The sequence below is a fragment of the Phyllobates terribilis genome, unplaced genomic scaffold (assembly GCF_046119375.1).
Source record: "Phyllobates terribilis strain yellow unplaced genomic scaffold, ASM4611937v1 Scaffold_2__4_contigs__length_985480577, whole genome shotgun sequence".
Classification (NCBI taxonomy): Eukaryota; Metazoa; Chordata; class Amphibia; order Anura; family Dendrobatidae; genus Phyllobates; species Phyllobates terribilis.
In genome coordinates this window covers 194103551-194164498 of record NW_027362762.1, presented here as the reverse complement: position 1 = coordinate 194164498, position 60948 = coordinate 194103551, and the positions used below count along the sequence as shown (strand labels likewise).

General features: G+C 42.4%; 1 protein-coding gene across 2 annotated transcripts; it reads left to right on the top strand.

The window, feature by feature from the left end:
* Nucleotides 1-5712: 5712 nt before the first annotated feature.
* CNPY2 (canopy FGF signaling regulator 2) lies at nt 5713-56225 on the top strand. Of its 2 annotated transcripts, none has more exons than XM_073670194.1 (6): nt 5713-5902; nt 10552-10676; nt 23452-23567; nt 25182-25379; nt 53886-53982; nt 56052-56225. In XM_073670194.1, exons 1-6 carry the CDS (start codon nt 5838-5840, stop codon nt 56093-56095), a joined length of 645 nt encoding a protein of 214 aa, XP_073526295.1. In that variant the 5' UTR covers nt 5713-5837; the 3' UTR covers nt 56096-56225. The 2 variants fall into 2 exon arrangements, with proteins under 2 accessions (XP_073526295.1, XP_073526299.1); XM_073670198.1 differs by having other exon boundaries at nt 5879-6013.
* Nucleotides 56226-60948: the final 4723 nt, after the last annotated feature.

The window sequence follows — 60948 nt, the reverse complement described above, 5'->3', positions numbered from 1 at the left end:
TTACCAATATCGTAATTAAGTTCAGTCTCAGAAAATTTTTTTGAAAAAAAAGCACAGGGATGTACTCCATCCTTGTTTTTCTGAGACAACACCGCACCGACCCCCACCGAAGAAGCATCAACCTTAACCAAAAACGGCTTAGTCACATCAGGCTGCATAAGGATGGGAGCAGAGCTGAACCTCTCCTTTAGAAACACAAAAGCTTCAATGGCCTCAGTAGTCCACTGAACCGCATTAGCACCTTTCCTGGTGAGATCGGTCAGTGGTTTGACAATAATAGAAAATTTTTTAATGAATTTTCTGTAATAATTGGCGAAATCCAAAAACCTCTGTATCGATTTCAAACCAATAGGCCTAGGCCATTCCTGCACAGCTTGAACTTTCACCGGGTCCATCTCAAAGCCCTCGCTGGAGATAATGTAGCCCAAAAAACTAATTCTCTGTACAGCGAACTCACATTTCTCCAGCTTAGCAAAAAGCGAATTGTCAATTAATAACTGTAATACCTCACGTACGCTCCGCCAATGAGACTCCAGATCAGGCGAATAAATCAAAATGTCATCCAAATACACAACCACATTTTTGCCGATCAACGGTCTAAGGATGTCATTAATAAGATTCTGAAAAAATGCTGGAGCATTGGTAAGACCAAAAGGCATAACCAGATTCTCAAAATGACCCACAGGAGTGTTAAAAGCAGTCTTCCATTCATCACCCTCCTTCATGCGCAACAAATTGTATGCCCCCCGGAGATCAATTTTAGAGAACCACTTGGCCCTCACTAACTGGTTAAACAAATCAGGAATCAATGGCAGTGGGTAAGGATTGCGTACAGTAATTTTATTAATCTCACGAAAATCCAGATAAGGACGTAAACAGCCGTCCTTTTTTTTAACAAAAAAAAATCCAACAGCCACAGGAGACTTGGAAGGCCTAATGTGACAGGCGGCCAAGCTTGTCTGTATGTATTCCTCCAAAGCCTTTCTCTCAGGAATAGTAAGATTAAATAAACAACTTTTAGGAAGAGTCGCTCCAGGGACAAATTCAATGGTACAATCATAATCTCTATTGGGAGGCAAAATTTGTGACTCCTCCTCAGAAAAAACTCTCCAAAAATCCTGAATAGGTACAGGTAATTCCCCTTTTTCCACCGCAGCAATACGTCCGCTACAACACTTGTCATAACACTTAGGGCTCCAGGACTTAATTTCATTGGTAGACCAATCCAGTACAGGATTGTGCAATTTTAACCAGGGTAACTCCAAAACTACTGGAGAAGGCAAATTATTTAATACTACCAAATCCAAATTTTCTTGGTGAATACCATTAATAGTGAGGGGAAATTCACAGACCTTGTGAGTAACACTCTTCAAGGGGGAGCCATCGACAGAAACCACAGCAATAGGGGATGACAAATGTTTTGGTTTTAATTTAAGTTTTTCCAAGAATCCCCCATCAATCACATTCAGAGTAGAACCACAATCCACAAATACCCGAAATTCAATTAATTCTTCCTGAGCAGCAGTAGTAGCAGAAAGAAATACCCCCTTAGTATTTAAACAGGCTATACGGGCGTAACTGACCTTTTTTTTTTATTTGTTCATACGAAGCACACAGTTCTTAATAAAATGGTCAGATTTCCCGCAATAAAAGCACAAACCTTCAGAAGACCTGCGGTCTTTTTCCTGAGAGCGGGGTGCCATCGCCCCAATCTCCATCGGCTCTCCAATGTCAGTACAGACCCTCTCAAGACTCGGAGCTGACATGGCAGAGGATTTACTCTCATTAACCCTTGCACGCAGTCTCCTGTCCACCCGTATAGCTAATTACATTGCCTCCTGCAAGTTTCCAGGTGTGGGATAAGCAATCAGCAAATCCTTAACCCTTTCACCTAGCCCCGCAAGAAACAAATTTTTCAAAGCTGAATCGTTCCACCCCACCTGGGCAGACCACCGACGGAAGTGAGAACAATATTTTTCCACATTACCTGATCCCTGCCTCAAACGTCTCAATTCAGTCTCAGCTGATGAGACATGATCAGGATCATCATACAACAAACCCAAAGCAGAAAAAAAACTATCCACTGATCTAAAGCATGGATCACTAGGTTGGAGAGAAAAGGCCCATCCCTGAGGTTCTTTGCGCAAAAGTGACATTATGAACCCTATGCGCTGTGATTGATCACCAGAGGATCTGGGTCTCAAACAAAAATACAATAAACAAGCATTTTTAAAGGAAAAAAATTCTTGTTGATCACCAAAAAATAAATCAGGCAAACGTACCTTTGGCTCCACAAAATGTGCTCCAGGACAGCTACTCACGTGTTGTTGGAGCTCGACCACCTCCAGAGAGAGTCCCAGCAGGCGTTGAGCCAAATCCGAACCGACACCATGATGGAAACTGGAGGTCTTTCCTTAGAGATATTTTTGGGCTGGACTTACTGTTATGATCTGCTACAAGCACTAAGGAAAGAAAGGAGATCTGTCCCTACAATAGAACTAAGCTAGATCCCTACGATGTAACGGGGAACCTGATCCTGCGATCAGACCCGCTAAAGTCTTTGGCTAGTCTGTACGAAGACCTATAGATGCAAGGGAGGGATCCCTACAAGAACTAGGGACTGGGATAAAGTTGGACACCTCCTAGCAGAAATTGTAGCAGTAAAAGACAAACACACAACATAGAACTTAAAGGTCCGAAGACCTAGCTAAACTGACTGAGAAAGGTAACTAAGCACCAGGCTAGCTTAAGAGTAGAAATTACAATGAAGTCCAGCAAGGCCAGGAGGGCGGAGCAGGATTAAATAGGCAAAAAGGTCATGTGACCAGCAAGATAGAAAAAACCTAACAGGAGAGTTCTAACAGTTTACGGTCACACTATATAAATCCATGCCGGTTGCATGGATTTATATAGTGTGACCAAGTTGTCAAGCACTTTCCAAGGGATGCTAAAATCGCTTGGAAAAGCGCTTGATAACCCGCATGCAGAAATGCATGTGAAGAACACTTCACTTCCGCTTGTCCCTGGCAGGAAAAACGCATGTACAATCCGCATGTACAATCCGCATGCGTTTTTTCTGCCAGGGAGATGCAGAAACGCTCAAAAAAAATCCGGAGCATTTCTGCATTGTGGGCACATAGCCTTACATTAATTGTATGACTCAATATTGAGCACATGTAGCCATCTGTACACAGCGGGAGGCCGCACGGCGCCATCTATACACAGCGGGAGGCCGTACGGCGCCATCTACACACAGCAGGAGGCCGCATGGTGCCATCTACACACAGCGGGAGGCCGCACGGCGCTATCTACACACAGCAGGAGGCCGCACGGCGCCATCTACACACAGCGGGAGGCCGCACGGCACCATCTATACACAGCAGGAAGCCGCACGGCGCCATCTATACACAGCAGGAGGCTGCACGGCACCATCTATACACAGCGGGAGGCCGCACGGCGCCATCTATACACAGCGGGAGGCCGTACGGCGCCATCTACACACAGCAGGAGGCCACACGGTGCCATCTACACACAGCGGGAGGCCGCACGGCGCTATCTACACACAGCAGGAGGCCGCACGGCGCCATCTACACACAGCGGGAGGCCGCACGGCGCCATCTATACACAGCAGGAGGCCGCACGGCGCCATCTATACACAGCAGGAGGCTGCACGGCACCATCTATACACAGCGGGAGGCCGCACGGCGCCATCTATACACAGCGGGAGGCCGCACGTAGCCATCTATACACAGCGGGAGGCCGCACATAGCCATCTATACACAGCGTGAGGCCGCATGTAGCCATCTCACACATACACACTCTCTCACACATACACACTCTCTCACACATACACACTCTCTCACACACACACACTCTCTCACACACACACACACTCTCTCTCATACACACTCTCTCTCATACACACACTCTCACACACAGACACACACAGACAGACTCACCATCCCCCAGCTCGGCTCCAGTCCTCCTGCTCTTTTCCGATGCAGCACTGCAGGCCAGGTGCGCACTGCGTGACGTCACAGTTAGGAGACACGGCCGCGCACAGGGCCGTGTCTCCTAGCAGTGACGCGGCCGGGCCAGCACAGGGAAGTTAACAGCTGCAGTGCTGGCCCTGCCGGAGAAGAAGCAGCGTCCGTGCGCCGCTGCTGGGGGAGCGGTCCGGGGCCCCCCCCCGCCAGTGTCTACCAGTATGTGCTGCAGCACCGCACATATAATGAGGGCAATCTGGCCATAGATACCCCGGAGCCCCGGGCCTGCTGGAGGCCCGAGGCCCCGGGCGGTAGCTCGGATTGCCCTCATTATAATCCGCCTATGGACACAGATGCCTTACCATTAAACTATAGGTTAATTACTTGATTATTTAGGTAGTGATATATAATAATAATTACATAGCAAAAGTAAATTGGGAGTTTGCAGCCAGTTCTTGGGTGGATGGAAAGGAAAACTGACAATAAAGAAATTTTATCATTAGACCCCTTTAAGAAGTTATGCAAATGTACAGTCACTTGGAAATAGATATGTAGTAAATTAGTGCTTCCCAATTTACTTTGGCTATGTAATTTACCATGCAAATAGACAGCGTGTCTGAAACTCTTAACGTGTCAGGATGACAATTAAAATGTCAGATATTAAAAGTAAAACACCCCTGTAGTTTGTGTGCATTAAAAAAAAATAACAGTAATAATATTCCTAATGGGATTTGAACTGTGACACTGTAGCTTCAGAGGCTGATGCCTTACCATTGAGCTATCCAGTCAAGTGATAGTAACTGGCAGCTTTTCTTGTCTTACGAAATCAAGCATGAAAATACTCAGGGTGACTAAAAGTCAGGCTGCGTGCCCACTATGCGTTTTTGATGCGGAATTCTGCAGCGGAAACGCTTTAAAAATGCTTGGTAATACTGTACGTGCCCCATGGTCCCCAATGACAATCCGCATGAGCTGTGCACATGCTGCGGAATTTTCCGCTGCGGATTATCATTGCGGAAAAATCCACAGCATGTCCATTATTTGTGCGTTTCCGCATGCGGATTTGCCTACACAATGCATTTGAAAAACGCATGGCAAATCCGCAAGTAAAACGCTTCAAAAACGCTAAAAAAATGCATGCAAAATCCGCATGCGTTTTTACTGGCAATGACATGCAGAAATGCGGAAAATTTCTGCTTCAATTCTGCATCGTGGGCACATACTGTAGCCTCATTGTGATTCTGATGTTTGAAGAAAGTCACACATCAAAAGCAAACATCATTTGAATTTTGATTGCTTACAGTCTGTGCATAAATCCCAGTTTCAATCAGGTTTGCACTGAAAATCATAGAACCAAATATAACTCTTGGGGTTCTGGACACAGAATTCTGGGTTCAAGTCCCATCAGCGAACAGTGACTATTTTTTTTATTATTATTACAGTTGTAAAAGTCACTTGTCAGGGTCACTTGTCAGACAGGGTATTTAGCCTCAAACTGACATCATTCTGATGTTTGATTTTGATATCTGATCATGTCCTAAAATGGACACTATACTGGCCATAGTCCCTCAGTCACCACTTGACAACATAAACTACTTATTATGTGAGGCTCTTCATCCCATCACTTACAGTACATCTACTGCGCCTGCGCATACAGCTTACTTCAGGTAAGGTATGGACTCAGGATAACGTTGGGACACTTGCGCGTCACATGATACACTGACGTCACGGTCACGTGACCACTATAAACCCAAAGTCTTTCTAGAAAGTAGCGGCTCTACTTCGCCACGCACCTTCTCTGGGGGCTTCTCAGGGAGATGTAGCTGTCTCAGCTTTGCCTGATCACAACTAATGAATGAGTTGATTGTGGAGGAGAGTTGTATGACGTGTACAGCGGGCGTCCAGAGGCAGGACAGGTGACGGCTTCTACTACAACGCCTCATTACTACCAGGCGGGGTGCGGGGCAGCCTCACAGAGGGGCTTCTCCGCTCAGTGTTGCTGAAGCTGCCGATGTGGACAGGAGCCGGTAACCTGCTGGGTGGTCGGGGGAGGGACCCGGGAGCTGTGAAGGATGCTGGGTGTCCGGTATTGGGGGGCAAAGCTTTCGTGCAGTGTGAGGAGAATGGGGGACATGATGCTCCATTATTCTCCTATAGTGAGTTCCATAAAGTAACGGGCAGTGCACAGTGTGACGCCCCTGCAGCTGTGTGAGCACCATCCGCAGCAGTGACCCCAGTGTGCGAGGCTGGAGGGTCCTGCACTCACTGCTGCACATATGTGGTCAGGACTCCGTTCACATCAGACTCAAGCTTTTGGTTTTATCCATTCTGTAAAGAGACCGGCAGCAAAAGCAGAAAATCCAGGATCTGCAGAGGAACCAGTTTTCACCCCTCACCTCGCACTCAATTTTCATCATGACATTTGCATATTTTCCTCTTTATATGAAGAGATGGAACTTTTTCTTATTTTACCATTTACATAACGGCCTGTGTTTTGCAGGACAAGTAGCTGTGAGTGCCGCCATTCATTTCACCATATAATGTATTGACGACTGGGATAAAATGGTGAAAAAAATACAATTCTTTCTGCCTGCTGAAAAAAAAAATGTATTGGTGTGGCCAACCTTTTGGCTTCAGAATACATCAATTCTTCTCGGTCCGCTTACATGCAGTTTTTGAAGTAATGCAGTAGGGAGGTTGTTCCAAACATCTTGGAAAACTAACCACAGATCAGTGGATGAATATAGGCTTCTACAAATCCTTCTATCCCTTCTTGTAATCCCTGGCAGACTTAGAGGTTGTCCACTACTTATACATTGATGCCCTATCCTGTGGATAGGGCATCAATGTCTGATCGGCAGGGGTCCGGCACCCCTGCCGATCAGCTGTTATCGGTGTCCGCCGGAAGTACTCACTTTCTGAGCTTGTCCGTCTAGTTGTGCTGGCCACCGCGGGGTACTACACATCTGCCTCCTCTTCAATGGGAGGCGGTGTGCAGTACCCGAGAGCGGCCAAGCTCAGCAAGAAAGTACTTCCGGCCGACACCGATAACAGCTGATCGGCCGGATGCCGCTCCCCGGCCGATCAGACATTAATGCCCTATCCAAAGGATAGGGCATCAATGTATAAGTAGTGGACTTCAATGTATAAGTAGTGGACAACTTCTTTAATGATCATGCAATCAAAGCTCTGTAAAGACCATATCATCACTTATTTACACTGAAGATAGTTCTTAATGGCATTGGCAGAATATTTTTAATCATTATCCTGCTGCAGAATAAATTTGGCCCCATTCAGACGCCTCCATGATGGTACTGCATGATGGATAATTTTCTGTATTTCACAGCATTGAGGACATCATTAAAGAAGTTGTCCACTATTTGGACAACTCCTTGCCATCCCCCATGCTTGGCCCCGATAAATTAAAAAATTCATGTTCTCCCCTCCCGTGCTGGTGCTGTTCCTGCGGTGTCGGCACTCTCTCTCCCTAGGGCTTCCATGCTGTTGTTGTGACGCCGGCGTCCAATCAGCGTGGACGACACTGTCCCCGCCTCCTGTCAAATTGAACGTGAAGAGGAAGTGAGAGATCAGCCGCAGCCTGGACTTCCTCTTCATGTTCGATTTGTCTGAAGGTGGGGACAGTGATGCCAGTGCTTGGCATCACAGCAATAGCATGGGAGCTCCGGGACCACAAGTGCCGACACCTCTGCAACGGTGCCAGCATGGGAGGTGAGTATAGGCTTTTTTTTTTATTTTATTGAGGCCAAACATTTAGTTCAAGAAGGGGTTGTCCTAGTAGTCGACAACGCCTTTTAATCCTCACCAGATCCCCAACTTAGTTTGCTGAAATGAAGCTTCAAACTTGCTCAGAACCTCCACCATGCTTCACTGCTGCCTGCACTCAGTATTGTACCGCTCTGCAGTGCTTTGTGAACAAACTGCCTTGTGTTATAGCCATATATTTCATATTTTGACTTATCATTCCAGAGCATCTGCTGCCACTTTTCTACACCACAGTCTCAATGTTTTCATGCATTGTTGTGTCTCTTAATTTTTTCCATGACTAAATGAAGACCTTTCTGTCCAGACTTCTACAAACAGTAGATTGGTGTAGCTGAATCTCACTGGTTGCTGCTAATTCTGACATGATGGCACTGCTGGACATCTTCTGATTTTGAGGGGAAGTAAGCAGGTTATGTCTTTCATTTGCTGAACTAAGTTTCCTTGGCCAACCACCAGGGCTGTGGAGTCAGTAAGCCAAACCTCCAACTCAATTTCCCTGACTCCCGACTCCACAGCCCTGCCTCACTACTGAGCGTGTACATAAAGTGCAGCACAGATTCATCTCAACTAAAAGCCGAGATCCTTAGATCAGGAACAGACATTTCATAACTTTCCCAAATTCTTATGAAAACATTTACAGCACATTCTGCATTGTACTACTGTACCAATTTATTCTATATTTTAGGAGTGGGCCGACCGCTGTGTCTACAGTCCTCAGTGTTGTCCATTTATTAGTGTCCTCAATGTGAAAAAATACAATCACATCTTTATCTACCATGCAATTCCATCAGGGAGGCGTCTGATTAGTTCCAAATGTATCCGGCAGCAGGACAGTGACCCCAGACATACAGCCAAAGTCACTAAGAGCTATCCTAAGTGTAAAGAACGAGGAGTGGTGGAAGTGATGATGCGGACCCACAGAGCCCTGATCTCAACATCATTGAGTCTGTCTGTGATTACATGAAGAGACAGAAGGATTTGCGTTTTTCATGTGTTCAATCACTTTGCATTTTAGCAATTGTTAAAAATGAACTATTATCACTTCTTCTAATTTTTAAGACATTTTTACTTTGCAGCATTTTTTCCACACCTGCCTAAAACTTTTTGCGCAGGACTGTATGTGAATAAAAAAATATATATTTCATTGGTTTGTATTGACATTTTCTGAGATGTAATATTTTTTTTATTCTGTCTATGGAGCTGCGTAAGTGCTTGTTTTATTTAATCCAATTTTCAGGTTTATTTCTTTTCTTTTTTTTTGAGAAATGTGGTGAAAGAAAAATCAACCTTGGCATTTTGATTTTTTTTTTTTTTTTCCTCCTCATGGTGTTCACCGTATGGTTTAATTCACTTTATATTTTGGTAGACTGGATTTCTGCAAATGCAGCAATACCAAATGTTTTTTTTTATTTTGAGTCTACCCGATGTAGCAGAATCCTATCAAATATCAGAGTATGCCTCCTCTGTCAGCCAACCAGCGAAAGGCAAAGATAGCAGCAGAGGAGACGTGGACTACACATGCGCACTTGCAGACAAATTTGCATGTGAAACCATAATTTCTCAACAGTGATGCAATAGATCCTGGCCAAAGACATGGCATGTGAGCTGTGGCACACTGCTCAACAATGGAAAATGAAGCTGACAGGTTCCCTTTAAGACCAGCATCTGAAACACTCCACCTAGGGCTCGCTCACACCCGTTTATACATCCGGCGAGCACTATCCTATTTTTCTTTTTTTTTTATCTGATAGCACTCTGAGGACCAATGTTAATTAATCAGGCAGTGCTGATAACAGATCTGAATCAGTCAGCGAAAAAATTTCAAAATGCTGCCATTTCACTCTGAAATCGGATGGCACGCACCCATTCAAGTCTTTGGAAGCGTGGAAGCCATTGGACTGCACTCGGATGACATCTGGGTGCAGTCTAATTTCCGTGGACTCATACAATTGAGAAGATGGTGAAATATTGTTCTCCCTCTTCTTCTCACGTGTGCTCCAATTCTATTATTCTAGAGAATCAGATCACACAATTGCATAATCGGCCCAATTCTCTCGGATGAGAAAATCTATGGCCTGACTTAAATGGTCACAATTATTGCACTATTCTGATCACTTGGGATCACATTGCAAAACTAAATCTAGCCCACGGTAAACATCATGTTCACATCTTTCTAAGTATGTCGCTATGCATATCTTACACATAAGGCCACATTCATATGTCTGAGTTTAACGTACATATTCTAACTTTTTTTTTTTTTTTACCTATGTGAGTCCAAAGCCCTTTTCACGTTTTCTTTTCTTTTTTTTTTTTGCAGACCCCCAAAATGGGGAAACTTGTCCATGTTTGGTCTGATTTGTGGACCACATTTGCCCATTCAAGTTAATGATGCGAATAACACCCATGCTGCATCCGTTCGCTGCACACTTTTCGCTAAATTGATAATCAGAAAAGCTTGACAAACTTTTGTTTAGGTTTTTTTTTTACCCATACAAGAAAAACTGGTGATTCATTGATGAAAATCAGTCTTTGGGTTTTTGTTTTGCTTTGTTTTTTTTTTTGGGAGGGTGGGGGGTTTTTAAACAAGGAAAAATAAAAATGACAGGAATTTGGCCTAATGCAGATTGCATTTTTATGTTGACTATTTTGTATTCACTCTTGTTTTGCAAAATAAAAAGGAAAAGGTTTTTTTTTTTGTTTTTTTTTGCAAAAAATTTGAGGGAAATATTGCTGTCTGATTATGAACATTATGTCATTTTCTATGTGTTTGATCAATCTACAGGTTTTGGGGTGGACACTATATAAAGATGGTGGTCCCTAAATCCCACTGGCTTCTGCTTGCTGTTACTTTGGTTCCATTGTTCAGTTGCACGGTAGCCAGAAGAGGGCAGGATGTGCACTGCGGAGGTGAGATATGACGGCTGCTTCACACTGGCTTATACCTGTGTAAATGTATAGAACACTGTGTATAATTTCTAAGGATAAATATTTGTGTATTGCCATGAAGTTTTACTTCCTTGAAAGTAATGTACAGTTGTCATCCTTTTGATGGGTTACATTAATTTATTTTATTCTGAAAAGTAGACAAGGGGAATCCAGACATAATCCAGTAACATACTGTGTATACCAAAATGACTTAAGCAAGTCAGGAGCACGTTGTGCCTTTATAAGTTCACACACCAGACATTTACCACTACAGATTTTACTGTAAAAATTCTCACAAATTACTTTCACATCTAGCCAAAGTATTTGCTGCAGACATCGCTAATGCATTACACACCCAAGTACATTATTCTGCATATTCGGGTTTGTTCACGAGAACATATTTTCGGTTGTGCGCTCAGTGGCTTGCACACAGACCAATGTTAGCCCATGTGCTAGTGCACAGAGGTCCGTACAGAGGAAGCTGCAGCTAGTCTGATCTGATTTATGGACCAGACAAGTGTGTATGTGTGTCTATATGCATTAGATATACAGTGTCATGTAAAAGTTTGTGCACCCCTCGTCAAAATTACTGTGATTGTGAACAGTTAAGCAAGTTAAAGATGAAATGATCTCTAAAGGTATGTGCACACGGTCAGGAGCCGCTCCAGGTTTGACTCTGCATGTTATGCAGCGTCAATCCCGCAGCGGCCAGTTGTTACAGCATAGTGGATGGGATTTGTAGAAATCCCATGTCCACTATGTTTCTGTGGATCACCCGCAGAAACTGACATGCGGCGCGTCTTTCCAGACCACAGCATGTCAATCTCTCTTGCAGGTCCACATGCGGGCTTTCCCTATAGACCTAACCTCTATGAGGAAAGTCCGCAGGTGAAAAAAAAAATGGCGCCGCTCATTTGCATAAAATGAGTGGAAGCCGCCTGCGGCTATTTCGCTGTGTCGGGGCCGCAGGTGGCTCCAAACAGTGTGCACATACCCTAAAAGGCCTTAAGTTAAAGATGACACATTTCCTTTGTATTTTAGGCAACAAAAATATATTTTCATCTTTTACATTTTAAAAATTACAAAAAGGAAAATGGGCTGATGCAAAAGTATGGGCACCCATCACGGTTAGTACCTAGTAGCACCCCCTTTTGAAAATATCACAGCTGTAAACGCTTTTTGTAGCCAGCCAAGAGTCTTTCAGTTCCTGTTTGCGGGATTTTCATCCATTCTTCCTTGGAAAATTCTTCCAGTTCTGTGAGATTCCTGGGTCGTCTTGCATGCATTGCTATTTTGAGATCTAGCCACAGATTTTCAATGATCAGATTAGGTGACTGTGAGGGCCATTGTAAAACCTTCAGCTTGCACCTTTTGAGGTAATCTATTGTGGATTTTCACGTGTGTTTTAGGATTATTATCCATTTGTAGAAGTCATCCTCTTTTCAACTTGAGCTTTTTTGCAGCTGTGATACTTGGTACTAACCATGCAGCGTGCCTATATATATATATATATATATATATATATATATATATATATATATATATATATATATACCGATTATACAAATGAAATGTGTCATCTTTAACTGTAGGCATTTTAGAGATCATTTCATCTTCAACTTGCCAACTTGCTTAACTGTTCACAATAACAGTAATTTTGAGCAAGAGTGCCCAAACTTTTATATGCCACTGTACATACACACACTCAGCAGTGCTTGAAAGTTTGTGAATCCTTCAGAATTATCCACATTTCTCCTTATATTTTGCTGGCTGCTACATCGGGTTTCCACAAAAGTCCTAAAAGTAGATAGAAAATCAAGCAAATGAGTACAGAATATTAGACTGTCATTTTTTATTGAGGAAAATGATCCAGAAATCATATGTATGTGAACCTCTGCTTTCGGGATCTGGTGTGATTTCCCTCCTCCACCCCCTTGTGCAGTAATGCCTGCATCTAAATGTTTCCGGTAATTTGTTGATTGAATTGTCAAATTTATGCAGAAATGAAGGGTTCACAAACTTTCAAGCACCACTGTAAGTGTATACAACCCCTGGCAAAAATTATGGAATCACCGGGCTCGGAGGATGTTCATTCAGTTGTTTAATGTAGTTGAAAAAAAGCAGATCACAGACATGGCACAAAACTAAAGTCATTTCAAATGGCATCTTTAGGGCTTTAGAAACACTAAAAGAGATCAAGATAAAAAATGTGGTACTCAGTAAGGGTAAATTTTTTTCAGACCAAGCAGAGGGAAAAAATTATGGAATCACTCAATTCTGAGGAAAAAAATATGGAATCATGAAAAACAAACACACAAAAGAACACTCCAATACATCACTAGTATTTTGTTGCACCACCTCTGGCTTTAATAGCAGCTTACAGTCTCTGAGGCATGGACTTAATGAGTGACAAACAGTACTCTTCATCAATCTGGCTCCAACTTTCTCTGATTGCTGTTGCCAGATCAGCTTTGCAGGTTGGAGCCTTGTCATGGACCATTTTCTTCAACTTCCACCAAAGATTTTCAATTGGATTGAGATCCGGACTATTTGCAGGCCATTACATTGACCTTGTGTGTCTTCTTTCAAGGAATGTTTTCACAGTTTTTGCTCTATGGCAGGATGCATTATCATCTTGAAAAATGATGTCGTCATCCCCAAACATCCTTTCAATTGTTGGGATAAGAAAACTGTCCAAACTATCAATGTAAACTTGGGCATTTATTGAAGATGTAATGACTGCCATCTCCCCAGTGCCTTTACCTGACATGCAGCCCCATATCATCAATGACTGTGGAAACTTGCATGTTCTCTTCATGCAGTCATCTTTATAAATCTCATTGGAACGGCAAACAAAAGTTCCAGCATCATCACCTTGCCCAATGCAGATTTGCGATTCATCACTGAATATGACTTTCATCCAGTCATCCACAGTCCACGATTGCTTTTCCTTAGCCCATTGTAACCTTGTTTTTTTCTGTTGGTGTTAATGATGGATTTTGTTTAGCTTTTCTGTATGTAAATCCCATTTCCTTTAGGCGGTTTCTTACAGTTCAGTCACAGACATTGACTCCAGTTTCCTCCCATTCATACCTCATTTGTTTTGTTGTGCATTTCCTGTTTTGGAGACATATTGCTTTAAGTTTCCGGTCTTGACGCTTTGATGTCTTCCTTGGTCTACCAGTATGATTGTCTTTAACAACCTTCCCATGTTGTATTTGGTCCAGATTTTAGACACAGCTGACTGTGAACAACCAACATCTTTTGCAACATTGCGTGATGATGTACCTTCTTTTAAGAGTTTGATAATCATCTCCTTTGTTTCAATTGACATCTCTCGTGTTGGAGCGATGATTCATGTCAGTCCACTTGGTGCAACAGCTCTCCAAGATGTGGTCACTCCTTTTTAGATGCAGACTAAGGAGCAGATCTAAATTGATACAGGTGTTAGTTTTGGAAATGAAAATTTACAGGGTGATTCCATAATTTTTTCCCTCTGCTTGGTCTGAAAAAAATTACCCTTACTGAGTACCACATTTTTAATCTTGATTTCTTTTAGTGTTTCTTAACCCCTTTACAACCCAAGGTGGCTTGCACTTTAATGACCAGGCCAATTTTTACAATTCTGACCACTGTCACCTTATGAGGTAATTACTCTGGAACGCTTCAACGGATCCCCCTGATTATGAGATTGTTTTTTCGTGACATATTGTACTTCATGATTGTGGTAAAATTTCTTCGATATCACTTGCGTTTTTTTGTGAAAAAAAATGGAAATATGGCAAAAATGTTGAAAATTTAGCAATTTTCAACATTTTAATTTTTATGCCCTTAAATCAGATTTTTTTTTGTTAGGGAGCTATAAGGGTTAAAAGTTGACCAGCGATTTCTCATTTTTCCAACAAAATTTACAAAACCATTTTCTTAGGGACCACATCATATTTGAAGTCACTTTGAGGGGTCTTTATGACAGAAAATACCCAAAAGTGACACCATTCTAAAAACTGCACCCCTCAAGGTGCTCAAAACCACATTCAAGACGTTTATTAACCCTTCAGGTGCTTCACAGGAATTTTTGGAACGAGGAAGAAAAAAATTAACATTTAACTTTTTTCTCAAAAATATTACTTTAGATACAATTTTTTTTTTATTTTCGCAGGGGTACATGGAAAAAATAGACCCCAAAATTTGTTGTGCACTTTCCCCTGGGCACGCAGATACCCCATATGTGGGGAAAAAACACTGTTTGGGCGCACGGCAGGGTTCGGAAGGGAAGGAGCGCCATTTGGCTTTTTGATTGTAAAATTTGCTCGAATAATTAGCGGACGCCATGTTGCGTTTGGAGAGCCCCCGATGTGCCTAAACAGTGGAAACCATCCACAAGTGACACAGTTTTGGAAACTAGACCCCTCAGGGAACTTATCTAGATGTGTGGTGAGCACCTTGAACCCCCAGGTTCTTCACAGAAGTTTATAACATTGAGCCGTAAAAATAAAATTTTCACATTTTTCCCACAAAAATGTTTTTCAGCCCCCACTTTTGCATTTTCATAAGGGTAACAGGAGAAATTGCACCATGCAGATTGTTGTGCAATTTCTCCTAAGTAAGCAGATACCCCATATGTGGGGGAAAAATACTGTTTGGGCATACAGCAGGGTTCGGAAGGGAAGGAGCACCATTTGACCTTTTGAATGTAAAATTTGCTTGAATAATTAGCGGATGCACCCCTGATGTGCCTAAAAAGTGGAAACCCCCCACAAGTGACACCCCTCAGGGAACTTATCTAGATGTGTGGTGAGCACCCTGAACCCCCAAGTTCTTTACAGAAGTTTATAACATGGAGCCGTGAAAGTAAAAAAAATCAAACTTTTTCCACAAAAATTATGTTTTAGCCCCAATTTTTTTATTTTCGATCGCAGCATTGCGGGGGTTAATGTGCTGGGAGCGGTGCGGGACCGCTCCCTACACATAGCACCGGGTGTCAGCTGTGACAATCAGCTGACACCCGGCTGCGATCGCTCCCGCACAGCGGGTGTGCGGGCGCGATCGCAATGACGTATTAATACGTATCAGGCTCTTAAAGCCCAGGGCGCAGATGCGTACTAATTAGTGTTGAGCGAGTATGTTCTGTTAACCCTTTCGCCGAGTACGCTCGGGCCGAGCACTGAGTAGTTACAGCTGCTCGGTGATATGGTTGAATCACTCCCTGTGCATGATTTGCGACTGTTTGACAGTTTTATTACATGTGCGGAATGTCTATTTCTTACACATTCCTCACATGTAATAAAGCTGTCAAACAGTTGCAAATCATGCACACGGGAGGGATTCAAGTACATCACCGAGCAGCTATAAATACTCGGAGCTCGGCCCGAGCGCACTCGGACAGAACATACTCGCTCAACACTAGTACTAATACGTCTTGGGCTTTAAAGGGGTTAAAGCCCTAAAGTTGCCATTTGAAAAGACTTTAGTTTTGTGCCATGTCTGTGATCTGCTTTTTTTCAACAACATTAAACAGCTGAATGAACATCCTCCGAGCCCGGTGATTCCATAATTTTTGCCAGGGGTTGTACTCTGTGTTCGAATATACATAGAATTTATAAAGAAACTAGGATTGGATGCAAAAGCAAAGTAATGTATGAACAAAAGTTTTCTTTTTCCTGTGTACTGACAGTCTTGGAGTAAAAAAAACAGTTTTCTGCAAACATACTGCAATCTCTGTACGGTGACCTGGCACGAGTGCTAATTACAGGACAGTCATATTCATAACACTAATAGAATGTCGCCTAATCTGCCTCCTCACTCTCATTTACATAGAGCGCCACTTTCATTGGGGGAGGGGGACCGCAAACAAAACAAGGTGATACAGTTCAGGTAAATTAAACCTTTTGAATATAAAGAATGTGTCTTGCATTAATTTCAGGCAAAATAATAAACTGATTTCTATTTTTTTCTCTCCTGGAGTGATAGCGCCATTCCAGAGAATAAAGATGGTTATTAATGGCTAAGTGCTCATTCAGCTGTCGGTTATTTCTAATGACTCTCCATACACAAGAATGTTCGACTCCGCCGAGCATTCATGTTCTTTTAAAGGAAATTGTGGAAAAGCTGCTGCTAAGTGGCTCTGGCGGCAGCTTCTCTCCTGAAAAGCAAGAGTCGGGCATTAAAATTGAAACCACTTGATCCTTATTTCTCCCTTATTTTCCCAATAGAGATTAGACTGTTAGAGTTGTTAAAGTTGGGGTAACACTTGTTATGAACCGACCCAGCACAAATCCCATGGCACATTGCATTTTAAGTAGAAAATAGAGATGCCGCCCTTTACACAATAAGTTACTTGCTTGGAGCAATAGATCGCTCTAAGGCAGGGGTGCACAACATTTTTCGGTCCAAGGGCCGCAATGCCATACTGAACCAATCCCAAGGGCCACAAAAAATTTAAAGGGGTATTTGCATGAATACATCACCAGAACCACTATCAGTACATTAATACATCACCAGAACCATGTTTTGAGTATTTGAGGAGGAGTTGGAGTGAGGCTGCGTGCCCACTATGCGTTTTTCAAGCGTTTTTGCTGCGGAATTTCCGCAGCGAAAACTCTTAAAAAACGCTTGGTAATACGTGCCCCATGGTCCCCAATGATAATCAGCATGTACCCAGGAGACTCTCATCCAGACCCGGGTACCATAGAAACTGTAAGAAAAAAAAAAAAGAATTTAAAATAAAAAATAAAGATTATACTTTCCTTCCGATGTCCTCCCGGTGTTTTCTCCCATCCGTCTGGTCTGCTGTATGGGTCATGGTGTTGTGAAGTACCTGCCATGACGTCATTGCGTCATGTGACATGTCACATGACTCATTGACGTCACCAAAGGTCCTTCACACCACCGCGAGCCGCCCAAGACACCGGACGCAGCAGAGAAAACACCGGGAGGACATCGGAAGGCAAGTATAATCCTTTTTTTTTTTTTTTTTTTTTTAAACTAACTTGGTCACACTACTATAAATCCATGCCGGTTGCATGGATTTATATAGTGTGAACAAGCTGTCAAGCACTTTTCCAAGTGATGCTAAAATGGCTTGGAAAAGCGCTTGATAACCCGCATGCAAAAACGCTTGACAAACGCTTCTACATGGCGGGAAAAACGCATGTAAAAACCGCATGCGTTTTTCCTGCCAGGGAGAAGCGGAAAAAATATGCAGCATTTCTGCATCGTGGACACATAGCCTTATTCTGCTCAGTTTCTGCTCCAAAAAATAGGTGTGAACATACACTGAGTTTTTAAAGCAGAATGTCGCCAAATCCTCTTCATAATCTCAATTCTAAGTTTTGAGGATTTTTACATTTTAAAATAGCCATGAAGCACATTTTGGATTGCTACATGTAAGCACATGAGTGCAGCGCCAGAAATGGCGTCAGTACATGAAGCAGCGTCAGAACCACCGACAGCATATGAATGCAGTGTCAGAACCATCTTTAGTACATGTACACAGCACCAAACTTAGTTACAGTGATCAATCAGATAAACCCCATATATAATTGTATTTCTTGAACCTACAATTCCCAGTATGTTCTTGACAATAGTAAGGAGATGCTGGGAGTTGTTGTTTCCAGCCATCATCAGACTGCGGACCATACAGGAACCACAGCACTGATGACATGCAGTCAGTATCACAAATAAACATATACATCCAGGTACCTTATAGGTGACATCATCTCTGATTCAAGTCGTCCCCATCTCTTTTGGGCGCTTGTCAGGTGCTTGTAACGGGAAGTCCATTTAGTATTGCGGTCATCCTAGTACATGCACGCATGCGCCGTACCCCTCCAGTATTTACCTCTACTACTTACAGCTGGCTGAGACATATATAAAACGAGACAGGATCTACACACACATACGCCCCCTCAGAAGAAGCACTCGCGAAACGGCGTCGTCGGGGTTGGTTCCCTACAAGCTCTCTCCTTTGGCAAGTACTATACCCTAATCCGTGTATCTCCATATACACTTTATATACACTTGTATTTTTATATACACCACTACTTTTTCCTTGGAAGCATTAAGACTTACTACTTTGTCTATGCCTATCCTATTACTTGCTTACCTTACCTACTGTTCATGTGTTTATATTTAGGTACGAGTATCCTCTATATGCACTAGCACCTTACATAACTAATGATCTCTTACTAGTGTTATTTTTTAGTACATGTACCTTCATTGTTTATGATCATTACTTGTAAGGGGATATATTCTTACCCAAACATTGGATTTAATGTTATTATTGCATGGTTGAGTGAGCTATTTTGTAGGGAACTCAAGGGTTCCTGCTTTTTTAGTATTTTTTTTTTTGTTAGTCCTTTTATGTGTACATCTAAATAAAATTATACTTTTAAGTCATGAGTTTTATGCTTTCCTGCTGAAGCTGCACTAATTTTGTGGCAGTTTTTTGTGTCTCTAGTGTATTATTAGGAAATTATACTTGGACCGTTGTGGTTTATACTCTTTTGACTTTATGTAGTATAGACGGACACCACGATAGATTTCACCCCAAGAGCTCATCTCTGCAGACTTACCTCTTCTCCTTCTTCAGTAGCACTTCCTGAAATGGTGCCCTTAGAAATAAAAATATCATTATACTGCCCCATAAATAAAAATATCTCCCATGCTGTGCCCCTGAATAAATAATTGCCCCTCACTGTGCTTCCACACTGCCCCTCTTCTTCTTATCCCCACACCTCCCCTCCATAATATCTCCCGCACACAGCCCCTCTCCATAATATCCCACACACACACACAGCCCTTATCCATGATGTTCCCTCACACTGCCCCTCTCCATAATGTCACCCCCCCCCAAGCTGCACCCTTACATAATATCTCCTTTGTACTGCCTCTCTGAATTAAGTCCCTCCCCACTGTACACTGTACTATGCACCCTTTCACAATCTCCCCCAATGTCCCAAGTTCCCTCATAATGTCCCCCATTGCTCCATAATGTCCCCTGGAAAGTAACAAAAAACAAACACCCTTCATCTTTGGCTCCTCCTGGAGCGCTTACTGGTGCCCGCCACTTGCTCGCCACCTCTGCGGCCCGGCACCAGCAGCACTGTGATGACTTCAGCAGCGTGCTGACCTCATCACGCCAATACACGTCGGGCTTGGGCTGACTAGCGCTGCGCTGCTCATATCCCAACGGCACAGTGTTCAAATGTATATATTTGAAGTTGAGAAAGAGGGAGCAGAGTCTCCTGGGGAACTGTGCTGGCCGCACAACATCCTTTGGCAGGTAGATGTTTCAATACAAAATGTAGGGTCTGTCTGTTCATTGTGGCTAATGTACATGTGAATTTCCGCAAATAACAGGAAGTACCGTATCTGTAAAAGCCCAGTGGCCAATGTGGAAGTTGCAAGACTTCATCTCTTATTTTTAATAAGCAGCATGACGTTGAAGTTGAACAAAAAAATTGTAAAAATTTTTAAACAAAAATAAATTTAATTCAAAAACTTGATTTAAACAATAGGTCAAAAGTATAAAAAATAAATCGTACTTACCTGGAAAATCGTGTTGTCTGGTTATTACTGCACAATGAACACTGTAAAAATAAAACCTAAAAAAAAATGGTGGAATTGTTTTTTCACAATTTTACACCGTTTGAATTTTTTTTCCTTTAGTTTTCAGCAAAATTGTAAAACTAAAAGTCATTAAAAAGAAACTCCATCGTACAGCTATGTCAACGGAGAAATAAAAAAAGTTATAGCTCTTGCAATAAGTGGGGGGGGGATGCGAAACCACCGAAACTAAAAAATTTCAGGTCCCAAATGGAGTAATGTAGGTGACAGGTGTGACTTTTTACAGTGTACAAACAGCAAACTTAGTGTTGTATCTAGTATAATAGAAGCGAATAACAGGTTGCGTAATTTACTAACACAGACTCCGGTTTCTCATCATTTTAATCAAATATTGTTCTCTTAATTATCAGTGTGTTCCAACTTTCTGTATGTCAGAATTTGACCCTATGACATGGGATCTGACGGCCACAGTAGCTAGCAGAGGGCATGTACAAATCAGTCTGTTTGGATGCTGTACTTATAAACAGTTGAAACCAGAAGTTTACATACACTATATAAAAAGACACATATGCATGTTTTTCTCAATATCGGACATGAAATCAGAATAAACCTTTCCCGTTTTAGGTCAGTTAGGATTACCAATCCTTTTCAATATTTGCCAAATGCCAGAATAATGAGAGAGAATGTTTCAAGGCATTTTTATTACTTGCTGAAAAGTCAAAAGTTTACATACACTAAGATTACTATGCCTTTAAACAATTCAAGACTGCCCATATGATGAGGTCATGTGTTAGGAAGCTTCTGATAGTTTTTTTTGACAACATCTGAGTTAGAGACACACCTGTGAATGTATTTTAATGCACACCTGAAACACACTGCTTCTTTGTGTAGCATCATGGGAAAGTATAAAGAAATCAGCCAAGATATTAGGAAGAGAATTGTGGACTTGCACAGGTCTGGCTCATCCTTGGATACAATTTCAAGATACCTGAAGGTGCCTCGTTCATCTGTACAAACAATTATACGCAAGTACAAACAAGATGGGAATGTCCAGCCATCATACCGCTCAGGAAGGAGACGGGTTCTGTGTCCCTGAGGTGAACGTGCTTTGGTTCGACATGTGCATATCAACCCAAGGACAAAAGCAAAAGACATTGTGAAGATGATGGCGGAAGCTGGTAAGATTGTGTCAATATCCACAGTGAAACGAGTACTGTATCAACATGTGCTGAAAGGCCACTCTGCCAGGAAGAAGCCATTCTCCAAAAAAACCCATAAAAAAGCCAAATTAATGTTTGCAAATGCACAAAAGAACAAATACCTTAATTTTTGGAGACATGTCCTGTGGTCTGATGAAACTAAAATTCAACTTTTTGGGTATAATGACCATCTTTACGTTTGGAGGAAAAAGGGAGAACCTTGGAAGCCTAAGAACACCATCCCAACTGTGAAACATGGGGGTGGCAGCATCATGTTGTGGGGTTGTTTTGCTGCATGAGGGACTGGTGCATTTCACAAAATAGATGGCATCATGAGAAAAGAAGATTATGTGGCAGTACTGAAGCAACATCTCAAGACATCAGCGAGAAAGTTAAAGCTTGAGTGGAAATGGGTCTTCCAAATGGACAATGACCCCAAGCATACTGCCAAAATGGTTACAAAGTGGCTTAAGGATAACAAAGTCAATGTGTTAGAGTGGCCATCACACAGTCCTGATCTCAATCCTATTGAAAATGTATGGACAAAGTTGAAAAGGCAGGTGCGAGCAAGGCGACCTACAAACCTGGATCAGTTACACCAGATTTGTCAGGAGGAATGGGCCCAAATTCCAACCAACTATTGTGAGAAGCTTGTGGAAGGATATCCCAAACATTTGACCCAAACCATTCAGTTTAAGGGCAATGGTACCAAATACTAATGAAATGTATGTAAACTTTTGGCTTTGCAGTAAGTAATAAAAATGCCTCTCCCTCTCATTATTCTGGCATTTGGAAAATATTAATAATAATGGTAATCCTAATTGACCTAAAACGGGAAAGGTTTATTCTGATTTCATGTCAGATATTGAGAGAAACATGCATGTGTGTCTTTTTATATCGTGTAAGATAAGATAAGATATACTTTATTTATCCCGGAGGAAATTGCGGTATCACAGCAGCAGAACACAGATCTCGAACATGACACATATGATAACATAACATTTGGAATGCTTTAGACATTGCTTTTCAGACATTTGTTAAACACCCCCATAGCTGTTGGAACAAACGATCTCCTGTATTTTTCCTTTTTACACCTTAGTTGTATTAGGCGATTGCTGAATGTGCTCTTCTGTTTCGCAAACAGTTCATAAAGCGGGTGTGTGTTGTTGCCCATTATAGCTCTGCACTTCTTCTTAATCCTATCCTCTACCACCTCTTCAAAAGTCCCAAGCTGTAGGCCCACCGTCGCGCTAGCCTTCTTTATAAGTTTGTTGAGCTTGTTGGCGTCAGCAACACGCACACTGTTACCCCAGCAAATTATTGCCGCAAAGGTGGCACTAGCCACAATGGATTGGTAGAACACCTCAAGCATTTTGCCACACACATTAAAAGACCTTAACTTCCTTAGGAAGTACAATCTACTCATCCCCTTCTTGTAGACCTTCTCCATGTGGCACTTCCAGTCTAGCTTGCTATCCAGGTAAACCCCCAAATATTTGAAACTGTCCACCATCTACACATCCTGACCGTCAATGGTAACAGGTAGGCATACCTTCTTGCACCTTCCATAGCTCATCACCAACTCCCTGGTTTTCTTAACATTTAGTTCTAGATGGTTAGCCTGGCACCATACTACAAAGTCTGCAACCACCCTTCTATATTCCTCTTCATCCTGGTCCTTCCCAATACCGCCAACTATCACAGAGTCATCCGAGTACTTCTGGAGGTGACAACGGTCTGATTTATACTGAAAGTCAGCTGTGTACAATGTAAAGAGGAATGGCGACAGCACTGTTCCCTGCGGGGCTCCGACACTGCTCAGTACACTATCTGATGTAACCGTCTCCCACCTAAGTGTATGTAAACTTCAACTGTGGATTCAACTGTAGATCTTAATGTATGCACCATATTCATATTATTACCGCCTCTTACTTTTTTGATCTGCTGTTGTCATAGTCTCATTCAGAATAATGACCCCTCTCTTTTGCCAGCTTGTAGGGCTCTTGTTGATGAAATGGAGTGGGAGATCTCACAAGTGGATCCCAAGAAGACCATTCCAAAGGGATCTTTTAGGATAAACCCTGATGGCTCCCAGTCTGTAACAGAGGTATGCTGACTCTGGGGCATTTACATAGTAGTAGTATAGTGGTTATACATGTCGCTTAAGGGGTTATCCAGGACTTTTCTTATTTTTGTGTATAGGCTAAGCACTTACAGGCAGGTGGTTGTTAACTACCTGCCTGTTCTGCACGGGGATGATCTCTGCTGACCATTTGTTTCTAATTTCACCTCTCGTCAACCGATCAGCTTTTCCTCTTCTACTCTGCTCTGTCGACGAGACGTGACTGCAGACATCATACTGATTGACAGCCGGCTCCCCCTGTGACTTCAACAGAAGCAGGAGAATTGCCGTCAGGAACGGACAATGAGAGCTCTGAGCCAGCCGAGATCGGTGTCAGACAGGTAAGGCAGGTAGTAGGCAGCTGCCTGCCTGTTAATTCATAGCCCCATATGTAAAAATAATAAGTCCTGGATAACCACTTTTAATATTAGTCATGTATGTATAAAATCCTCGCCATTTAGATTGGTAACAGTGTAGCAATTGGCACATTTTTCCAATGCATTGTTGTGGAAAGATTTCAATTTGCATTAGAAAATGGCAGCATTTGTATGATGGACAATAAAGTCAAGAATTGCACTGGCCGGAGTTTACCTTCCCTGAAAGCAAAAGGATCGGGTATTGAAATGTCAACCGCCTGAACCTTCTCTTTCTAAGTCATCTGTCAGGTGAGAGTCAGGAGACCCCCAAACACATCAGATGTCAATTTTTATCTAATGTGTACGAGAGCCTTTTGCAGTACAGGGACCAACACGAGAAGCTTATAAGTGTCAGCAATATTATTGTTATCTTGCCCACTTTATCATTCTGTTATCTACTTCTTCATAGCGGTCAGCAATTTCATATTTTTATGTCTGCCTTTTTGGTTCCACCTATGCAATTGTAACAGCCGGATCGTTTTGTTCTCTGGGTACATAAGCCATTTCCAGAGGTATCCATCATTGTCTTACTCCCCGCTCCTCTGCACCTTTAGCGGAGCTGAGCTTGCATGTGTATGCGATGGTCAGAAGGAATACCTGTTGGTCTATTAAACTCTTGGACAGCAATTGAAGCTGTATTCATAAATAGGAGGTCAATTATTTAAATTGATTTCATTCATTTTTTTCACATTCATGATTTTTCTTTAAAAAAAAAATGTAATTTAATCACTGGGGCTTTTTTAGACTCCTACTTCCTGGCCCTTCAGGTAGAGTTTTCAGCATGGCTTCTTACCAGCAGATGTAGGATTACATGACAAGTAACACCTCTATATATAGCTGATCTTATGGGATCCAGGCAATATCACAGCTGACCCTGCTCCCCTTCACTTTACAATGACCTTCGCACACGCTCTTTAGATGCTTTACTGCAGCTGACAGTCAGGATCTGTTCATTGTGGCTAATGTACGTGTTTGTTTCATGAAACAACAGAGTTGGAATCTAAAAAAGCCCCAGTGGCCAGTGTGAAAATTGCAGCTTCTCTAATTTTTTTTTTTTTTTTAAAATACATATTGAGGTATGATATGAATGTGTGATGGTAAAAAACAATTAATTTCACAAAAACCTGATTGAAACAAAAGGTAATTTTCTGATGATGACTTCCCATTGATATGTTAAATTTAGGTGCCCTATGCCCGAACTGAATCTCATCTTATGGAGCTGCTAGAACATGTTTGTGAAAACATGAAACATTATGGCCAGAAGGTAGACCCGGACACGCACCGAAAAACCTACCTACGTGTCCTTTCTCGTGATGGAAAAAGCATGGATGCCTCCAACACCAACATTGACAAAGAAGTGATATCTGATTTGAAATTTACAGTGAGTACAGTTGATTTTAGCGTTTGTAAATCCGTGTGTTAATATTTATTGGCCGCTTACCTTTATCTTATTATAAGTAAGGCCCCATTCAGATGTTAGTGATTTTTTTTTTTTTTTTTTCTTTTTCGGATGGGAAAAAAAAAATGGATCGGATTCCATCAGTGCTGTATAAGATTTTCATCAGTGTTTGGTCAGTCTGTCAATTTTTTGCCATTTGTGTATCATCAATTTTTCTTGTCTAATAAAAAAACAACTGCTAGCAAATAGTCAGTGAAAAACGGACAACACTAGGATGCAACAAGGGTGTCATCAGTGTGCTGATTGCGTTTTCCATGGCGAGTATGGCCTGTGTCTCTGATTATAAATGGACATATCCAGCTCTATAGACTATAATGGCTATTCTTTCCATGAAAAGCACAGGTAAAAAAACGGACATCTGAATGATGCCCAAGAAAAAGTGAATACCTGCATTTTAGTAATGTAAATGTCCATGACTCGTTAAGGATTGTGTCATCTCCGGGGATAAGAAACATTGGCCAGATTTACTAATGTTTTCATATAACTGCATTCGGAGCTGCATTCTGCAGGTTACAGCAAGGAAATCAAATATCTTGTGTGCTCAAAATTTGCACAGACATTATTTTTGTGATTTGCATTGAGATAATTGTAGTCTTTACACCGGATAATGACATGTATTCTAATTTAGGTAAAACTTTAAGAGTGGGTTTACGGTGGTGGCCAATAAATAAACGGTAATCGACTGTTTAATAGCCTGTTTAGACCAAACTTCCCATGCACACTGAACAATGAGTACTGGATGACTCTGTGCACATAAACTGCCATTGTTCTCGTTATATCATGTTCTGTTTATATAGAATGATGTGCTGCCCAGGATGATGATTTTTATTCAAGCAAGCATAAAATTCATTCTGCTTGTTTGTACAGATTGATCCGTTTAGTTTTATTTTTACCTCTAAACTATACTGCAAATACAGTGAATACTGGTGAACAAGTTTGTTCCCAATCATTAGCCTAATGTAATCATGGCAGCAGCCAGCTGACAAATGAGCAAAGATACTTTTGTCAGCTATTCACATCTTTAATGTGGCTTATGATCGTTGTCAACACATTTCCCGGTGTACAGAGGGGATGTGCGGCTGACAATATACCAACTACATGAGGATGGAACAATCATTAACAATTGGTTCCCCCCCCCCCCTTCCCACAGTTTGCATTGGTTTGTTAAAAGGGCCTCCAAACGAGGCAAAAGTTGATCACTTCTCTTTTGAGCTGGAAATCTGCATGGATGAATTATCCCTCAGGCCTCATTCAGATGTCAGTGATTTTTCACATCTGAAAAAAAACTGTTTGAGTTTGGTCAGCATGTCCGCTTTTACCATCAGTGTTTCATCAGTGATTTTGACGTATGACCCATGGACTTGCATCAGTTATTTTGATTCATGACGCAGATCAAAACAAATATTCGTGATTTTTTTGCTTGTCGGGTGTCTGTAAAAAAAAAAAATTCACAGAGACCTGAAAATGTGAACAGCTCCATACACTTTTTTTTTTTTATTATTTTTAATCAGATCATTTTTATTAGGAAAATTACACAATAAGGTTTTACAAAGAAAAATCAGTAAAACCGACATATTCCATGTTACATGAAATCATTATATATTATTGTTATACATAAAATACAATAAAGTCGTCATCTTCCAAGGACTTTTTTTTTTCCATTCAAACAAACTAATACAACCCTCCCCCGCCCCCATAACACTCCAGAGATATTTATATTCATACTATCTTTTATGATGTATATACTCTAGAATATCTGCCAGTTATAATTACAAAATACCAGTGATTGTCTTTCTGCTGTGTCTAACACTATGTCCTCCCTCTATCTGAAACTGAATCTGTCAAAAACTGAACTACTCATATTTCCTTCCTCCACTAACCTACCTGTGCCCGATATTGCCATCTCCGTGTGTGGCTCCACCATTACTCCCCAGCAACCAGCCCACTGTCTTGAGGTCATAGTTGATTCAGATCTTTCCTTCACTCCTCACATCAAATCACTCACTCGCTCGTGTCATCTACACCTCAAAAACATCTCTAAAGTCATAACTTTTCTTGCCATTGACTCGGCAAAAACTCTTACTGTTGCTCTTGTTCATTCTCGTCTGGACTATTGCAACTCTTTACTAATCGGTCTCCCTCTTACTAAACTCTCCCCTCTCCAATCCGTCCTGAACGCAGCAGCCAGGAACAAATTCCTTTCCAACCGATACACCAATGCCTCTTCCCTGTGCCAGTCATTGCACTGGTTGCCCATCCACTACAGAGTTCAATATAAACTTAGCACTCTTACCCACAAAGCTCTCCACGATTCAGCACCACTCTACATCTCCTCCCTCATCTAAGTCTACCACCCTGCCATTGACTTAAAACTAAAATCCTCCATAATCCGAACTTCCAACTCCTGTCTCCAAGATTTCTCACGTGCTGCGCCAATTCTTTGGAATGCACTATCCAGGACAATTCGATTAATTCCCAATACCCACAGTTTTAAGCGTGCCCTAAAAACCCATTTCTTTAGACTGTCCTATCACCTCAACATATTTATCTAACTGTCCTAGTTTGGCCCAAATTAAAATTTTCTTCAAATTCATGTTCATACCATCCATACACAGATTAGCCTCTGTCTGTACTGTACACAAACTGGCTGGCGACCAGTTCATGTAGGGTTATGTACTTACCCTATTTAGTATATTTTGGCTGTATTATACAACATATGTACATGTTACTTTTTGTGTCCCTCCTATTTCCTTATAAATTGTAAGCTTACGATCAGGGCCCTCACTCCTTTTGATATGAGTTATGCTTATTCTGTAACGTCTGTATTGTCTGTAGAAGTCCCCCCAAAATTGTAAAGTGCTGTGGAATATGTTGGCGTTATAAAAATTATTATAATAATAATTAGTTTGCATGTGTACTGACCATACGTGTAACATTTAACCTTAATCATCATACCACAAGTGTTCATGACACCAGCAATTGCCATATGCCATCTCTCAGGAGTGCTCCAGATGGCAGCCTGGAACATTCAACCAGATGTCAAATTTCTTGATTGCTTTTCTTTTTAATACCCCTATTTCCAACCAAATAATATTGTTTAGTTTATTAACTCATTAACTGTCGGAGATTTCTCCTTCCCCCATGATGGCACCACGGAGAGAGGGGTTCCACCCTTCAAGGACAGGAAACCTACAGATTAAAGGGCGGTACCTCTCTACCGCATCAGTTGGTTTCCTGTCCTTGATGAGATCCTACAGTTCCGGAAGGAGGCATACCTGCAGGGTGACTGAAGATGATCATCGTGGGATGCCAGTCCGATCTAGGCAGCGGGGGTTCCCTGCCTCGGCTGGTGCGGTGCCCTGATGCGCCACCGCTGGGGTCAGTGGCCTTTAGGGTGTGCGCGGGGGGGGGTTCAGACAAAGAGGACGGGGTCTGTCGGGGCCCGCCGAGGTGCTGTGCTGGACCCCTCTGGTTGTGGCAGGTGGAAGCCCGGCGCTGCCCGACGGTGTTTTAATGAACTTCCGGGTCTGCCGCGCATGCGCGAGCGTGACGGGCGCCTCCTGATGACGCAGCGCTGCAATGCATGACTGGGAAACCGGTCTGCTCAGGCGCAAGCGTCTCCCCGAAGGTGCGGGGGAGGAGGGGGCGCAGGATCACCGCAGGCACTATGGGAGGGACTCCCAGTGCCTTTAAAACACAGCTGAGGGCGCCAGGAAATTGCTTCTCTGAAGCTGTGGCACGCTGTCTAGGAAAAAAAAAATAAATTTTATATATACCGTACAGACCAAAAGTTTGGACACACTTTCTCATTTAAAGATTTTTCTGTATTTTCATGACTGAAAATTGTACATTCACACTGAAGGCATCAAAACTATGAATTAACACATGTGGAATTATATACTTAACAAAAAAGTGTGAAACAACTGAAAATATGTCTTATATTCTAGGTTCTTCAAAGTAGCCACCTTTTGCTTTGATGACTGCTTTGCACACTCGTGGCATTCTCTTGATGAGCTTCAAGAGGTAGTCACCGGAAATGGTTTTCACTTCACAGGTGTGCCCTGTCAGGTTTAATAAGTGGGATTTCTTGCCTTATAAATGGGGTTGGGACCATCAGGTGTGTTGTGCAGAAGTCTGGTGGATACACAGCTGATAGTCCTACTGAATAGACTGTTAGCTGCTTTTTTCTTGCCATAATACAAATTCTAAGTAAAGAAAAACGAGTGGCCATCATTACTTTAAGAAATGAAAGTCAGTCTGAAAAATTGGGCAAACTTTGAAAGTGTCCCCAAGTGCAGTTGTAAAAACCATCAAGGTCTACTAAGAAACAGGCTCACATGAGGGCCACCCCAGGAAAGGAAGACCAAGAGTCACCTCTGCTTCTGAGGATAAGTTTATCCGAGTCACCAGCCTCAGAAATCGCAGGTTACAGCAGCTCAGATTAGAGACCAGGTCAATGCCACACAGAGTTCTAGCAGCAGACACATCTCTACAACAACTGTTAAGAGGAGACTTTGTGCAGCAGGCCTTCATGGTAAAATAGCTGCTAGGAAACCACTGCTAAGGACAGGCAACAAGCAGAAGAGACTTGTTTGGGCTAAAGAACACAAGGAATGGACATCAGACTAGTGGAAATCTGTGCTTTGGTCTGATGAGTCCAAATTTGAGATCTTTGGTTCCAACCACCGTGTCTTTGTGCGACGCAGAAAAGGTGAACGGATGGACTCTACATGCCTGGTTCCCACCGTGAAGCATGGAGGAGGAGGTGTGATGGTGTGGGGGTGCTTTTCTGGTGACACTGTTGGGGATTTATTCAAAATTGAAGGCATACTGAACCAGCATGGCTACCACCGCATCTTGCAGCGGCATGCTATTCTATCCGGTTTGCGTTTAGTTGGACCATCATTTATTTTTCAACAGGACAATGACCCCAAACACACCTCCAGGCTGTGTAAGGGCTATTTGACCAAGAAGGAGAGTGATGGGGTGCTACGCCAGATGACCTGGCCTCCACAGTCACCAGACCTGAACCCAGTCGAGATGGTTTGGGGTGAGCTGGAGCGCAGAGTGAAGGCAAAAGGGCCAACAAGTGCTAAGCATCTCTGGGAACTCCTTCAAGATTGTTGGAAGACCATTTCCGGTGACTACCTCTTGAAGCACATCAAGAGAATGACAAGATTGTGCAAAGCAGTCATCAAAGCAAAAGGTGGCTACTTTGAAGAACCTAGAATATAAGACATATTTTCAGTTGTTTCACACTTTTTTGTTAAGTATATAATTCCACATGCGTTAATTCATAGTTTTGATGCCTTCAGTGTGAATGTACAATTTTCAGTCATGAAAATACAGAAAAATCTTTAAATGAGAAGGTGTGTCCAAACTTTTGGTCTGTAAAAAATAAATAAAAAAAAAAATTATATATATATATATATATATATAACTAGGGCCCCCCCTTTCTCTATTTTTTTTTCTCTTATTAGGGAAGAAAGAGTACACGGAAAACAAAGAATAGGACCTGTGCACTATGCACAGAAGCCTTACCCACTATTTGGGATAAGAGACTCTGCAGCTCCTGCGTTGAGCAAACTATATGCGAGGAAACCCTGAAATTTGCCTCTGAACTTAGAGACCTGATAAAGTCGCAGGTCGAAGATACCATTAAATCCTTTCGGGGGTGGGGGTAAAAAAGCTAAAAACATATCCCCCGAGTCCGGGTCTAGCAGCTCTGAGAATGGCGGAGATTCTGACACATCCGTCTCTTCATCTTCCTCTTTCTCGTCTACAGATAGAGGAGGACGGAGCTGTTTCCCTATCGAGGAAACAGCCTCATTAAGGCCGTCAGGTCCACCATGGGGTTAGCAGATCCCTGGCGCAAGAAGTCTATCCAGGACATAATGTTCAGCGGTCTAGAACAAAAATAGAGAAGATCTTTTCCACTAAATGAGCAAGTTCATGTTAGAACCCTCTTGTTTGTTTTTTCTATCTTGTGTTTTGTGGTCACGTGACCATCTGCCTTTATATTCCATCTCCGCCCTTGTGGCTGTGCTGGACTTCAGTGTTTGACTGTTTCTCTAGCCTGGTGCTTCGGTGCCTTTCTCTGTCAAGTTTGCTTGGTCCTCTGGGACCTCTAGTACATTTTTGTCAGTTTGTCTTTTTGTGTTCTGCAACAACTTTTCTGTTTAGGAGTCCTTAGTTCTTTTAGGGACCCCTCCCTTTATTCTATAGGTCTTCGTTCAGACTAGCCGAGGACTAAGGTGGGTCTGTTCACTAGGAACAGGCAGCCCGCTACATCGTAGGGATTGAGCTTAGTCTTACTGTAGGGACCGCTTTCCCCTATCTTTCCTTAGTACATGTTGCAGATCATAACAGTTCACTCTTTAATTAAGAAAGTGTGGAAAAGACTGGAGAGGAAGGGCTTCCTTTCCCCTAAGCGAAAGTACCCGTTTGATGACCCTGCGTGTTCCTTTTGGGAGAAAGCGCCAAAACTGCACGTCGCCATAGCCAAAGCCTCAAAGAAATACTCCCTTCCATTTGAGGACATGGGCGTCTTAAAAGACCCCATGGATTTCCTAAGGAGGGAAGAGACGGCACCCTATGCAGTAGCTATTGCCCTATTTCCTTGTTGAACGCGGATCTTAAACTATGGGCAAAAATTGTAGCCAATAGAATACATTTAGTGTTGGCGGACCTAGTTCACCCTGATCAGGCTGGTTTTGTTCGTGGAAGAGAGGGAAAGGACAATACCATTAAAGTCTTACAGGCGATTTCTTATGCCAAGCACAACCGTCAGCCGCTTATATTTCTCTCCACAGATGCTGAAAAGGCATTCGACCGTATCAGTTGGCGTTTTATGGAGTGTGTTTTGCGGAGGTTCGCCTTTCCCCCTCCTTTCATAGACGCAATCATGTCACTGTATACTTTTCCTACGGCTAGGGTCAGGGTGAATGGGATTTTATCTGCGCCTTTTAATATCAATAATGGTACCAGGCAGGGTTGCCCACTCTCTCCTTCTTTATTTGTTTTAGTGATGGAATCTTTTATCCAAGCAATCAGACAACAGCCTGGGATTGAGTGGTTGAAGATCAACCATTTAGAGTTGAAGGCGGCTGCCTTTGCGGATGACCTCTTGCTTCTATTGTCCAACCCAAAAATAGCAGTCCCAAAGATTTTGGAGCTTTTTTCCCTATTTGGAGAACTCTCCAACTTTAAGATCAACCTGGATAAATCTGAAGCACTGAATATATCGGCAGCCGAAAAGGACGTACAAATCTTGAAGGGCCTTGCCCCTTTTAAATGGCAACAGCATAATTTTTTCCCTCTGATAGGTCAAACTGAAACTCTCCTACATCCTATAATATTCCTCTCCTGTCCTGGCTCGGCAGAGTTAACGTGTTTAAGTCTTATGTTTTTCCCAAGATTTTTTATGTGATGAATATGATCCCAATTCAACTCCCCGTCTCTTTTATACGCTCTCTCAATCAATTAATAGCCATATTTGTTTGGAAATATAAAAAAGCCAGATTACCTTTGAAACTCTTGATGCGTTCAAAATGCAGGGGAGGAGTGGGTTTACCTAACTCAGCTTCTTACCATCAGGCCATTCTCCTTGCTAACTGGCTAAAATTAATAAGATGGGCGGAAAAAGGTCACGATTCGCACATTGAAATGCAACTTTTGGGAAAACATGTATTGAAATATTTATGGACAGACTGCCCCCTTCCTAGAGAGGGACTGGGAGACATTCTCCTAGCTACTCTACAAACCAGACGCGATTTGATTCCAATCCAAGCACCTTCTTGTAATTTTCTAGATAAAATATCTATGGGACTTCTACCTTACCTCTTCTCTCCGGATTTTACAGATCCTTACGATCTGTTGTCCTCCTTACCACTTAAACCCATTTCACATCTGCTTCAGGGGAAAATTCCGTGTGTTAACAGTTGGCCATTGGCTGCGGGGAAACGCCCTCTCAATTTTATACAACACGCACATATTGCCCACTATATAAACTTGATCACAAAACTACCTCAACCCCACTCTAATTGGCTTTGACTTGAGATTCTAACAAAAGTTAACCATCTTGTTCCGAAAATTGTTTCTAAACTTTACTCAAATCTCGCAAACATGATAGATAATGCCCCACCGATATTCTTACACTCTTGGAAATCTGAATTGAATATCCAACTCTCCCCAAAAGACAAACAAATGATATGCCTCAACTCACATGGTTTTTCACGGTGTGTGGTGTCCCAGGAAATGGCGTACAAATTGCTCTCGCGTTGGTACTACACACCGGATAAACTTTATCATTTGGGACTAGCTAGTTCTCCTCAATGCTGGAGGTGTGAGGGGTCGAGAGGTACTTTGTCCCATGTCTTTTGGTATTGTCCGGTCCTTCGACAATTTTGGTCTGAGGTTTTTGGGGTTATGCGTTTTCTCAAACTACTTGTTGCGGATTTGACGTCAGTAGAAGTGCTTTTGTCCCTTCCTACAAATCTTCCACCCTAAAAAGCATGAGTTGGCCCCATTGATGTTAGGGGCCGCGAAACAATTGATAGCCCTCAAGTGGAAGCGGCAAACCCCACCAACGTTAGATGAATGGAAATGTAAAATGAGAGACCTATTTAGGCTGGAGGAACTGACGAGTTGGGATTCCCGGACGCATGAAGTTTAAGAGGATCTGGGCCCCGTGGATACAATATATGGGGGGCACTGTTTCTTAGTCCGTGGGTGTCTGGGGGGCGCCACAGTGGTCAGTTGAGTATCAAATCCTTGTTTAGGTGTTGTGTATCCCAATACTAACCTTTCACATATATAGCCAATTCTGGTAGGGTGAACTGGGAGTATGTTGCCCTTTGGGCATTGGTCTAGCGAGGGACGAGAATTGCAGATTTCTCTAATGTATACTTAACTTCGGTATATCTCTAGAATTATTTAATTTCTAGGAATGAGCTACGCTTTATTGATAATCTCCTGTATTTGGGAATGTTTTGAACTGTTTCGATTAATATTACTTCTCTGCTTGTTAAGAGAAAATTGTTAAATACTGTATTTACTGTATTAAGTCTGTGCATTGCAGTGATTTTGTCTTCTTTACTTTAAGCATCGACATGTGTCTCTGTGTTACTGTTACAACTCTCCTGTTAGTTTTTTTTTAGTTTGCTGGTCACATGACCAGTTTTGCCTATTTAATCCGGCTCCGCCCTCCTGGCATTGCTGGACTTCATTTGTATTTACTACTGTTGAGCTAGCTTGGTGCTCTGTTGCCGTTCTCTGTTAGTTTTGCTAGGTCTTCTGACCTCTTTACTTTTTGTTGTGTGTTTGTCTTTGACTGCTACAATTTCTGCTAGGAGGTGTCCAACTTTTCCCAGTCCCTAGTTCTTGTAGGGATTCCTCCCTCACATCTATAGGTCTTCGTACAGACTAGCCGAGGACTTTAGCGGGTCTGATCGCAGGATCAGGTTCCCCTTTACATCGTAGGGATCTAGTTTAGTTCTATTGTAGGGACAGATCTCCTGTCTTTCCTTAGTCTCTGTAGCAGATCATAACAGTAAGTCCAGCCTTAAAAAAAAAAAAAAAAAAATCTCTAAGGAAAGACCTCCAGTTTTCCATCATGGTCTCAGTGCAAGATTTGGCTCAACGCTTGCAGGGACTCTCTCTGGAGGTGGCCAAGCTCCAACAACACGTGAGTAGCTGTTCTGGAGCGCATTTTGTGGAACCAAAGGTACGTCTGCCTGATCTATTTTTTTGGCGAACAACAAGATTTTTTTTCTTTTAAAAATGCTTGTCTATTATATTTTCGTTTGAGACCCGGATCCTCTGGTGATGAATCACAGCGCATAGGGTTCATAATGTCACTTTTGCGCAAAGATCCTCAGGGATGGGCCTTCTCTCTCCAACCTAGTGATCCGTGCTTTAGATCAGTGGATAGTTTTTTTTCTGCTTTGGGTTTATTGTATGATGATCCTGATCGTGTCTCATCTGCTGAGTCTGAATTAAGACGTTTGAGGCAGGAATCAGGTAATGTGGAAAAATATTGTTCTCACTTCCGTCGGTGGTCTGCCCAGGTGGGGTGGAACGATTCAGCTTTGAAAAGCTTGTTTCTTGCAGGACTAGGTGAAAGGGTTAAGGATTTACTGATTGCTTATCCCACACCTGGAAACTTGCAGGAGGCAATGCAATTAGCTATACGGGTGGACAGGAGACTGCGTGCAAGGGTTAATGAGAGCAAATCCTCTGCTATGTCAGCTTCGAGTCCTGAGAGGTTCAGTGTTGACAATGGTGAGCCGATGGAAATTGGGGCGATGACACCCCGCTCTCAGGAAAAAGACCGCCGACTTTCTGAAGGCTTGTGTTTCTATTGCGGAAATTCTGGTCATTTTATTAAGAGCTGTGTGCTTCGTATGAAGAAAGAAAAAAAAAAAGGTCAGTCATGCCCGTATTGCCTGTTTAAATTCTAAGGGAGTATTCCTATCTGCCACTACTGCTGCTCAGGATGAATTAATTGAATTTCGGGTATTTGTGGATTGTGGTTCTACTCTGAATGTGATTGATGGGGGATTCTTGGAAAAACTTAGATTAGAACCTAAAACTTTGTCATCCCCTATTGCTGTGGTTTCTGTCGATGGCTCTCCCTTGAAGAGTGTTACTCACAAGGTCTGTGAATTTCCCCTCACTATTAATGGTATTCATCAAGAGAATTTGGATTTGGTGGTATTGGATAATTTGCCTTCTCCAGTAATATTGGGGTTACCCTGGTTAAAATTGCACAATCGTGTACTGGATTGGTCTACCAATGAAATTAAGTCCTGGAGCCCTAAGTGTTATGACAAGTGTTGTAACGGGCGCATTGCTGCTGTGGATAGAGTGGAATTGCCTGTACCTATTCAGGATTTTTGGAGAGTTTTTCCTGAGGAGGAGTCGCAGGTTTTGCCTCCTCATAGAGACTATGATTGTACCATTGAATTTGTCCCTATTTAATCTTACTATTCCTGAGAGAAAGGCTTTGGAGGAATACATACAGACAAGCTTGGCCGCTGGTCACATTAGGCCTTCCAAGTCTCCTGTGGCTGTTGGATTTTTTTTTGTAAAAAAAAAAAAAAGATTGCGGTTTACGTCCTTGTCTGGACTTTCGTGAGATTAATAAAATTACTGTACGCAATCCTTACCCACTGCCATTGATTCCTGATTTATTTAACCAGTTAGTGGGGACCAAGTGGTTCTCTAAAATTGACCTTAAGGGGGCATACAATTTGTTGCGCATGAAGGAGGGTGATGAATGGAAGACTGCTTTTAACACTCCTGTGGGTCATTTTGAGAATCTGGTTATGCCTTTTGGTCTCACCAATGCTCCAGCATTTTTTCAGAATCTTATTAACGATATCCTTAGACCTTTAATCGGCAAAAATGTGGTTGTGTATTTGGATGACATTTTGATTTATTCCCCTGATCTGGAGTCTCATTGGCGGAGCGTACGTGAGGTATTACAGTTATTAATGGACAATTCGCTTTTTGCTAAGCTGGAGAAATGTGAGTTCGCTGTACAGAGAATTAGTTTTTTGGGCTACATTATCTCCAGTGAAGGTTTTGAGATGGACCCGGTTAAAGTTCAAGCTGTGCAGGAATGGCCTAGGCCTATTGGTTTGAAATCGATACAGAGGTTTTTGGGTTTCGCCAATTATTACAGAAAATTCATAAAAAATGTTTCTATTATTGTCAAACCACTGACCGATCTCACCAGGAAAGGTGCTAATGCGGTTCAGTGGACTTCTGAGGCCATTGAAGCTTTTGTGTTTTTAAAGGAGAGGTTCACCTCTGCTCCCATCCTTATGCAGCCTGATGTGACTAAGCCGTTTTTGGTTGAGGTTGATGCTTCTTCGGTGGGGGTTGGTGCGGTGTTGTCTCAGGAAAACAAGGATGGAGTACATCCCTGTGCCTTTTTTTCAAAAAAATTTTCCGAGACTGAACTTAATTACGATATTGGTAATCGGGAATTGCTGGCGATTAAACTCGCATTTGAACACTGGCGTCACCTCTTGGAAGGTGCTGATTTTCTCATTCAGGTTTTCACTGATCATAAAAATCTGATCTATCTTGATGCTGCCAAGCGCTTGAATGCCCGTCAGGCTAGGTGGGCACTTTTTTTTCTCGCGGTTTAATTTTTCCGTTACTTGCATCCCGGGTACCAAGAATGTTAAAGCGGATGCTTTGTCTCGCAGCTTTTCTCCCATGGTCGGTGTTGAGGAGGAAGAGGAGACCATTTTACAAGAAGGTGTTGTGATTGCTGCTTTGGACTCCGTTTTGGAGGATGAGATTCTTAAAGCACAGGAGAATGCCCCATCTAACCCACCCCATGGGAGGTTGTTTGTGCCTAGGACCTTTAGGAGAGATTTGTTTGTTGAGTGTCATGAGTCTCGGTTGGCAGGTCATCCTGGAATTTCTGAGACCAAGAGACTTGTGGGTCGCAGTTTTTGGTGGCCTGGATGGCAGAAGGAAGTCATTAAGTGGGTGCGCCAATGTACTGTGTGTGCTAGATCCAAGTCTTCGCATGCTCCTGCTGCGGGGTTGCTTTGCACTCTGGAGGTTCCTAGTGCACCTTGGACACATCTGGCTATGGACTTTATTACTGACCTTCCTCCCTCTGAAGGTTTCACGGTCATCTGGGTGGTCGTGGACCGTTTTAGCAAGATGTGTCACTTGGTTCCCTTTATCAAACTGCCTTGCACTAAGACACTCGCTAAGGCCTTTGTCAAGGAGATTGTCAGACTACATGGTGTTCCTACTGACATTGTTTCTGATAGGGGACCTCAGTTCGTGGCTCGTTTTTGGCGTGCCTTTTGTGACAGGTTGGGAGTCCATTTGTCGTTTTCATCCGGATATCATCCTGAGTCTAATGGCCAGACAGAAAGGAAGAACCAGGATGTTGAGCAGTTCTTGCGTTGCTTTGTGGCAGACAATCAAGAGGGGTGGTCTGAGTTTCTGCCACTTGCTGAATTTGCTCTTAACAACCATACATCCTCTTCTGCTGGGTGTTCGCCTTTTTTTTGTTGTTCTGGGAGACATCTGTCTTTTGGGTCATTCTCCAAATTGGTTTCGGCTGTGCCTGAGGAGGAGAGTTTTTCCGGTGATTTGGAGAGAGTTTGGACGGATGTGCGTGGTAATCTTCAGGAGGCTAACAAAAAATCTAAGAGGTACTTTGATAGGAAACGGCAAGAGGTTTTGTTTGCTATTGGTGACATGGTTTGGTTGTCCTCTAAGAATCTGCGATTGAGGATTCCTTCTAAAAAATTGGGTCCCAAGTTCGTAGGGCCCTTTAAGGTGCTTCAGATAGTTAACCAATCTGCTGTTAGGCTGGAGGTTCCTACGTCCTGGAGGATTAATCCGGTGTTTCATGTTTCTCTGTTGAAAAAAGCTGATGTGTCGGATGGTGACGCCTCTGCCACTGTTCCTCCGGTGGTGGAGGACGGGGAATATGAAATTTCCCGCATCCTAAATTCTAGACGGTATAGAGGGAGTTTGCAGTATCTCGTCGCTTGGAAGGGTTGCGGACCTGAGGATATCTCATGGGTGAGGGCGGATGATGTTTCTGCTTCCAGACTTGTCCGAGCGTTTCACAGGAGGTTTCCTGGTAAGCCTGGGCCTAGGGGATCCGGAGGATCCTCTTAGAAGAGGGGGTACTGTTACAACTCTCCTGTTAGTTTTTTTTTAGTTTGCTGGTCACATGACCAGTTTTGCCTATTTAATCCGGCTCCGCCCTCCTGGCATTGCTGGACTTCATTTGTATTTACTACTGTTGAGCTAGCTTGGTGCTCTGTTGCCGTTCTCTGTTAGTTTTGCTAGGTCTTCTGACCTCTTTACTTTTTGTTGTGTGTTTGTCTTTGACTGCTACGATTTCTGCTAGGAGGTGTCCAACTTTTCCCAGTCCCTAGTTCTTGTAGGGATTCCTCCCTCACATCTATAGGTCTTCGTACAGACTAGCCGAGGACTTTAGCGGGTCTGATCGCAGGATCAGGTTCCCCGTTACATCGTAGGGATCTAGTTTAGTTTAGTTCTATTGTAGGGACAGATCTCCTGTCTTTCCTTAGTCTCTGTAGCAGATCATAACAGTTACATAGTATTTCTTCTGTATTGTAAAATTAAAATAAAGAATTGAGAAAAAAAAAAAAGACCCCATGGATAAAAAAAGCAGACACCTTCCTAAAGTGTTCCTGGGAAGCCGCTGGGGGGGTTAAAACCTGCGGTAGCTGCCACATGTACGGCCAGGTCATTAATGGTCTGGTTAGACCAGCTTGAAACACAACTGCGGCAGAAAACATCTAGAGACTCAATTCTTGGAACCATCCCGGTAATGAAAGGAGCAGCGGCCTTCCTAGCTGACGCCTCGGTGGACTCCGTCAGATTAGGAGCTAGGGCGACAGGGCTCGCTAACGCTGGGAGGGGAGGTTCCATTGACAGCTATCCTGGAATTTTTACAGAGGGTTTTGGAACACGGTCTGGCCACAAGTACCTTTAAAAGTTCAAGTTGCGGCCCTGGGAGCCCTCTACAATTTTGACCTGGCTAGGGATAGATGGGTATCTAGGTTCATTAAAGCATCATCCAGATCCCGACCCATACCCTCCCAAATTACTACACCTTGGGATTTTAACTTGGTCCTTTCAGCTTTAACGGAGGCCCCTTTTGAACCTCTGTCAGAAGCGTCCCTAAAAATTCTATCCCTCAAAACAGCGCTCTTAGTAGCTCTCACATCCGCACGTAGGTTTAGTGATATTCAGGCACTATCGGCATGCCCCCCTTCACACAAATCGATAGGGTTACTCTGAGAACTGACCCTGCCTACCTGCCAAAAGTGGCGTCAAGATTTCACAGGTCCCAGGAAATCACCCTCCCTTCTTTCTGCCCCAACCCTAGGAACACGAAAGAGAGAGTCTTGCATAGACTAGACGTCAGAAGGTGCCTAATCCGGTACCTAGAGGCGACACGAGTGTAGGGAGGATAGTTCTCTCTTTGTTTGCTTTCAGGGCCCCCGTAAGGGGAAGAAAGTTTCCAAGGGCACGCTGGCCAAGTGGATAAGGGAGGCCATCATACTATCGTACTCTTCACGCGGGGAAGCTGCCCCGGAGAAACTGAAGGCCCACTCTACAAGAGCGGTAACAGCCTCCTGGGCGGAGAAGGCTACAATAGAGCAGATATGTAGAGCGGCAACCTGGTCTTCCCCCTCTACCTTCTTCATTCACTACCGGCTAGACTTCACCTCTTCTTCAGACCTTACTGTTGGGAGAAAGGTTCTGGAAGCTGTTGCCGCCCCCCCCCCCCCTAATGAGTCACTTCTCTGTAATTCTCTCCGTGGTGCCGTCATGGGGAAGGAGAAAGACGTAGTTACTTACCGGTAACGGGATTTCTCAGAGCCCATGACGGCACCCGTACATTCCCTCCCTTCACGTGTGGGTGTACACACTTATTAGTTACCTGTTGTAGCCACGTGGTGTTTCAGACTAGTTCTTAAAATGTAAAATTTTGTGTTACTAACCTGGTGGTCCTCTCATGCTCTGTAAACAACTGATGCGGGAGAGAGGCCCTTTTATCTGTCGGTTTCCTGTCCTTTAAGGGCGGATCCCCTCTCTCCGTGGTACCATCATCGGCTTTGAGAAATCCCGTTACCGGTAAGTAACTATGTCTTTTGCATCTAGCCAATGTTGTGCAATAAGATTGCGTGCTTGATACAATGGTCGCGAAAGACCTATAGCCATCGTGCATTCAAAATCAGCCGGATCCCCCAAAAATACCAATATGCATATTTTGGGTTCTGCTTGGATTTGCACACCAAATACCCTTTTTATTAAAGATAGTGTGAGCTCCATAGACTTTGAGTGCGTGTTCTATCAGTGAAAACACAGAACATGGATGTGAGAATGAGGCCCAAGGGCTCGTGCACGCGGCTCTATATTTGGTCCGAGTGCTATCCGACAAAATATTGGCTCACACTCAACCAATGTTAGTCTATGGGGCCAAGTACATGTCCAATTATATATGTAGTCTTATTACAGAGACTGTCAGAGGAAAAAAATTGCTGCATGCCCGAGTTTAAAACTATATTCCAATCACACTTGGCCATGCAAATAAGTGAATGCGTGGGAAACCTCGTACTGCACTCGGATGACATCTGAGTGCAGTCCGATTTTCGCTCATTCGCAGAATGGAGAAGTTAAAGACCTTTTCTCTTTTTTTTTTTTTTTTTTTTTCTCCTCATCCGTGAGAATTGGAATACACACACATGAATCTTAGGTCGTCTGCACCTGCCCTGGGGGTGTGTAAGGTGGCTGTGTACAATCACAGCCAGCAGAATATAAGGACACATGTTGTGTATAACATAGGCTCTAATGTATTTACCCTGGCTGATCTTATGGGACTCCTTCATGTCTCAGTGTTGAGGATTACAGAAGATAAGAGTATTATGGCTGTGACTGCCACCTTAGTTCTCCGTAAAAGCCTGATCAGAATATAAAATTATTTAAATTGTAACTGTGGCCACATCCCCCTACCCCAAAAAATAAATAAATAAATACCACACTGCTCCAAAATATGCCACAAAAAGCAATCAAAATGTCACATGTACCCCAGGATAATATCAATAAAATCTACAGTTCAGTGCACCAAGACCATCACAGAAAAATAAAAAAGTTATAGGTTTCAAACTGGCAACACTACTTTTTTTTATTATTATTATATATACAAGGTTCTCAAATATTAATAACGAGTCTTATGTTTGGTATTGCCATAATTGTAATGACATGTAGTCTTATTGGTAGATAATTTTTACCATAGAATGAACGTTGTAAAAGCAAAACACAATGGCAGACCTGCTGTGTTTTTTTGGGGGGGTTTGTTTTCTCATCTTTTCAACCCACTTGAACTTTTTTTTTTCTTGTTTTTCACTACATTATATGGTAAAATAAATGGTGTCATTCAAAACTACAACTTGTCTGGCATAAGACAACTCTCATATGGCTACATCAGCAGGAAGTTAAAAAAAAAAGTTATGGCTTTTGAACGATGCCAAGAAACAATGAAAGAGCAAAAAAAGCCATGTCATGAAAGGGTTATTGTGCATACAATATTCTCCTTGCTTCATTATAGAAAAGTGAACTTGATATATCTTTTATAGCAGAGTTATGGATGTCTTCCTGTGTGGTTTGAAATGTTGAAATATGAACACTAAATTGTGAAATCTTATTTTCTGAAACCAAGGTTGTATCTTTTTAATTTTTTTGTTTTTCAACCTTTTGAATCAGTTGCTATTAACAACAACTGTACTCTGCTTTCTGAATTCTTTTCTATAATGTGGTATTTAGATGGGCGACATATTACCAGAGTTTATTAGAAGGTGCTTTCAATGGGCACATGACTTGGCAAACTCCTACTGTGCTCCCATACAGTTGTCTTTATATGCACGTTGTCTGAAACCCGGGCTAGTAATTCTCTAAAAATAGATAATTACAATCAGATTATACTGTGTGTAGCTTCCAAGAGCTATACACTATATAATCATCTGGGGAAACTCGCTATGTTAAAAGGGATCTGACAGCTGATACATGCTGTCCAGCCCACACATCAGACACCGGCTGTGTCATTTCAGCCATATACAGTCCTGGCCGAAAGTGTTGGCATCCTTGAAATTGTTTCAGAAAATTATTGCAATTACACATGTTTATTTCCTTTGTGTGTATTGGAACAATACAGAAAAAAGGCATATTAGACATAATTTCACACACAACCCCAAAAATGGTCCGGACACAATTGTTGAACCCTCAACTTAATATTTGGTTGCACACCCTTTGAAATAAATAACTGCAATCAATCGCTTCCTATAACCATCAACAATCTTCTTACACCTCTCAGCTGGAATTTTGGACCACACTTCTTTTGCAAACTGTTTCGGGTCTCTCATATTTGAAGGGTGTTTTCTCCCAACAGCAATTTTAACCCCTTTACAACCCAAGGTGGTTTGCACGTTAATGACCGGGCCAATTTTTACAATTCTGACCACTGTCACTTTATGTGGTAATAACTCTGGAACGTTTCAACGGATCCCCCTGATTCTGAGTTTGTTTTTTTTCGTGACATATTATACTTCATGATTGTGGTAAAATTTCTTCGATATCACTTGAGTTTATTTGTGAAAAAAACGGAAATTTGGCGAAAATTTTGTACATTTTGTAATTTTCAAAATTTTAATTTTTATGCCCCTAAATCAGAGAGATGTCACACAAAATAGTTAATAAATAACATTTCCCACATGTCTACTTTACATCAGCACAATTTTGGAACCAAATTTTTTTTTATTAGGGAGCTATAAGGGTTAAAAGTTGACCAGCGATTTCTCATTTTTCCAACAAAATTTACAAAACCATTTTTTTAGGGACCACATCACATTTGAAGTCACTTTGAGGGGTCTTTATGACAGAAAATACCCAAAAGTGACACCATTCTAAAAACTGCACCCCTCAAGGTGCTCAAAACCACATTCAAGAAGTTTATTAACCCCTCAGGTGCTTCACAGGAATTTTTGGAATGTGTAAGAAAAAAATGAACATTTTACTTTTTTCAAAAAAAAGTTAATTTAGACCACAATTTTTTTATTTTTGCAAGGGTAACAGGAAAAAATGGACCCCAAAATTTGTTGTGCAATTTCTCCTGAACACGCCAATACCCCATATGTGGGGGGCAAACCACTGTTTGGGCGCACGGCAGGGCTTGGAAGGGATGGAGTGCCATTTGACTTTTTGAATGTAAAATTTGCTTGAATACCGTATTTTTCGGACCATAAGAAGCACTTTTTTCCCCAAAATTTGGGAGGAAAATGTGGGGTGCATCTTGTGGTCCGAACGTTGCATACCTGCGGTGGTGGTAGAGCGGGATCTCCCTCCTTTAAGGTGGCGGCGGCAACAAAGGAGGAGGAGGTGAAATGCTGCTGGTGTCTGGCTGCGGGCCAGCGCGGGTTGGACTGAATGCGGGCAGTGTCTGGCTGCGGGCCGGGGCGGTGTCACTTCCTGAAGCTGTGATCCACAGGAAAATGGCCGCCCGAGCCGGCGCATGCGCTGACATGTAGCTCGGGCGGTCATTTTCCTGTAGACCACAGCTTCAGGAAGATGACCGCGCACACCGGAAACCTGCGCCGCTCATCGCCCCGGCCCGCAGTCAGACACTGCCCGCATCCAGTCTAACCCCAGCTAGACACCCGTGGCCCGCAGCCAGACACCCGCAGCACCTCACCTCCTCCTCCTTTGCTGCTGCCGCCACCGGTCCCGGTCCCCAGGCAGGCCTCGACGGCATGCAGCCAGACCCGGTCGCTGCCCTCAGGCAGGCCCCTATCGCCAAACACTGGCTCCGGCCCTCAGCCAGGCCCAGGGCCCGGCCCCCAGCCATGCACCGGGCCTCAGCCAGGCCCCCGGCCCCCAGCCTGGCGTCGGGCCCCAGCCACCCCTTCTGCTGCAGCCGCCAGGGTCCTGAGGGAGGGAGTAGAGGACCCTGCAATCCTGCACCACCGCAACTCCCCTCTGCTGGAGCACCAGATTCCTGAAGGACCCTGCCTCCTGTGACCCTCGCTCCTCCGACCCCCAGGTAAGATACTGTACCTATTAAGACTATAAGACGGACCCCATCTTCTAAAAATATATTTTTTTTTCTATATTCCACCCCAAAATTTGGGGAGCATCTTATGGTCCAGTGCGTCTTATAGTCCAAAAAATACGGTAATTAGCGGACGCCATGTTGCGTTTGCGGAACCCCTGATGTGCCTAAACAGTGGAAACCCCCCACAAGTGACACCGTTTTGGAAACTAGACCCCTCAGGGAACTTATCTAAATGTGTGGTGAGCACCTTGAACCCCCATGTGCTTCACTGCCCATTTTTGGGGTTTTGTGTGAAATTATGTTCAATTTGCCTTTTTTTCTGTTTTCTTTTTGTGTTCCAATACACACAAAGGAAATAAACATGTTTATAACAAAACACGTGTAATTGCAATAATTTTCTGGGATAAATAATTCATTTTCTGGAACAATTTCAAGGGTGCCAACACTGTTTCCATGACTGTATGTTCAATTCAGAATGCTGCAGCGTTTCAGAAAAAAACTTTGTTTAATAGCCGCCGGTAACTGAGTCGCACAGGAGGCAAGTTGGACAAGCGGGTCCCCAGCAGCTTCTCTACCCTGCAGTGAGCGGTCTCTCGCTGCTTACTTATGTATAGGGAGAGACCTATCACTCAAGGGGAGAGGGTGGAAAGAAGTGTGTCCAGAACTTTGAGTTCAGCATTTTAAAATTTGGTGAAAGTTCCTCTTTAAAGCTCAATCCTTTTGTTCTCCCTTGACCAGCTAGCTTTAGATGGCAGCAGCTTACTTCTTCTGCTATTTGAGAACACATGCACGCTCATGTTAGGAGAGTAAGGAGGCCCCCAAAGACATTGTCTTCGGCTAGGCCCACCAAAATCAGTGGGTTTGGCTGATATATATTTTAATATGTTTGGGGGGCCTAAAAAGGAGGCACAGCAGCTAGAGGAACACTGTCAAGTAGCTCCTGCTCATATTAATGAGGGCCAGGGTGTGACAACTTTCTTGCCATGTGCATGAGTAAAAACTGTTGTAACTGCAGTATAATGTGATACAATTCATAACCAGCAAACTGCAGTCTTATATTACAGATTAGACGTACTGGTACTTTAAAATATTGATAATATTTTCCTCCTGTCCTCACAGCGTATTTGGGTCATTCCACATCAAGTGGACCAGTTTTAAAAATCGTCCCCACTCTACCTTCTCCGATTTTGTTGAAAATTTATAAGAATGTACATGTATGTTTGAAAAGAGGTTCTGTAAATTTTTAGGGCCAGATCTCAAATACATTGGGCACTGTTGACCTTTCACTGGAGGTTCCACCAAGCCTGCGGCTTCAGCTAAGAGGATTTTGCAAACTTTGGCACATAGCCATTAGAGTTCTATACTGGCTATGATGCTGAAATTTGGCATACTAGCTCAACTTTTGCTGCTAAACACGATAAAATTATTACCGGCTATGACAAAACAATATTTCGGCCGCAATTTTGTGTCAAAGTAGCTTGTAAAATGCGTCGCACAAATTTATGCCAAACTTTGCCCATATATAACTCAAGACCAAAAACCAATAGTAACTGGTGCTTTGCCCTGTACACCAAACATCTACATGACTTTGCATTGCTGCAATATCATGGTCAAACCATTTGTATTTGTGGAAATATTCACACCCACATATGATGAAAAACTTAAAAAAAATGAATTTTACCTATTTTTAGGTCAAATTTCTCAAAAAGGGTACCCCTAAAATATATTAATTCTGATATCATTAGAAAGAGCACATTTTTCTCTACATGGATCATTGGGTTTTTTTTGGAGTCTCTCAGTTTAAGAAAAGAAAAATGCCACTGAACATGGTGTTGTTTATTAATAAGCAATGAATGGTAACTGTACTATTCAAACCCTTGCGTTGGTCCATGGTGGTTATACCACAACCAATTCCCTAAGAATTGGTATTATAATCCTATTAAGAATTGTAATAATGCTGTCTTTCGAGAATTGGCAGCCCCATCGCCTAGGAGCCATGGCCGATAGCCGTGCAAGGCCAGCCGCGGGCGGTCTCTTTATCGCAGGTTCCGAAGCCTGAGGGTGGGTGTCTTTGCCTAGGATCCCAAGCCTAATATTGGGTATCTTTTGTTTGTTCCCAAGCCATAATGTTCAGTCTAAGTGGTCTGGAATTGTTGCTGACTTTGCAACATAATCGGTTCAGAGAAGCTGTATTGTCGGCCCATTGCTGTTGCAGCTGGTGCTGGAATTATTGCAATGATTGACTGCTCGGGAATCCAGCATGTATCATTTCTCACAGGCCAGTGAAAGAAGCTAGCTGGTCCATGAGGACGCATAAAATTTATTAATGCATCATGGTCGTCGACTGAAATTTCAGAAATATTTCCAATCCACCAGTTCCTATCGTAAATGCAGGCAATGTATGTTTCTGTGGATTTCTTATGGAATTATCTATTTTTTATGGATGAAATTTTCTTAATAAAAATATACGGTTTATTGGAAGTGCCTTTGTCACATGGACTATTTCCTTTGGAACTTGGATCCGTGCACACCTGCATCTGTGAATAGGTGAGCTGATTGCTTATAATTTTTCTTTACAAAAAGAGAAACCAAACTTTAAGTCTTTTTTGTTTTTCATGATGAGATATGCATGGTTCAAGATACTGGTCTGATGCTTGATGTTAATGACTAATGTCGACAAATCAGAGAAGTCTCTTGTGTTTGTTATGGAGATCTTGGATCAGTATCACTAAATTTTATCCCTATCTACACACAAAACTGCCAAGATTTAGGTCATGTTCCCACTTGGCATAAATATTGTGGTGGTGGGGGGGAGAATTACTGCTGCATGTTGTGTTTTTTTTTTTTTTTTTTTTTTTTCACATTAAAAAAAAAAGCTACTTCAAATCTGCACCAAAAAATGCAGAGAAGAAGTAATTATCAGAGTGGATTCCTTTTTTTTCTGTAGGTGTTTGCACCAAAGTACGCAATAGCAAAGGTAAAAGCTCAGCATTTTTGCTCATGGAAAGAAGGACTCAAAGGGCTATTTCTGAACTATGACCCACTGAGTTGCGGTATCTGAGAATGACCACTTCACAGTGTGCAGAGCTGTGCGCCCCGGCTGTATCCGCGTGCAGAGCTGTGCGCCCCGGCTGTATCCGCGTGCAGAGCTGTGCGCCCCGGCTGTATCCGCGTGCAGAGCTGTGCGCCCCGGCTGTATCCGCGTGCAGAGCTGTGCGCCCCGGCTGTATCCGCGTGCAGAGCTGTGCGCCCCGGCTCTATCCGCGTGCAGAGCTGTGCGCCCCGGCTCTATCCGCGTGCAGAGCTGTGCGCCCCGGCTCCTTACACTGTGAACTTATAACAGTGTATTAGTGTGGGTGACAGGCGTCGAACCCGCACCAGTCTGATCTTTTATGACGTTTGTTACAAATAGCAGAACCAAAAAAATGAGCCGGAGTATAAAATGGTATACATGCAACATAGAAGCATATTCCCACTATGGCCTTGTAGCAAGCAAAAGCTAAGATAGAAACAAGATGAGCAAATACTCTGCTGTAAGTAAAAAAAGTAATAGTACATATAAATAATATTGGGTACTTAGTAAACACTGTTTTGATCAAAAAAGTGTAAAGGCCATCACGCCGTGACAAGGTGTACCACAAACGACGGTCGTATCCTTAAATATTAAAACCTCACCTTGTGTTAGACTACGTCAATTTTAGATGGGGAACAAAGCCGAACTGTTCAGACTCCCAGCTATAAATTAAATACCTAGCTCAGAAAGGGGGAGCCACTCCCCTATTTGTACAAAGTACAAGAAACTAAAGCAAAACCAAATAAATGAGCTGCAGTATAAGTTGGTATATGTGCAGCATATAAAGCATGTTCATTTGTGCCTCCTTGCTCCATACATGTGCAGAGCAGTGCGTCCTGACTCCATACACTGTGAGCTGATAACCATATTAGTGGGGGTGCCAGGTGTCAGACCTGTATTGGTCTGATCTTAATGACGAATGTGTAAGAAAGGTCATTAACTTCACAATCCTGAACAACCCCTTTTAAACCAACAGATATGATAATTCATATGGATAGTGAATTGAATGTTGTGGTCTTCATTACAACACCTGTCAGAATTTGTAAGGGGACTATTTATCATCAGAATTTTTTTTTTGGAGTTTACTGCTTTGTTAAAATTTGCTGCTGTTCTGTACATATTAATACCTTTCTTTTGTTTACATCTTGTTTCCTTGGAGACTGACCACAGCTGTTAAACCTCAGAGCATGTGCAGTGCTTACAAGCTCCTTTTTCGGAGCCGTGAAAATAACAATCTAATTTTTTAGACAAAATGATGTTTTAGCCAAATTTTTTATTTTCACAACGGTAAGAGGAGAAAATGGACCCCAAAAACTTTTGTGCAATTTCTCCTGAGTACAACGATACCCCATATGTGGGGAAATACACTGTTTGGGCGCACGGCAGAGTTCAGAAGGGAAGGAGCACTGTGTGACTTTTTGAACGCAAAATTGGCTGGAATTGAGAGCGGACGCCATGTCGCGTTTGGAGAGTCCCTGATTTGCCTAAACTGTGGAAACCCCCACAAGTGACACCATTTTGGAAACTAGACTCTTCAAGGATTTTATCAAGGGGTATAGTGAACATTTTGAACCCAGAGGTACGACACAGAATTTGATAACATTAGGTCATCATATTGAATAAGTTGTCATTAGTCTTGAGCGCAAGTGCTCGCTACTTGAGTTTGCATCAAGTACTAGGGTATGCACCATGTATCACGGGTTCTCGAGTGACATGCTCGAGTCCCCGCCTGCATGTTTCACGATTATTAGACACCCAAAAAAAACATGCGGGGATCGCTCGTGCATGGCAGGCAATCCATGCAACTTTTTTGGCCACGAAGCATGTCACTCGAGCACCCGCGATACTCGGTGCATACCCGAGCACCCGATTCAAACTGAAGAAGCGAGCACATGCGCTCAACACTGTTTGCCATATCGTCGTCATTTTTTTTTTTTCTTTACTTTTGAAAAAAAAACAACCCTAATACAACCCTAACCCTAGAGTTTATTTTTTATGCTTTTCCTCGTGCGGTATAAGTGATTAGACAACTTTATTCTTCGAGTCGGTGCAATTACAGTGATGCCAGATTCATATCGGGTTTTTATGATTGTCAGCTGTCACACACTAAAAGACACTTTTTTTTTTGCAAAGACTAGTTTTTGCATTGCCATATTTTGAGAGCTATAATTTTTCCATATTTCGGCCGACAAGAGTCATGTGACGGCTTGTTTTTTGCGGGACAAGTTGACGTTTTTATTGGTACCATTTTTGGGCACGTGACATTTTTTGATCGCTTTCTATTCTGATTTTTGGGAGGCAGAATAAACAAACAAACAACAATTCAGGAATTGTTTTTTTTAAGCCGTTCCGCGTGTGGTAAAATTGATAAGGCATTTTTATTCTTCCGGTCAGTACGTTTACAGCGGTACAACAGTTATATCTTTTGTTATGTTTTGGCGCTTTTACACAATAAAAACTATTTTATAGAAAAAAAAAATTGTATGGCTTTACTCTGAGAGCTACAACTTTTTTATTTTTTGGCTGATGGAGCTGTATGGCAGCTTGTTTTTTGCGGGACAAGATGACGTTTTCAGCGGTAACATTTTTATTTGCATTCGTCTTTTTGATCGCGTTTTATTCCATTTTTTGTTTGACGGTATGATGATAAAGCATCATTTTTTTTTGCTTCGTTTTTTACTTATTTTTTTTAGTGTTCATTAAAGGGGTTAACTAGTGGGACAGTTTTATAGGTCAGGTCGTTCCGGACACGGCGATGCTAAATATGTGTACTTTTATTGGTTTATTTTCATAATAATATTTATTTATGGGTACAGTATATTTTTTATTTTTGGGGGATTATTTTTTCAATTTATTTTTTCACTTTCTGACACTTTTTTTTACTTGTACACTATGTCCCACTATGGAACTTTTCACTTTTTTCAGCCTGATCGCTTATATAGCATAGAGCAGCAGCAGCATTTCTATGCTATATACAGCCTGTAAGCGCTGCATGCAGAAGTTACTTTGGTCGCACACTGCGCATGACCAAAGTAACTTTTTGCCTCCTGGTGACAACATCTGGGACCCGGCTCAGACAGCACGGGACGCCTGAGAAGGAGGTAAGTATCGGCACTTACCTCCCCTTCTGGAATGCTGCGATCGACTTCGATCGCAGCATTTCGGGGTTTAATGTGCTGGGAGCGGTGCGGGACCGCTCCTAGAACATAGCATCGGGTGTCAGCTGTGACAATCAGCTGACACCAGGCGGCGATCACACCTGCACAGCCAGGGCGTATTAATACGTTTCTGGTCCAATAGGCCCAGGGCACACCTACGTGCGAGCACGATTGTAGCACGCGTAATAGTACGTAGCTGGTCCATAAGGCCCAGGGCACAGCTATGTACTATTACTGACCTTGTCATAAAGGGGTTAATCATTTAGCCGCACACATATATCAGTGTGTATAATGTTCCTCATTTAGAATATAATTTTTTACTCTTATGTTGCCTATAAAGTAATGTCCGGCTGCTGTAGTTAAAGGTTATTCGAGTTATGCATCTTTCCTTTTTTTTTTTTTTTTTTTTTTTTTAAATCCAGTGCATCTAAAACAAAAAATAAGAAAAAGTAAGTCTGTATATAGTTTTGACCAAAAAATATCCTATTAAACAGGGCTGTGGAGTCGGAGTCGGCGCTCATTTTGGTGGAGTCGGTATAAAATTGACCGACTCCGACTCCTAAAATATATAATAAATTGGGTACAGTAGTTCAATGCAGAATGTGCTGAATATTTTTTCATAGGAATTTGGGAAAGTTATGAAATGTCCTATAAATGGCTGTTCTATTCCTGATCTAAGGCTACATTCACACACAGCGTTTTTGCTGCGTTTTTTGAGGATATTTTTTTCAGCTGCAAAAGCAGATCAGTTTTTTAAAAAACCGCATCACCTGAAAGGTTTTTGAGCTCATAGATAATGTTTTCAAAAGCAAAAGCAGAAAAACGCTGCACAAACTGACATGCTCATTCTTTGTGAGGATGTGTCAGAATGTCATATCTTGAAACCCATTGACTTTGCTGGGATGCCCAGAGTCACTGCATTTTACTGCAAAAAACGGATCCGCAAAAACGCTGTGTGTGAATCATGGCCGTAGCCAGCGAGGGGCAGGGGGGGCAGCTGCCCCTCCTAGGAGCAGGGGCACGCACCTATCAAAACTCACTTGTATGCTGCAGTGCTCCTGTCCTGCACCGGCTCCAGACTGCAGGGGGCAATCTCCCCTCTTCTGTCCTGTCTTCTGTCGTCTTCACCCGAGAGAGGAGGGGTGCCTGCCCTGCACAGGATCCGATTCCTGGGCCCCGAGCTGGAGAAAGTGAGAAAGTGAAAGTACTACTGCTCATCTCTGTCACAGGAAGGTAACTAATGCTAATATTGTAGGTGATTATTATGTGCTCTCTGTACAATGTGTGAACTATATGTGCGATATGTGCAATGTACTATTTGCTGTCTGTAGCTGTCATCTGTCTATCACACTCTATCTATTCATCAATCTATCCATCCCTCTATCTATCCATCTATCTATCCCTCCATCTATCCGTTCATCTATCCTTTCATTTATCCCTCTATCTATCCATCCATCTTTCTATCTATCCATCCTTTCATCTATCCCTCCAGCTATCCATCCATATGGCTATCTATCATCTATCTATCCATATAATTATCTATCTATCTATCTCTCCATCTATCCATCCCTCTATTTACCTATCCATCCCTCGATTAATCTATCTATTCCTCCATCTATCCCACTATCTATCTATCCATCCCTCCCTCTATCTATCTATCTATCTATCCCTCTATGACTTTATCTATCTATCTATCTATCTATCTATCTATCTATCTATTTAAATATAAGCAATATATGTGGGAGTCAGAGTCGTGGAGTCGGAGTTGGTGTAAGGGAAATTGAGGAGTCTGAGTCGCAGGTTTGGCTTACTGACTCCACAGCCCTGCTATTAAAGAAGCACTCCCATCAAAAATGTTATCCTCTTAATGTATTGCTATCATCATATTATATAGCACTGTGTACTTACAATTGCTCATTTTTCCTTTCTACCCAGCTAATTCTTCTCTTTTCCATTAGGTCTATGACATTATCACATGAGTAAAAACTGACTAGCTGAATTCTTCTAAGCTCTATGTAGAAACGGGGGGTCAATTTTCCCTGTATGAATCATGAGTAACTGCAAAAGTCCCTTGGAGGTGGGAACAGCTGGGTCAGGAGATGAATAGGGGAATGATAAATGACAAGAGGCTTCCTGTTTCTACATAGAGAAAAGAGAAGAATTAGCTGGGTAGAAAAGGAAAATGAGCAATTGTAAGTACACAGTGCTATATAATATCACTGCAATATATTGAGGATAAAAACTTTGGGAGGAGGAGTGCTTCTTTAACTGTATGGAAGAGGACAACTGCACAATCAGATGACACAAGATTTGCATCATTTTTTATGTTAAATGCATTTGAGAAAATACGTAGAAAGGTGTTCACAGCCTTATTGTAACATAATGAAGCCAAAACTCCACAAAGCTGGAAATGGTGAGCCCAGCCTAAACCACAAATGATATACACTGGGTGCAGTCTCTCGTTTGCTTCTAGCGTTCTGTGTGAATATGTGCCTTTCATCTCTGTTGCCATAAGAATTTCTACAAAACAAAATTAATGAAAATAATGTTTCTTGTGCTTCTTGCAGTGTGAGCGCATAGTTGAGGAATATGAGGATGAGCTAATAGAATTCTTCTCTCATGAAAAAGAAAATGTAAAGGACAAACTCTGCAGTAAACGAACAGGTAATTTACTCTTTGCTACAAGGTAACATAGACGCTAGGTAATTAAGGTGTCACTACAAGATGCGTCTGGCCATGTTGCTGAAACTCTGCCCCCCCATGCTTGTCAGTGGCCGCACAATTATGAAACTAAATCGTGTGGCCATTGGCCCCCGCTTATGGGCTAAATTTTGGCTTTGCTGTGTAATCTTATATTTAGATTTAAAATGATTTCCTGTCTCTTAAAGGACCAAAATACAGGGTCATTACGAGAAAGAAGTAATGTTAAATCTAAATAGATAATGGCTGTACGATTTTGTTTCATGATCAAGCGGCCATTGGCCCCATTGTAGACTGACTTTTGCCTGTGCAGGGTGGTTTTCTATTTAGAAGTATTCTTTTCTTATAATGATCCTGTATTTTAGTCCTTTTAAATCAACTTAGCGAGTAAAAACAATAAATCCATAGCCCAATAAACACTATTATGACTTCTAGCGTGTTACAGATTACGTTCTCAAGGTTAGTTGCTGTTTTTAGACTTTTATCTTGTTGTCTGCAAGGAAAAACCTATGAAGTCTGCATCTTTCGTTATGGTATTCTGCTTCAGTCCACCCATAAGCCTCTGTAAACACCTTTTGTGCTTCATATTTGAGGGTAAACAATACAATACAATACCATTCTAAGATCCCCATACATTGTCACTTTGACAAAGGCTGTCGTTAGGGAGACACTTAAGGTGACAATACACTTTGGAAAGCTCTAGGCCTAATAAGCTACTACTGACAGGAATCTCCCCTCCCCCATACACACACAAGCTCTGCCAAAGGGGCATGTATTTTCATTGTGGAGTGGGAAGTAAAGGCCCCGTCACACTAAGCGAGATCGCTGCTGAGTCACAAGTTTTGTGACGCAACAGCGACCTCAGCAGGGATCTCGCTACGTTTGACACTTAGCAGTGACCAGGCCCCTGCTGTGAGATTGCTGGTCGTGTCGGAATGGTCTGGACATTTCTTTGATCGTTGAGGCCCCGCTGGGTAGCATGCATCGGTGTGTTTGACACCTTACCAACAACCTTGTTGACGACTCAGACACAGAAACACATAGGCGTGCATTGTTATACAGATCGTTACGGGTCGCTGTGTCGTTGGGAAGATCTGACTGTTTTGACATCTCACCAGCGACCACATAGCGACGCAGCAACGATCCCTGACAGGTCGTATCGTTGTCGTAATCGCTGTAGCGTCGCTTAGTGTGACGGGGCCTTAAGTTGCTATCAGACACCTCTGAGGGCAGCTTATCATCCACAATGTGACAGGTTCTTCTGCTCTTGTTGGTACAGCCTTCCTCACAGACGGCATAGATCCCCAGTCCATACAATGGCTGCTGGTGGAGGAGTATGTGACCCGACCTGTGCATCCTTCTTGTACAATTGAAAACGTTACATGAGAAAATTGCTTTTCTATTGGAGGAGACTGATCAATAGCGGTCTAATGTGGAAAAATGCTTTTAGAGATGTCATTGATCTGAAATCTCAATCTGGTCATGTGCAGCCCATAGCGCCATCGTATTGAACACCATCTGGGAAATCTATCCGCGCACACTCCGCCCGTAGCAGTGATGGTGCTAGTAAGAATTTCATAGAAGGCAGGTCACTGAAAAAGCCGTGACCTGTCGTTCAAACATCGGAGGCAGGAACACAAGACCCAGTGTACAGTCCGGCCCCCTGTGCACCCAAATCTCATTGCCAGCAAACTTCAAATAGTGATTAAAGAGCTACAAAGTGGATTTCTTCACCAAAGGTATCAATTTAATCTATATATTAGTCCCATTACAGCCATGTCTTTACCTTAACCTGCAAAATCATGCTGACAGGTTCTCTTTAAAGCTGAATCTAATTATACAGTGGAAAACCTGCCCCAGGGCGGCATAAGACCACCTGTGCAGGAGTTATTATACGGGGCTGTAAAAGCACAGCCCCATGTCATAAAGATGTATTGGTGGTCATTCAGTGGTTATTGTTAGGTCTTTCATTGGTTATAGTTATACAGCACAGTATCTGATGAGTAATTGTTACTTTCTTTTCCTCTTTACAGATTTGTGTGACCACGCCGTGCACATACCACATGATGAACTTTGAACTTCTGTTTCTACCTCTTAGATTGTCCATAAAGCTATACAGAAAAGGGGAAAAATAATGAAATGTGAATGATAGTATTTAGCGTCTTAAATATTTTTTACATTAAAAGAAAATGTAGTTACTTTGTCAACATGCATTATGTGCATTTATTTTGTGTTTCTTTCTGTACATATACAATAGTATATCTGAACTAGTATTTGGACACAACTAGTGTTTAACCTTTTTCAGGATCTTGACAAAACATAACTGTCAAGGATGACAGCCGGGATGGGTTGCGCAGATCCCACCACTGCCACCAGTTTGTCAGGGGAATGCAACTCCGCCCCCTCCACTCGTCAGGACAATTACACAGTTGACACAATTAAATATATATTTATTATAATACTGACAATGCTTCGTACTTGAGACTACTATCATTTGATAGACAATCATCTTGGCTATCTCATATATGAATTTGACTTGCAACTATTTAACATGATTAGTTATGCAGATTATTGTTGTGTCACTGCACTGTTACTGTTGTGCTCCTAAAAATCTAAATTTTAATTTTCAGTATTTTGTAAATTGACCTTTGGCTTTCAACATTGCCTGAATCATTCTGGGCATGCTCTTCATCAGATTCAAGCATGTCTTGACCGAAATCTGACCCCAGGTCTCTTTTACACTTTCCCAAACTTGGTACATACTGGTCGACTCACTTGGGTATGTATACAGCTTTTTCTTCAACTGTACCCACAAATGTTCGATTGGGTTGAGGTGTGGGGGCCAATTTCTTCACCAATCTCGACGTATGCTTCGGGTCGTTGTCCTACTGGAACATTATTCGTCCTTTTCATACCCATAGTACTCTAGTATACGAAGTAACTAGTCTTGTAGGATACTCACATATAGCTCTGCATAGAGCCCACTATCAATTTTGGTCAAGTATCCAACACCTTTGGCTGTGAAACAGCCCCATATCATCAGGCTTCCTCCACCAAACTTGACAGTTCCTTCATTTTCTCAATACATTAGCCCCTTTTTCCCTTGTTTCTTCCCATTTGCACCCAGCAGGGTCTATTGTCTGTCTTCTCACCGCTCCAAATCACCCGTTTCAAATCTACTGTCCAGTTTTCATACTTTTTTGCAAACTCGAGCTGACCCTTCTTATGATGATATTGAAGTCACGGCTTCTTCATCTTTTTTCAGGCTACCATTCCAGACTTGTGTAACGTGCATTGCACGGTGCTTGCATGGACGTCTGTGATCTCCCTATTACAAAGCATACAAGTCACCTCCACTGCCGTGTTTGTATTGCTAGAACTGATAGACCTTGTGATGAGCCGACTTGTTGACTCCAATATTTTGCCTGGACGTCCACCTCTTGGCTTTTGAATGGATGGACGGACTTCATTTCGTATTCTTCCAACTGTCCTGGCATTCACATGATACAGTTTGGCAATTTTCATGGCCGAGAGACTGATATCGATGAGCTGGATGATGCGGTTTCTCTTTTCTTGGGAAATCATCTTCATGGCTGCTCCTCATGACCTTTCACTTGGGAATCAACCTAATAACACACTGAGCTATTAGGGAATGTGAGAACAGGTTGTAATTTGTAGTATACTAGAAGAAAGTTTTTTTCCACCACGAGGAGCAAAACCGTAACAATGTAGTGACATATCAAGAATCTGCATAACTAATCATATGCTAAATAGTTGCAAGTCAAATTTAGGTATCCGATAGCGAAGATGAAGGTCTATAAAATGATGGTAGTCTCATGTTCAAAGCAGTAATGGATGGTGAGATATGGCGCCTGAAAGTCAAAAGTTCAAAACATTGTTACCCTTTTGCTCGTCGATGTATACCCTGGTACATTTACAGCCAACTCTACAATAAGTTCACTGTATTACAAATTAACAAGTGAAAGAAAAAACAAGAAATATCACTGACTTAAACACTATATCAAATATAAGACGGAACCCTTAATTGTAGGATGAGTAAAAAAAATTTGCAACAAATATATATGGCCAAACAGTAGCTGTCTGTCTAAGAGGCAAGGCCGAGGTGAAAATATGTACCCCATCAATTAGCTGATGTCACCCTGCCTTGCCGCGGAGGTTGGCACCCTACACCTGTGCAATGGCGCCCCTGCTTGGACGTCGACTCTCCCTAACTAGCCCTAAATGACCCTATGAAGAAAAGAAAAATATGAGACAAAAACAACAAAGTAAACAAGATCCTGTGGTTGTGTCCTATTGGTAGGACAAGGCCAAACTGATTTAGCCTTGTCCTACCAATAGGATACAACCACAGGATTTTGTTTGTCTGCTTTATTTTTCTCCCTTTCCTCATAGGGCCAGTTAGGGAGAGTTGACGTCCGAGCAGGGGCGTAATTATGCAGGGTACCAACCTCCACAACTTACAGAATAGCTTCGCCCCTGGAGGTCCCAGGTAGTAAAGATTGTCGTCGTGTTTCTTACCGTGATTTTACCTGTCTAAAGAGATTAAACATGGCACGGATAGCACCATCCATCTGACCTAATATTAAGTTGGAGGGGTTCTGCTGGCCTTACGGTGATGTGAGTGAATGCATTATGTTCGTCCCTTCACTACGGCGCTGAAAATATATCTCCCATAAATTATGGATCGATATTCATCACTGACCACTAGCTCCAAAATATCTGAGTTGTGCTTTGATCAGAGGAAGCTTATGCCTGGGAAGCGTACTTCCCAGCCTCTGTGTAAACCAGTGTTTCCCAAACTCCAGTCCTCATGGACCCCACAGGTCATTTTTCAGGATTTCCATAGTATTGCACAGGTGAGAGAATTTCTGATGCCTTGCTGATACTTCCATCACCTGTGCAATACTATGGAAATCCTGAAAACATGACCTGTGAGGACTGGAGTTTGGGAAACACTTGTGTAAACAAATCTCAGTCTTGGTGTCTTTTTTTTTCCCAGAACAGATCTCCTGTTGTCATTACATGTCCACTGCAGGAGGCCCCTGCTTCAATTGAGGTCAAAGTGTCCGCTTATAATTAGTTTTTTTCCTCTTCCCCAGAGATCAGTGTCAGTATGTGCTGTATTGATGAAAGGGGCAGTGTATATGTTGTAGCCTTCCAGGTGATATATATAAATCTGCTATGCAAAATGAGCCAGAATTGATTTAGGCCATGTGCGCATGTTAAGTTTTTGCCGCGTTTTTTTCACTTGGATTTGTTAACAAAACCTGATGCCAGCAAAGTGAATGAGAAACCTGAACTGTCATGCACACGTTGCGTTTTTTTGACTTGCAGATTTGGTGCAGAATATAATCTGCAGCATGTCAATTCCCTGTGTGTTTTTGCCAGCATTGTTCCACCCATTGACTTCAATGCAAAAATGCAGCCAAAATGCACATTTTTGAGGCTGCTCTTTCCTGCCAATAGATGCAGAAATGGTGCAGAAATTTCTGCACACAAAATACATAAATGTGCACATAGATGAACTTGTTACAATTTATAGTGTCTCATGCAATTCACAATAAAAAATTGCCATGAAATGTAATTGCCAGTGCAGTGAACATAGGTATTGCCATGACAAAATCACCACGTGTGACATTTCTTCCTCCCAGCCAGGATTGAATGCGCTGGTTTTCTTCATCATTGCCATAGACTTGAAAGGAGATAAGAGCCCAGTTCTAGTGATCAGTGGTTGGACCCCCACCAATCTAACAGTTATCACTTTATTCAGGGCATAGGTGATCATTTGAGTAGAGTAGAATACCCCTTTAAGCAAAAGTTATAAATAGCATTCAATATTTCTGACTAGTGTGGAATGATTAAATGTGATTTAAACATAGTTTGGCATTTTAATTAATACCATTCTATAAAGGGATTGTCAACCCCTGGTGAAATCTTGCCAAGTCCTAATGATTTGTAGTTTGCAATATTTAGGCCCTGATTCATCAAAGCTTTTAGGCAAGAATACTCACCTAAAACACTTTTGGCGTTTTCAGGAAACAGGGCATGGCTACACCCTCCCCTCAAATTTTAGCAACAGTGCTAGTGTTTCTTATGCCAGAAATGCTACTCTAGTCCTTAACTGCAGTAAAATTACTAATGAGACAAGGAGCACAGAGACGCACACCACTGAGAAGATGCACCGAATTAAGTTGCATGTGCGTCTTAATTAATTTAGCGCATTGTACTCCAGCGAGCCCTTCATTAAAGCTGGCATACAAAAGGCCAGTCTTAATGAATCGGCCACTAAAGGCCCCCATACATATTAGACTAATGTCAGCTGAACCTGTCAATATCAACGGGTACAGCCAACAGTGTAATATGTATGGGGGGCGCCGGCCAACTGATGGTCGGGAGAGTTGCCAATCGAACATGTCTGATTTTAGACTGCCGATCACATTGTTCTCCCAGAGATAAACCCCGGTCTGACATGTCATTCAGCGGTATTCTCATATGGGAGTGTCGGCAGAGATGACTGTCCTCCGAAGAATCGTTCAGCCGGCAGTCCTCTGTGTATGGCCAACCTCAGTCTAAGGCCACGGCCCCACATTCAGTATTTGGTCAGTATTCGGTCAGTATTTTTTCTCAGGAATGGGAGACAAAACCAGGAGTGGGTGATAAATGCAGAATTGGTGACTTGTTTCTATTATACCTTTTCTCTTATTGTTCATCACCTGGTTTTGTCCCCCACTGCTGAGAAAAAATACTGACCAATACTGATAATGGGGCCGTTGCGTAATGCCGATATTTCACTAGAATTTAAAGGGATTCGACTGCAGCTTGACGAATCCTAATATTGTGGAATGCACACACCATTACGATGCCGCTCTGCTTGCCTGTTCCCATGGTCATCACTTAAACACTGCACCT

Coding starts and splice junctions, on each gene's coding strand:
- CNPY2 (XM_073670194.1), top strand. CDS start 5,838: ATGAATGAGTTGATTGTGGAGGAGAGTTGTATGACGTGTACAGCGGGC. Junction 5,903..10,551: donor GGCGTCCAGAGGCAGGACAG/GTGACGGCTTCT, acceptor ATCAATCTACAG/GTTTTGGGGTGGACACTATA. Junction 25,380..53,885: donor TATCTGATTTGAAATTTACA/GTGAGTACAGTT, acceptor TGCTTCTTGCAG/TGTGAGCGCATAGTTGAGGA.